Here is a 72,089-nt window from a genome sequence, read left to right as displayed (position 1 = left end):
GGTGCTCTAAATAGCGCCAGACATGCAGGACACGCTTTTGGTGCACGAACAGTTATCGAACATAACCTCGAACAGCCGAATTTTTTGCAAATCGTTCGGGTTCGTCGAACAACTCGATCACCGCCCAAAACAGCTCGAATTTGAGATTGGCGAACAGTTCTAGTCGAACACCGCTCATCTCTACTCGTTACTGTTGCCCAGCTCTATGTGTCTTTAAATTGTTAGTGGGGTTTTTCCCAAATTTCTGCAGTCCTTGCAGTTACAGCATGGGTATTACCACTATAGGAGACCCACTCCTTTATAATGGAAACTTTTTTTTTACTGAGACCGTCCTCTATGTCTCTTCAAAGGCGTATTGGGATGCGTCCAAATTTTTGGCAGCCCTTGAAGTCACTGCATATGCAATAACAATATAGGAGACCCACTCTTTAAAAATAGGAACAACAAAGCATAGCCGACTGTTGGCCCTTTAAGAATAGTAAGACTGTAAAAATAGTGTTTGTGACTTTCACAATCCCTCCTCCATAAATGAAACAGGATCTGTGTGATGATGTTTCATACACCACATGGCCAGATAAGGTTGTAAAATGTTAAAATGACATTTCCCGGTGAATGCATTTTTCTTGGTTGAAAGCAATGCAAATGTGCAAAAACACATAAAAAACGCTAAGTATGAGCATAGGCCAAGGTGTGGAGGAGCATTTTAGTTTTGGCTATTTATTTTGCCTTATATACAAGTCATTACCCTGGAAAGGATGTTCCTTAACATATTTCCCAGGAAAATAAATTTTGGTTTTGTTTTTACATGTTTTATTGCGAGTCCGTAAAAGTGGCATAATACCTCTGACAACATTGTTGACAGCATTGACCTGGGAGTCAGAAATGCTTCCAGGGGTCTTCCCCATGCTGCTCCCATGTCATTTGAGCACTGGTCCCATTGATTTGGGCAATTTTTAGGCCGTCTGCAGACCGCCGGGGGGAGTCGCCAGAAAAATGCTCGACTTTCCCATAGACTTACATTGGGCTCGTTGCTCGGTCCGAGCACTCGAGCATTCCAATTTGCACGGCCCGAGCAATGAGTACCTGAGCATTTTAGTGCTCGCTCATCACTACTCCCTGCTGTTCAAAATCATTCCAAACATCTGCATCGTTGATTTCCAGTGTGTAGTCACATAGCATACTAGTCGGTGAGCTGGAAGCTGCAAATGCTGCTGAAGGCCTGCCAGGGCGGCCGAAGCTGCAGCTGACTTTCTGAAATGGGCACACTTGCGGTGTACTTTCACAAGTCGCTCTGGCAGATCTGGGTAGATTTTGAGAAACCATAGAACCACTAAGTTGAGCACATGGGCAAGGCATGGTACGTGTGCAAGCTTGCCTAGCTTCAGAGCTGCCACCAGGTTCTCTGATACAGCTTTCAATAACTCTGCAACGGTGTCCGATTTGTCGCCTAAGCATACAGCTCTGCTTATTCTTATTGACACACACAAAGTTTAAGTAAATAATCTGGAATATGTCCTGAAAAAATGAATCAAGTGATGGAGATGGAGGCTGAAGAGGAGGAGGAAGAGGTGGTGCAGGAGCTGTAGAATGTAGGGGCAACCCTGGTTGACCCAGGGCCCACAATCCTCTGAGTCTGGAGGACATGTTCCGTCCCAGGGTCCCACTGGGTCCCGGCTTCCACAATATTAACCCAGTGGAATGCGCCAGTGAGATGAACTCTCCTTGGCCACATTGACTTGTCCACATGTTTGTGGTTAGGCGGTACTTCCCACTTAAGTGCACTGGGGAGGGCACAGGTAATGTTCTGGGACCCGTGCTTGTGGAAGGCGGAGACGATACCGGGAGAAACAGTGGCGGCTGGGGACTGAGTATGGACACCCGGCTACTGCCCCTATGAGGTTGTGGAAAGTTTCCGCCTCCACGAGCCTAAAAGGCAATATTTCAGGTCAAGAAGTCCAGAAATGTGACAGTTTAGTATTGCAGCCTGTGGGTGGGTGGGTGGCTGGCTGCGTACTTGCGCTTGCATTCCAAGTAGCAAAAAGCTAAGGAGGTGAATGGCCTCATCATGAATAATTTGCTCATTGTCTAGGAGACCGAGCACAATATTAACCCAGTGAGTCATCAGTGAGATGTACCGTCCATGGCCACATTCACTTGTCCACGTGTTTGTGTTTCGACGGTCCTTCCCACTTAAGTGCAATTGGGAGGGCACGGGTAATATTCTGGGACCTACCCTTGTGGAAGGCGGAGACGATACCGGGAGAAATAGTGGTGGCTGGGGACTGAGTATGGACACTCGGCCACCGCCGCCATGAGGTCGTGGAAAGCTTCCGCCTCCACGAGCCTAAAAGGCAACATTTCAAGTGCAAGCTGTCCAGAAATGTGACAGTTTAGTACTGTGGCCTTTGGGTCGGTGGGTGGCTGGCTGCATACTTGTGCTTGCATTCCAAGGACTGTGGTAGGGACAACTGAATGCTGCAAAGGGATAAGGACATGGAAGGTGGTGGTTGCAAGTCTGCAAAGACAGGTGCAGGGCAGGAGGCATCTTCGCATGCGCCATGGACAGGGGATTGCCGTGCACACACAACAGTGCCAGAGGCAGTGGTGTCATCTGCATACACTGTTTCTGGACCTTGGTGTTCGGCCCAGCTAGTCGGGTGCTTTGCTGTCATGTACCTGAGCATGCTGGTGGTGGTCATGCTGGTAGTTTTGGTGCTCTTGCTGATGCTGGCATGGCAGATGTTACAAATGGCCTTTTTGAGGTTATCTGAACAGTCTTTAAAAAAGAACCAGACTTGGGAAGAACTAACAGTTGTACTGGCAACTTCCGTCGTGTTGGTGTTCCCGGGAGAAGTTACTCGCCTTGTGTCTATGGTCACCACACTGGTGATACGCCTCCCTCCCCCTGTGTGCTGCTGTCCTCACTCTGCATGTCCTCTTGCTAGGTTGGGCCAGTGACTTCATCGTCCACCACTTCACCACTTCCGCACCGTGTTCCTCCTCCTGACTTTCTGTCCATTGTGCCTCATCATTATCCACCTCTTGCGACAGTAATTGCACTTTCCCACCATCACCGTCGGGTGACAATGGCTGCTCAAATTGCTACATGCGATGTTCTGTTGCCCTGCTCGAAGCTGGCTGGTCAAGAGGCAGAAATCTATCGATGAGAAAGTGAACAGCGCTTGGGGTAACCTTGGACTCTAATCTCTCCTTTAAACCAGATATCCAAGCTCTTTTCACTTCTGAGCGGGCCGAGCGAAAGGCCAGAATCTATAAATGGAAAGAATAATAAAACAGCCCTTCGGAGTGTCCAAGTGTGGGATCAGTTGTCTCAGGGCATTTGTAATGGTGGGAGGAAGGAGGATCAGGGTGAGGAAGATGCCGACTCCAAGTAAAAAAATTTATGGGATCCGCACATTCCTCAACCACGAATCTACAAAAACACTAGTGCATGCATTCATCATCTCCCACCTCGACGACTGCAACCTCCTGCTCCCTTCTAACACTCTCACATTCCTCTAATCTGTCCTAAACTCTGTTGCCTGACTAATGCATCTGTCCCCTTGCTATTCTCTGGCCTCTCCTCTCTGTCAATCTCTTAACTGGCTCCCCATTGCCTAAAGACTCCAGTTCAAAACCCTAACCTTGGCATGCAAAGCTATCCACAATCTGTCTCCTCCATACATCTGTGACCTAGTCTCCCGGTACTTACCTGCACGCAACCTCTGATCCTCACAAGATCTCCTTCTCTACTCCCCTCTTATCTCTTCTTCCCACAATCGCATACAAGATTTCTCCCGTGCGTCCCCATTCTCTGGAATTCTCTACCACACCACTCCTGACTCTCTACTACTATTGAAACCTTCCAAAAGCACCTGAAGACCCACCTCTTCCACCATGCGTATAACCTGCAGTAATCCTCGCTCCACCATACCACTGCATGACCAGATCTATCCTCACCTACTATATCCTCACCCATTCCTTGTAGACTGTGAGCTCTCACAGGCAGTGTCTTCTCCTCTCCTCTCCTGTACCAGTTGCTGTCACATTTTTGCTCAAGATTATTGTAATTGTTTTTGCGATGTATACCCCTTTTTCACATGTAAAGCGCCATGGAATAAATGGCGACAAAGTAATAATAATAATAATGTGGTCCTGACTCACATCTACTGAGACTGGACTATGTGGAACACAGGGTGGTGATGGTGGCAAACTGATTGGAAGCTTTATTTGCTATCCAACCAACAACCTTTTCAAACTGCTCTGGCTTCAATAGTTGTGTTCCGCGGCCCCCTAGAAATTGGGACAGGAAGGTAGTTCGACATGACTTGCGTGTTTGTTGTGCTCCCTCAGCAGGCACAGTTTCATCTTGCCCACGGCCTCTGCATGCACTATCGCCATCACCATAACGTCCACATCCCTGTCCCTTGACATACACCTTGCCCATTTTAAATGGAGTTTAATATTTGTCACGTTGCCAAAAATGTCTGTATTTTTACCTCAGTAATATAGGATCACGTCTGATGAGATGACCACAGTTTTAGACAGTGCCCTGGGAGTCATAGATGCTTCCAGGGGTCTTCCCCATGCTGTTGCTGTTGGTATATGCAACAGTTGTGGACTTTTTTGTTTGTGTGAAGGAGGACTTTATGCTGGTCTGACAGTAGATGGCGATGTTGTGTAAAGTTTCCTTGTTTACTGTATTGTAAAAGAAAAAAAAAGTCTCTCTTGTATTTTCTGTTTTGTTCTTACTTCCTGGTTAAGTACTGTGTGACTGTGCGTTTTTTCCTTTACCTCATGTTCGGAGAAGTAAAAGCTTGTTATCCCATGTAATCTGCTCTGTGAAGTTTTTTCCGCAACTGTGGGTATCCAGAAGCTTTACAACAGTTCCCATGTCATTTGAGCACTGTATGGATGTATCTTATCATGTCTCACACACCACATGGCCAGATAAAGCAGTAAAATGTTAAAATTACATTTCCTGGTGAATGCATTTTTCACTGTTGAAAGCAATGCAAAAGTGCAAAAAAGCATCATAAACACTATGTGTTACCATAGTCCAAGGTGTGAAGGAGCATTTTTGTTTTTGTATATTTATTTTGCCTTATGTACAAGTCATTACCCTGAAAAGGATGTTCCTTAACATTTTTCCCAGGAAAATCCATTTTGTTTTCATTTTTGTATGTTTTATTGTGAGTCCATAAAAGTGGCGTAATACCTCTGACAACATTGTTGACAGCAGTGACCAGGGAGTCAGAGATGCTTCCAGGGGTCTTCCCCATGCTGTTCTCATGTCATTTGAGCACTGTTCCCATCGATTTGGGCAATTTTTAGGGCCTCTGCAGAACGCCGGGGAGGGCCGCCGGAAAAATGCTTGAATTTCCCATAGACTTACATTGGGCTTGTTGCTCGGACCAAGCACTCGAGCATTCCAATTTGCTCGACCCGAGCAACGAGTACCAGTGCATTTTAGTGCTTGCTCATCACTAGTTATTACTAGAAAAACACAAGTCATCATTAGAGTTGAGTGATACCTTCCGATATCGGGAAATATCGGATCGGATTGGATCGAACCGATGCCCAAAAAATATCGGATATTGCCGATTCCGATACCGGAAACCAATGCGAGTCAATGGGACACAAATATCGGAATGAAAATAAACCATTTCTTTCCTTGTAGGTTAATTCTACATGAAGGAAAACAACTAAGAATAATGTAGAATGTATTACATGAAAAGTCGGCAATTCAGCAGCGGCATACACCGGTACCCGACAATTTATAACAGAAAGAATAGAGTATCACACATAGATTAGATAGAAAGAAATATGTCAGTCACATATATAAGAAGTACAGTGACAGTGTTGCTTACTGTACTTCTCATTTAGTGTTAATGGATTTATTAAAAAAAATAATAGTGTTTTCATGCACCGTCTCTTTAAAAAAGCCGGCCGGGAATTCAGCATCGGTACCCAACAATTTAGAATAGAAAGAATAGAGCATCACACATAGATTAGATAGATAGAAACATGTCAGTCACATATATAATAAGTACAGCGATAGTGTTGATTACTGTACTTGTCTTTTAGTGTTAAAATAAAGGATTTATTAAAAAAAAAATTGGCATAGGGTTCCCCGTAATTTTAGTCACTAGCAGAGGTTAAGCAGACGGCTGGGGCAGATGTTTGAAGCCTGGGAAGGGGATAATACCCACGGAGCTTCCCAGGCTACTAATATCAGCCCCCAGCTGAATACCTAGCCTTTACTAGCTATTAAAATGGGGGATCCCCCAAAAAATGACGTGGGGTCCCCCCTATTTTAACAGCTAGCAAAGGCTAGGCAGACAGCTGGGGGCTGATATTAATAGCCCAGGAAGGGTGCCATGAATATTGGGCCCCTCCCAGGCTAGAAACACCAACCGTCAGCCGTCCCAGAAATGGCGCATCCATAGGATGCGCCAATTCTGGCACTTAGCCTTGCTCTTCCCATTGCCCTGTAGCGGTGGCAGTGGGGTAATAGGGCTGGGGTTGATGTCAGCTTATAATGCCAGCTGACATCAAGCCCAGGTTAGTAATGGAGAGGCGTCTATAAGACACCCCCATTGCTAACCCCATAGTCAAAGTAAAAAAAAAAACACAAACACCCAGAATAAAGTCCTTTAATTGAAATAAACACACAATTCTTTATTGTTCTAAATTAAACCATACTTACCATCACGCCCATTCCAGCTGAAGCCAATGTCTTCTGCAATAAAAGTAAAATAATAAAGCAACCTCATCCTTACCTTTCCATGGTTCCCACGATGGCTCCAGCTCTGCTACATTGACATGCTCAACACTAGTCATCACCCATTTTCTCAAATGCATATGTTATGTTATATGGAATTATAATGATCTGTAAATACTAATTGTAAAGCTAAAAGCTAATAATAATAGTAAGTTCAGCACTCACTAACGTGCCCATTGGAAGGATACCAACGTCCACAATTTCACAAGAAAATGCAAAACATTCTAATGTATTCTAATGAGAAATTAAAGAATTATATTGCTGTGTTATAAACAGCAATCAATAGTTCATAATACAGGTTGTGTGATAGCCCAATGCTTCATAAGAAGAAATGTCCCTCAATTTGTCTCTCTTGGTCAATGGACACCCATCTCACCGAAGTAAATTGATATACTGTATTTCTTATACTGGTGCTCCAAGCCAGAACAGCAAGAAAATACCTGCTCACAGGCCCACCCCGAAGCACAAGTATGTTCCTCATCATAGAGACAGTCAGACAGAGAGACAGATAGGGGCGGGCCTGTGGGCAGATATTTTCTTGCTGATCTGGCCTAGAGCACCAGGATAAGACCCTGTCTACAGGCCCACACGTAAGAACGAGAATCAAATTATTTCCAAACTGAAAATAAAGATTATACAAGAACCACAAGACTGATTTCTTCACCTTAATTATCATTTTAATCAGTGTAATGGCGCCAACATGACACTGCCTGTAGTTTACTTAGCAAAATCCTGCTGACAGATTTGCTTTAACGACATGTGCCGTACATGTACGGCACATAGTGTGTCTCTCCTTTTAGTGCGGGCTCCGGCGATGAGCCCACAAGTTTCTGGGGACATGACAGCTGATCTGATCAGCTGTCATGTGCCCCTAACAGCCGCAGGTGTAATCGCGATCCACCAGTATCTGTTAACATGTTAAATACCACTGTCAATCTCTGACAGTGGCATTTAATATGGCAGAAGGACATCACTAGTCCCGTGTCACATCATCGCTGGTCACTGATGGGTTGGCATGACAACCAAGGGTCTGCAGGAGACCTCTGCGGTTGTCATTGCCAGGATGCTATGAGCGCTGTCCAGCGGTTGGTGCTCATAGCAAGTGAGCATTTCTGCTACACACAGAAACGTCAACTTGGCGCACAAAAAATAAGCCTTCACCTGACCTCAGATCCCTAAAAATGGAGATTCTATGGGTATCGGAAAATGGCAACTTTTTTTTTTTAACAAATTTTGGATTTTTTTTTCACCACTTAAATAGAAAAGAACCTATACATGTTTGTTATCTGCAAAAAAAAAAAAACACAATTGCACTTTTTTTGCAATTTCACTACACTTGGAATTTTTTTACCGTTTTCCAGTACACGATATGGTAAAACCAATAGTGTTGTTCAAAAGTACAACTTGTCCGGCAAAAAATAAGCTCTCCCATAAAAATAAAAACGTTATGACTCTGGGAAGAAGGGGCAGCAAAAAACAAAAGCGCAAAAATGGAAAATGGCCCGGGAGTGAAAGGGTTAAATGTTAGAGTTAGTACTAAAGATCTTTTGAAATTCTTATTCACAGACTTTGCCGAATTTACCCCCCAAATTTGGGTCATGATGAATAAATTTGAGTTAATCAAAATATCAAATGTTCAAATTCATGTGAAACTGCAGATTTTAAGAAATTTGACAAGAATTTGATCCTCCGTGGATCGATCTGCTCATCTCTAGTTAGTACAATAACTGAAGTGAGCCACTATCATCATTTTTTCCATGTCAAAGGTATCCTTTATAGCCTTTAAAAAAACCTGCGCTTATGTTAATAAGAAAACTCTTAAAAGAATAATATATATGTAGCCATACATTGTTTATACCTTACTATATAATTGTAACAATCCTATATACATTTATATCATATACAGAACATATAAATATTTTATGATTTCTTTTGTGAAACCTTTTGATAATAAGTCTATTTTTGGTTTCTCTCTATAGCGGACGTTGATAATAATTAAGCTCTGTCAACCCCTCATATTTTTCAAGTTTAAAGGACTAAAAAGTGATTGAAGAATAGTGTGCTTTTTCTATAAGGACATATAATTGTTATATAATAATAATAAGCATTTTAAAAAAAGGAATTCTCTGTTCATACTACCTTCATGGCTTTTGTTCTTAAAGGAAACTTGTCAGCTGAAACCCTTTTGAATTTCATCTAAGCTGAACTGACTTTGCTAATTACTAAAGCATGGGGAAAATAAAAGAACTTTCAAAGAATCTGTGAGCAAAACTTTATGAAACAGGAAAAAGATGTCAATCAGTTCTGTTCAAACTTTGATCAAGAATTTGAAAATTAAAAAACAGAAAACCATCTGGCACATCCTTATTAGAATATCACCTGGTACATCAGTTTTGAATTTTTTGTAGATTTGATAATTATGTCCCGTTCCATCAGTGACCACAGTGCACTGTGGCCAATGGAATAGTAGAAGGACAACCTCCTGGCATGACGTACATGTGACGACACGCCAGGCAAGCTAATTAAAAAATGAGCCATGGACATTGTCAGGTAAGAGGCGGTACTCCCCCTCCCATATCAGCAGTCGTAGAACACTGTTGTGACTGAGATATGCAAATCAATTTGTACCAACTTTAATTGTTTACTTTTGTATCGTGAGTGTCCAATAGTATTTTACTAGGGTGGTTGTAATAGTAGATTTCACTTTTTCCCTTCATGTGCCTCAAAAATTGTGTTTCTGTAAATAGCAGGTCACTGTCAGGTAAAATTAAGATTAATTTCAGACATACTTTACAGGAAAACTTGTTCTGAAACGACCTTTTTTTACTTGTTTAGATTTTTTTATGTAATCAACTGAAAAAGGGCTTATTTACATTTCTACTGTTGTATTTTTTACTCCTCTCCATCAGATCAGAGATTAATTTTTGGACTTTCATTTATTCCTATTCTTCTTCCAACTTCAAAGGACCGTAACTTTTTTATATTTTCCATTGACATAGGCTTATGAAGGCTTTTTTTTGTGGGACAAGTTATAGTTTTGAATAACATCAGCTTAAAATATAATGTACCTAAAAGTGGTGAAAAATTTTCAAAATGGGGTGAAATTCTGTGGTTAAAAAAACTACAGATCAGTCCTTCTACATACAGTAGAAACCAAACTTGTATATTTTTTTAGAATATTTTACCGCTTTTAAAAGCTCAAAACTTTGAAAAAAACTATGTTTTTTGTTGCCATTTTATGAGACCTATAACTTTTTTATTTTTCTGTCCATTGAGCTCTATAGAGGCTTGTTAAAATTGTGAGCTGTAGTTTTTATTAGTTGTTTGGTACCAAAAATGTTTTGATTGCTTTTAACTACATCTGTTTGGAGAGGTGTGGTGACCTATAAACAGGAAATCTGGCGTTTTCATTTTTTTATGCTATTCAACATGAGGGTTAAATTATTTATATTTTGATAGATTGGACTGTTACAGATGCAGCAATACAAAATATGCTTATTTTTTAATTTTCAAAATTTCTTTATTTTCCATTTGAGATTTAAACTTTTACGTGTTTCAATATATTTCTAATACTTTTAAAACATTTTTTACTACTTTTTCTTATTTTTCTACTTCATCCTAAGGGATTTAAACTTGGTGTAATTTGTTGACTTGTTTTAGTATTGCAGGATATAGTGAGATTAAAAATCCAAGATGGTGGTGACAGGAACCTTCAGTAGGCCACCACCTGCAGTGGTAGCCCATTGGTAACTGTGCAGGGCTGATAGGTGTCTGAATTGACTATTCCTACTTTAGCAACTAATTAAACGTGGCTGGCAGAGATTGACCACAGTATATAGGCGTAAAACAGCAGTGATAAGAGTTAGGTCTGATTGCTGCTGTTAGAGTCAAGTTGTACAATAAATATACTATAGAACACAGCCAACATCCACCCTGTATGAAGTTGGCTCATCTCCTGAGCCTTCTCTATACATCCGTATCTGCCATGTGAAGTATATTTGTTACATGTCAGGTAGGGTTAAAAATTGTAAACATGTCACCAGTGAAGCCAGTGATTGGCTGCAGTGGTAGTGACAATGAGATGTCATTTTTGCAGTGATGTAAACAAAAAGGAGCACATGAGTGGCAGCAGCTTGCCAGGGGTTTTAGCTGTTGCATTTTTTTTTATCTTTGTCTGCCCCCAGTAGCCCATTTTGTCTTGACAACCCCTTGAGTAGGAGTAGTAACATGGCAGACACAGCATTAGGCCCCAAACTGCCATAACAATGCATCTTCACCTGTGAACTTGTTGCCTCCTTTCTGTTTAATCGATTAGATGCTGCATTTTTGGTTATAGCATATTGGGGTTTCACTGTCAGCATCAGAGTCATCTCTGATCCTGGAAGATGTGCATGTGTGTCGGAGGTGTAATAGATATCCTCCACCATGTATGAAGCAGAATCAACTCCTGGTTCTGATCCACACAGCTCTATATGACTTCCGCAGTTTATGTGGGGAAGGAGTTAATCTATATAAAAGTAAGTATCTTGGCAAATACATTTTGCATTTATTTATCTAAGGTTCAGCCTAGAGGTTGCATTTTACAATATATAATACAAAATCTCTCCCACTGCATTATAGTAGCTGTGTGACCAGATCCTAAACTGTGGATTTTGAGTTCTTGTTGCTAGGTATTACACAGTCATTGAGACTCTGTGTTCTGCCTTATGTCACCTCCGTAAAACAGCATTTAGTGAAGTATTATTTAATTTGCATTTGACATTTTATATGTATAAAATGGACAAAAAAAATCAAGCATACTGAGATATCATGTGGGCTCCCATACATCTATGGATGCCTTAGTGTAGCTTCAAATAACTTGAAGAATGGTCCCCTAACCTTTTAGAGATTTGTCCCTGGACACATCACTGTTTCCAATAACAACCAGCAGATTGTGTGAAAAAGAACATACCCATTAGACTTTTTTCCATCTTACTTTATTTCCTCGCTTGCCATAAATTTTCCTGTATGTATAAATATTGCATGCTCGAAGGTTGGCTCTTGATTTTTCTTCTTTAAAGAAATTGAGTTCCTTCCTCATTTCTTCACAAAAATGTTCAGCACCTGCAGCCGGCAATAAAAAGTGACTTACAATCATTTAATGTTCAAGCATCTTATTCTTCCATGGTGAACTGTAGACTGTGTTTATTTAGGTAATCAGAATTAGAGAGCCTGCAGATGGTAAAGATGTCCTAAGAAAATGATAAATCTATCCATAAATCTATGGTTGTAGTCTATTGTGTTCTTTTAATGGGTTTTTATATTGTTTAATGAAACAATGCAGAATAAAAAGCAGAAAAGAATAGCAGTACTAGATGGTCAAACACAGACACCAAGCCTGTGGAATTGCAATTGAATATATTAAAATATTGTGTTTTCATTTTCAAAAGATAAACACACCAATGATTTACAGACAAAAAATGTTCTTAGGTCTCAAAAAGTGTATACTAAAGTTAGATAGATAATGAGATAGAGATGAGATAGAAAGGATAGATATAATATAGATAGATATGAGACTGATAGGAAGATAGATAGATATGAGATAGAAAGAATAGATATGAGATAGCAAGATAGATAAATAGATAGATAGATATGCCATTTTGTATGCCAATCTCAATGAAGGCAGCTCTAGAGTAAGATGCGCTTAACTCATTAAAAGCTATGCACCTATCAAGAAATATCCAGGAGCTTGAATACATTCCCGGTGAGATTTATGCCATTTGGGATAAATAATTATGAATTTGTTAAGCAGTCTTTGCCATGACCCCTCTCACCCCAGTTCTGTCCTATTTGGTGAAACTAACAGGTGCTGGTATAAAAATGCCAAAAGTCTCTAAATTATTTGCGCAATCAGAGGTTTGTGACATTTCAGGGTGTTTACGCCAGAATTCTGGTGAAAACACATGACCTGGTACGATCAATATGGTTTCTTACCTGATGGCTTACCTTCTCCCACCTTACCCAAGGATCCCGTAATCCCGTCCCAAAATAAAAACACTACAACCTGTTATTCTTTTGGATAAATTTTGGACACAGAGGCAATTTTATTAACAAACAACAATAACAATCTAATTAACAATGAAATAAATATAAATATGGAGGGAGGGTTCTTGGAGCTAATAGATCTGGCTTTAAAATAAACTATAAGAACTCAACCGCCATGTTACCCTCAGCCGTGCACCACCAGCTCGACGTCACCAAACTTCCACAGTCCATGAAAGACAAACCAACTAAAAGCTCCCAGGGTAAAACCCCGTCCAGAGCCCAGAACCGACTGCCAGATCACCCCCTACTTAATTTAAACGACCTGGAATTTTCCCAATTCCTTCCACCGACAATTCGGTACCAACTCCAAGAACCCCGCCAACCAAGCCACTGTGACAAGCAGACCCTGTTAAAATGCGCCATTTACAAACTAAATGAAAAGACAATAATCAACAAAAAAGGGGGTGGTGGGTGGGAAATCCTCTTCTGCTGCTCCTCAAGGAATAGCGGTTTTCCCGCACTTTTTCCTTTATAACCGCCTCTCCCACTGCCCGCCCTCCAAACTTCCTACTATCCAATCCCCATAACCGCCACTTTTAAAAGGGGAAACCTCCAGGCCAATCCCGGTCATGGGGGGCTTCCCACTAGCTGTGCCTGTCTCCTGCCCCCTCCTTGACCTTGTACGGCCAATATGGTTTCTTACCTGATGGCTTACCTTCTCCCACCTTACCCAAGGATCCCGTGATCCCGTCCCAAAATAAAAACACTACAACCTATTTTCTATGGACATAAAAGACATTTTTCTCTCCAAGATTATTCACAAATTTGTGTAAATCTTTTAGTGAGCACTTCTCCTTTGCCGAGATAATCCATCGAACTCACAGGTGTGACATATCAATTGTATCATATTATTGCACAGGCGTGCCTTAGGTTGGCCACAGTAAAGCCCTCTCTAAAATTTGCAGGTTTATCACACAGCACAGATGTCGCAAGTTGTGATGGAGAGTGCAATTGGCATGCTGATTTCAGGAATGTCCACCAGAGCTGTTGCCCATGAATTGAATGTTCATTTCTCTACCATAAATAGTCTCCAATAGCATTTCAGAGAATTAAAAAATAAATGATGGTCCAACCAAATGCAAACCGGATGGAATAGCATGCCGCTGCTACCGTGTCTTTGTGCGACGCAGAAAAGGTGAACGGATGGACTCTACATGCCTGGTTCCCACCGTGAAGCATGGAGGAGGAGGTGTGATGGTGTGGGGGTGCTTTGCTGGTGACACTGTTGGGGATTTAATCAAAATTAAAGGCATACTGAACCAGCATGGCTACCACAGCATCTTGCAGCGGCATGCTATTCCATCCGGTTTGCATTTAGTTGGACCATCATTTATTTTTCAACAGGACAATGACCCCAAACACACCTCCAGGCTGTGTAATGGCTATTTGACCAAGAAGGAGAGTGATGGGGTGCTACGCCAGATGACCTGGCCTCCACAGTCACCAGACCTGAACCCAATCGAGATGGTTTGGGGTGAGCTGGACTGCAGAGTGAAGGCAAAAGGGCAAACAAGTGCTAAGCATCTCTGGGAACTCCTTCAAGATTGTTGGAAGACCATTTCCGGTGACTACCTCTTGAAGCTCATCAAGAGAATGCCAAGAGTGTGCAAAGCAGTCATCAAAGCAAAAGGTGACTACTTTGAAGAACCTAGAATATAAGACATATTTTCAGTTGTTTCACACTTTTTTGTTAAGTATATAATTCCACATGTGTTAATTCATAGTTTTGATACTTTCAGTGTGAATGTACAATTTTCATAGTCATGAAAATACAGAAAAATCTTTAAATGATAAGGTGTGTCCAAACTTTTGGTCTGTACTGTACATTACCTTGATTCTGCTACAACTACATGGATTGGTGCTCTCACTGATCTCAGATCTTTAGGCCTCATTTAGATGTCCGATTTTCACGGATGAGTGCTACGCGTGTTTTTCATGCATACCACTCGTACCTGTGATAGTCTATGGGATTATTCACACGTCCGATTTTTTCTGACTGAGTGGTCCACGGAAAATATCGGACACATGTCCGACTTTGATCTGAGGGTGGAATCAAAATCAGCAATACAAGACAATGGGTTCGTGAAAAAAATCAGACTATACTCGGATAGTATCCAAGTGCGGTCCGAATTTCACGGAATGTCAGAATGGAGAACATGGAGAATTTTTCTTTTTAATTTCCCCACGGACGAGAAAATGATGACACTCTGATGACACTCATACAACACACTGATAAAATTTTGATTAAACTCTGATCAGAATAGTAGATTAGATTTTCTTATACGTGAAAAAAACAGACCTGACTGAGCCCTTTTAAGTCTATGTCAAAAAAGGAAAGGGCAGGTGAGGTATTAGAAGGAGAGCGTTCCCATTCTCAGTCCATCGGTATCCCTGGGGCACAATTACAGGATGCTGGAGGGTAGTTTTCTCAATAAAAATTGTTTAATCTGGAAAAAATAAACTCCCCCAAAACCCCAAAACGGACATACTGTATATTAGGTATAACTATGTCTGCAATAATCTGTACTTTAAAAAGTCAAAAAACATGAGGATGAAAAAATGGCAGAATAGCAGTTTTTGTTCATTCTGCCTCGCAAAAAATATATTAAAAAGTGATAAAAAAATCATATGTGTCCTGAATACAGATAAAAACTATAACTTGTTACGCAAAAAATCAAGCCCTGATACAGCTCTGTAAACAAAAAAATAAAAAGTTATTGCAATGAAAATGAAATTATGCAAAAAAATATATTTTTGTTAAAAGGTGATTTTCTCATGCAAAAGTATTAAAATGAAAAAGCAAGACATAAATTGGATATTATTATACAATTATATCAACTAGTACTGTAAATTAACTATTTAACCTGCACTGTGAACACGATAAGAAAAAATATATGAAAAACAATACCAGAATTGCTGATTTTTATAATACAGTCTCACAAAATATGAAATAAAGAGTAGTGTTGAGCCACCCCCGTAGTGTTCGGGTTCGGTTCGGTTCGTCGAACACCGGGATGTTCGAGGAACTGTTCGTCGAACTGTTCGTCGAACACCTTAGAACACCGTCGAACACCGTTAAAACCAATGGCAGGCAAACAAAAACACATAGAAACACATAGAAAACACCTTCAAAGATGTCCAAAAGCTGACAAACTGCTCAGAAGACGCTCTCTTTAAAAAAGCCGGCCGGCAATTCAGCAGCGGCATACACCGGTACCCGACAATTTAGACAAGAAGGAATAGAGCATCACACATAGATTAGATAGATAGAAACATGTCAGTCACACATATAAGAAGCACATTGACAGTGTTGCTTACTGTACTTGTCATTTAGTGTAAAGAATTTATTTAAAAAAATAATAGTGTTTTCGTGCACCGTCTCTTTAAAAAAGCCGGCCGGCAATTCAGCAGCGGTACCCGACAATTTATAACAGAAAGAATAGAGCTTCACACATAGATAGATATAAACATGCCAATCACATATATAATAAGTACAGTGATAGTGTTGGTTATTGTACTTGTCATTTAGTGTAAAGGATTTATTTAAAAAAATAATAGTGTTTTCATGCACCGTCTCTTTAAAAAAGCCGGCCGGCAATTCAGTACCCGACAATTTAGAATAGAAAGAATAAAGAATCACACATAGATTAGATAGATAGAAACATGTCAGTCACATATATATGAAGTACAGTGACAGTGTTGCTTACTGTACTTGTCATTTAGTGTAAAGGATTTATTAAAAAAAATAATAGTGTTTTCAAGCACCGTCTCTTTAAAAAAGCCGCCGGCAATTCATCAGCGGCATACACCGGTACCCGACAATTTACAAAGAGAAAGATAGAGCATCACACATAGATTAGATAGATAGAAACATGTCAGTCACATATATAAGAAGTACAGTGATAGTGTTGATTACTGTACTTGTCATTTAGTGTTAAAATAAAGGATTTATTAAAAAAAAAAATTGGCGTGGGGGTCCCCGTAATTTTAGGCTCTAGCGGAGGTTAAGCAGACGGCTGGGGCAGATGTTTGAAGCCTGGGAAGGGGGTAATACCCACGGAGCTTCCCAGGCTACTAATATCAGCCCCCAGCTGAATACCTAGCCTTTACTAGCTATTAAAATGGGGGACCCCCCCAAAAAAATGACGTGGGGTCCCCCCTTTTGTAATAGCTAGCAAAGGCTAGGCAGACAGCTGGGGGCTGATATTAATAGCCCAGGAAGGGTGCCATGAATATTGGCCCCCTCCCAGGCTTGAAACACCAGCCGTCAGCCGCCCCAGAAATGGCGCATCCATAGGATGCGCCAATTCTGGCACTTAGCCTCGCTCTTCCCACTGCCCTGTAGCGGTGGCAGGGGGAAATAGGGCTGGGGTTGATGTCAGCTTATAATGCCAGCTGACATCAAGCCCAGGTTAGTAATGGAGAGGCGTCTATAAGACACCCCCATTACTAACCCCATAGTCAAAGTTACAAAAAAACACAAACACCCAGAATAAAGTCCTTTAATTGAAATAAACACACAATTCTTTATTGTTCTAAATTAAACCATACTTACCACCACGCCCATTCCAGCTGAAGCCAACGATCTCCTGCAATAAAAGTAAAATAATAAACCAACATCATCCTTACCTTTCCATGGTTCCCACGACTGCTTCAGCTCAGCTACATCGAGATGACAGGCTGGACCGCAGCAGAACGCTGCCATCCAGCCTGTCATCCCGCAGACACTGAGAAGCGCAGGCATGCTTGCGCTCCTCAGTGTCTGGCTGTGACGGCATCCAGATGAGCCAAGGTCATGTCCAATGAACTCGGCTCACCTCATGCACGTCACTGACAGCGTGGGAGAATTCTCCTGCACTCAGCGCTTCAGCGTGAGAATTTTCCCACGCTGTCAGTGACGTGCATGAGGTGAGGTCATGTCCAATGAACTCAGCTCACCTCATGTACGTCACTGACAGCGTGGGAGAATTCTCACGCTGAAGCGCTGAGTGCAGGAGAATTTTCCCACGCTGTCAGTGACGTGCATGAGGCTGATATTTAAATTTGGCGCACAAATCGGTGATTGGTCGCGGGCAGCGTCCGCGACCAATCAGCACGGTAGTGTTTAACTTTGACGGCAAGATCAGTGATTGATCGCGCGCCAAGACCACGACCACATTTAAATATCGGCCGCGACCAATCAGCACAGCGTTGTTTAAATGTGGATCCAAGATCGGTGATTGGTCGCGGCCGATATTTAAATTTGGCGCACAAATCTGTAGTGTTTAACTTTGGCGGCAAGATCAGTGATTGGTCGCGGTCAAGACGGCAACCAATCACTGATTTGTGCGGCACATTTAAATAGCGGCCGCGACCAATTGGATGTCAGCGCCGCTCCCCGGTCCTCCCTTCACACCCTTGCCGCATGGATGTCAGCGGCGCTGCCTGTGCGGATACTTCCGCTGCGAGAACCCGGGACATGAGCGGGAGCTCGCAGAAGAAGTATCCCGACCCGCAGCGCCGCTCCCCGGTCCTCCCTTGACACCCTAGCCGCTGATGTCCCCACAGTATCCGCATGGTGTTACAAAGGTCCGGACATTTGTGTTAAAAATCGCTGATTGGTCGCTGGCGCTGCCCGCGACCAATCACCGATTTGGGCGCCAAATTTAAATATCAGCCGCGACCAATCACCGATTTGGGCGCCAAATTTAAATATCGGCCGCGACCAATCACCCATCTTGGCTCCACATTTAAACACCGCTGTACTGATTGGTCGCGGACGCTATTTAAATGTGGCGCCAAAATCGGTGATTGGTCGCGCCCAGCGTCGGCGACCAATCAGCACAGCGGTGTTTAAATGTGGAGCCAAGATTGGTGATTGGTTGCGGCCGATATTTAAATTTGGCGCCCAAATCGGTGATTGGTCGTGGGCAGCGCCAGCGACCAATCAGCGATTTTTAACACAAATGTCCGGATCTTTGTAACACCATGCGGATACTGTGGGGACATCAGCGGCTAGGGTGTCAAAGGAGGACCGGGGAGCGGCGCTGCGGGTCGGGATACTTCTGCTGCGAGCAGTCGCTCATCTCCCGGCTTCTCGCAACAGAAGTATCCGACCAGGCAGCGGCGCTCCCCGGTCCTCACCAATACGATTAGCTGATTGGTCGCGCTCTCCGCACGCGACCAATCAGTGATCTTGGCGCTAAAGTTAAACACCGCTCTGCTGATTGGTCGCGGACGCTGCCTGCGACCAATCACCAATTTGGGCGCCACATTTAAATAGCGGCCGCGACCAATCAGCGAGCTTGGCGCCAAATTTAAATAACGCTCTGCTGATTGGTCGCGGACTCCAGCCGCGACCAATCAGCGAGATTCGCGGCAAATTTAAACCCTGCTCTGCTAATTGGTCGCGAATGCCGGCCGCGACTAATCAGCATTATTGGCGCCAAATTTAAACACCGCTCTGCTGATTGATCGCGGTCGCCGTCCGCGACCAATCAGTAGTATTGGCGCCAAATTTAAACCCTGCTCGGCTGATTTGTCACGGTTGCCTTCCGCGACCAATCAGCGACTTTGACGCCAAATTTAAACACCGCTCTGCTGATTGGTCGCGGCCGGCGATTGTGACCAATCAGCATTATTGGCGCCAAATTTAAACCCCGCTCTGCTGATTGGTCGCGACCGCCGGCCGCGACTAATCAACATTGTTGCCGCCAAATTTAAACACCGCTCTGCTGAATGGTCGAGGTCGTGACCAATCACCATTATTGGTGCCAAATTTAAACACCGCTTTGCTGATTGGTCGCGACCACAACCTATCAGCATTATTGGCGCAAAATTTAAACCCCACTCTGCTGATTAGTCGCGACCGCCGGCCGTGACCAATCAGTGATATAGTCGCAAATTTCAACACCGCTTTGCTGATTGGTCGCGGTTGCTGGCCGCGACCAGTCAGCGATTTTGGCGCCAAATTTAAACACCGCTCTGCTGATTGCGCCGGGTCTGCCGCATACATATTCTAGAATACCCGATGCGTTAGAATCGGGCCACCATCTAGTTTAATGAAATAATTTTAAAAAAAATTGACGTGGGGCTTCGCACTATATTTGTGTCCAGCCAGGTACAGCAGGCAGGAACGGGCTGCCCCCAACCACCAGCTGCCTATTTGTACCTGGCCGGACACAACAATATAGGGAAGCCCTTTTTTCCTTAATTATTTCATGAATTTCATGAAATAATTAAAAAAAAAAATACGTGGAGCTTCGCCCTATTTTTGTGTCCAGCCAGGTACAACTAGGCAGCTGGGGGCTGGAATCTGCAGCGCAGGGAGGCCCAAGCTTTCTGGGCCCCACCCGCTGCAAATTGCAGTCCGCAGCCGCCCCGGAAAATGGCGCGTTCATAGAAGCGCCATCTTCTGGCGCTGTACCCAACTCATCCAGGGCCCTGGTGCGGTGGCTCACTGGGTAATAAAGGGGTTAGGGCCAGCTTGGCATTATCAGCTGGCCCTAAGCCCGAAATTCATGGGGTCACGCCAATATTAGACATGACCACTATGAATTTCTAGTAAAGTATTTAAAAAAAACACAACACCCAGAATAAAGTCCTTTAATTGAAATAAACACACAATTCTTTATTGTTCTAAATTAAACCATACTTACCGTCACGCCCATTCCAGCTGAAGCCAACGATCTCCTGCAATAAAAGTAAAATAATAAAGCAACCTCATGCTTACCTTTCCATGGTTCCCAGACAGCTTCAGCTCTGCTACATCGAGATGACAGGCTGGACCGCAGCAGAACGCTGCCATCCAGCCTGTCATCCCGCAGACACTGAGAAGCGCAGGCTTGCTTGCGATCCTCAGTGTCTGGCTGTGACGGCATCCAGATGAGCCGAGGTCATGTCCAATGAACTCAGCTCACCTCATGTACGTCACTGACAGCGTGGGAAAATTCTCCTGCACTCAGCGCTTCAGCGAGAGAATTCTCCCACGCTGTCGGTGACGTACATGAGGTCAGCTGAGTTCAATGGACATGAATGAGCTCACCTCATGCACGTCACTGACAGCGTGGGAGAATTCTCACGCTGAAGCGCTGAGTGCAGGAGAATTTTCCCACGCTGTCAGTGACGTACATGAGGTGAGCTGAGTTCAATGGACATGAATGAGCTCACCTCATGCACGTCACTGACAGCGTGGGAAAATTCTCCTGCACTCAGCGCTTCAGCGTGAGAATTTTCCCACGCTGTCAGTGACGTGCATGAGGTGAGCTCATTCATGTCCAATGAACTCGGCTCACCTCATGCACGTCACTGACAGCGTGGGAAAATTCTCACGCTGAAGCGCTGAGTGCAGGAGAATTCTCCCACGCTGTCAGTGACGTGCATGAGGTGAGCCGAGTTCATTGTCGGCTCATCTGGATGCTGTCACAGCGAGACACTGAGGAGCGCAAGCATGCCTGCGCTTCTCAGTGTCTGCGGGATGACAGGCTGGATGGCAGCGTTCTGCTGCGGTCCAGCCTGTCATCTCGATGTAGCAGAGCTGAAGCTGTCGTGGGAACCATGGAAAGGTAAGGATGAGGTTGCTTTATTATTTTACTTTTATTGCAGGAGATCGTTGGCTTCAGCTGGAATGGGCGTGGTGGTAAGTATGGTTTAATTTAGAACAATAAAGGATTGTGTCTTTATTTCAATTAAAGGACTTTATTCTGGGTGTTTGTGTTTTCTTTTAACTTTGACTATGGGGTTAGTAATGGGGGTGTCTTATAGACGCCTCTCCATTACTAACCTGGGCTTGATGTCAGCTGGCATTATAAGCTGACATCAACCCCAGCCCTATTACCCCACTGCCACCGCTACAGGGCAGTGGGAAGAGCGAGGGTAAGTGCCACAATTGGCGCATCCTATGGATGCGCCATTTCTGGGGCGGCTGACGGCTGGTGTTTCTAGCCTGGGAGGGAGCCAATATTCATGGCACCCTTCCTGGGCTATTAATATCAGCCCCCAGCTGTCTGCCTAGCCTTTGCTAGCTATTAAAATAGGGGGGACCCCACATCATTTTTTTTGGGGGGGTCCCCCATTTTAATAGCTAGTAAAGGCTAGGTATTCAGCTGGGGGCTGATATTAGTAGCCTGGGAAGCTCCATGAGTATTACCCCCTTCCCAGGCTTCAAACATCTGCCCCAGCCGTCTGCTTAACCTCCGCTAGAGCCTAAAATTACGGGGAACCCCACGCCAATTTTTTTTTAAGTAAATCCTTTATTTTAACACTAAATGACAAGTACAGTAATCAACACTATCACTGTACTTCTTATATATGTGACTGACATGTTTCTATCTATCTAACCCATGTGTGATGCTCTATTCCTTCTATTCTAAATTGTCGGGTACCGGTGCTGAATTGCCGGCCGGCTTTTTTAAAGAGACAGTACATGAAAACACTATTATTTTTTTTAATAAATCCTTTACACTAAATGACAAGTACAGTAAGCAACACTGTCACTGTACTTCATATATATGTGACTGACATGTTTCTATCTATCTAATCTATGTGTGATTCTCTATTCTTTCTATTCCAAATTGTCGGGTACCGCTGCTGAATTGCCGGCCGGCTTTTTTAAAGAGACGGTGCATGAAAACACTATTATTTTTTTTGATAAATCCTTTACACTAAATGACAAGTACAGTAAGCAACACTGTCACTGTACTTCATATATATGTGACTGACATGTTTCTATCTATCTAATCTATGTGTGAAGCTCTATTCTTTCGGTTCTAAATTGTCGGGTACCGGTGTATGCCGCTGCTGAATTGCCGGCTTTTCATGTTTCACTGTTGGCACTGTTCCCATCGATTTGGGCAATCACTGTAATGCCACAACCATGGCTGTGGCATTACAGTGAGTGGCAGACAATCCCTGCATGATTGGTGCTCTAAATAGCGCCAGACATGCAGGACAAGCTTTTGGTGCACGAACAGTTATAGAACATAACCTCGAACAGCCGAATTTTTTGCAAATCGTTCGGGTTCGTCGAACAACTCGAACACTGCCCAAAACAGCTCGAATTTGAGATTGGCGAACAGTTCTAGTCGAACACCGCTCATCTCTAATAAAGAGTAATCAAAAGTCTAATATTCCCCTAAATTGCACCAGTTAAAATCACAGCTTTTTCCACAAAAAAGAAGTCCTTGTGCAACTTTGCTATATAGAAATAAAAAAGCAATGAGTCTTAGACAGGGGCATACATAGAAATCATGGGGCCGCATAGGAGAAGTTCTAATTAGGCCACAATAAATAAATAATTGACAGTATCACAGAAGAGCATATCTCACAACTGTGCAGCCTTTACATAGCAATTTTCCTCCTGCTGAAGTCCTAGATTCCTTTTTCATTGCCCCCATAAAGTATGATGCCAACACAAGTGCCCCCCAAACACATTATGATACCCTCATGGTGAATTCCTCCACATTAGCCTCCACATGCACGATATAATGATCCTACTGTACCCCACCTCAACTCCCAAGGCACAGTTTGGTGACTCCAACACAGTATGGTACCCCAACTGTGACCTCCACACAGCCCTCTATGCAGTATAATGCATATGCAGTATAATGGGCCCACACCTCTCTACACTGTATAATGGCCCCCACACAGCCCTCCAAACAATATGATGGACCCCACACAAACCTTTGCACTGTATAATTGCTTTCATACAGTATAATGGCCCCCACATAGCCCTCCAAATATTATAATGACACCACATAGCCTTCCATATAGTATAAAGGGCCCATATAATCGTCCATAATCCTCGATATAGTATAATGTGCCCCCCATTATCCACCATATAGTATAATGCACTCCCCATGGTCCTCCTAGAATATAATGCACTCCCAATAGTTCTCCATACAATATAATGCTCTCCCCATGGCTCTCCATACAATATAATGCACCCCAAATGGTGCTCCATATGATATAATGCTCTCCCCATGGTCCTCCATACAATATAATGCACCCCCCATTGTCCTCCATACAATATAATGCACCCCCCCATGGTCCTCCATACTCTATTATGGCCACCAGTCACTGATTTAAAAAAAAATTACAATACTCACCTCTCCTCGATCCACCCAATGCTCTGGTCTCCTGAGCATGTGGTGTGGAGCCCCGCACATCTCAGAATAGTGGGAGCACTGTAATAACGTCATCGCGCCCTCTGCTCTGACACGTCAGATGCCGAGGCAGAATGATGGTGGTGAAAGCGTCTGCTGATTCTCCCTCCTCCATCATCATTGCGGGCGCTGAAGGGCAGAGTGTGGGTGCTGACAGGCATCGGGGGGGTCCAGTGTGGGCACTGACACTTGGTTCCCCCAGCTCACGGGACTTATAACAGTCGAGTGACCTGCCACCATTGGCGGTACACCACTTGTCTTAGAATATAGAAACCATTTGCCCCCGCTCCTTCTTTTGTTTGTAAATGTAATGAAATATGAAAAAATACAGAAATGTGGTATTGTCATTATCATATTGACCTAAAGAATAAAGTGAACATCTCAATGAAACTGAATGTGTTTAAAAAAAATAAAAAAAAGGTGTTTTTTTTTGTTTGTTCCACTTCCCAAAAAGTATACTAAATAGTGATGAAAAATGTATACTTAACAGATAGTGGTACTACTGAAATCTACCCACTGCCTGTCATCCAGTTCTACATACCTCTTCTGACTAGACAAGGTGCCTGTGTGCTGTGCCGTTGCGGGAACGTTACGACACACGCCATCCAATTGACAGCATGGCATGCATTGACATCAGAGGCTTAGTTGAGCTGGAAGCTATGCCCTAGAGTGAAAATGCCAAGGAGGATGAGCACTACAGGGAAAGGGGAAAAGAAGACTCTGAATGGTGGGCTGCAGAGATGGCAGGACAGATAAGCAATGAGGGGAGCATTACTATATTCTGGGGTCTGGTTGATCACTTCTAATAAAGGTGATCAAATGCCTAGAAGCTGCAGCCATCTCACCAGACCGAATTTTGTGGAAATCCTATGGCATAATGCCATAAATGTCTGTAAATTGAAAACCAGTCAATATATCATTAATTTGCATTTTTTTACAGTAGAATCTATATTTTGCAATATACAGTAGCTGTGTGCACCCATGTCTATGTATATTTAGTAATTTGTTATTAATTAGTGCCACAAAATAATTAAATCTCTTATGCAAGATTTTCTGCAGACTTGTATAAACAATGGTGTAGTGTCATTTAACATATTTGTCTTTAAGCCAGCTATGACATTAGTTGAAGTAAGAGCATTTACAGTAATTCCACTTCTAAGCTGTGATCACTCAGCATAAACACACAAAGGAATTCTGGAAATTTCACAGCTCAGCAGATGGATGGCCGTCCTTGGTGAGCAGAAAGGCAAAAGTGATCTTCTAAAGTTTCATTAGCTTACAGCTTTTCCGGTTGGTCATGAAATAAAAGTAAGTCTTACTGCCAACAATCCTCTTCTCTGTACAGTGAGAATAGGGTGTTTATGAAATGTAATACAGCCCCGAAGGTGGTACATATATATGTACTTCTCAAAAAATAAAGGGAACACTCAAATAACACATCCTAGATCTGAATGAATGAAATATTCTCATTGAATACTTTGTTCTGTACAAAGTTGAATGTGCTGACAACAGAATCACACAAAAATCATCAATCGAAATCAAATTTATTAACCAATGGAGGCCTGGATTTTGAGTCACCCCCAAAATTAAAGTGGAAAAACACACTACAGGCTGATTCAACTTTGATGTAATGTCCTTAAAACAAGTCAAAATGAGGCTCAGTATTGTGTGTGGCCTCCATGAGCCTGTATGATCTCCCTACAACGCCTGGGCATGCTCCTGATGAGGTTGCGGAAGGTCTCATTCAGATCTAGGATGTGTTATTTGAGTGTTCCCTTTATTTTTTTGAGCAGTGTATATTGCAGATGAAATATTCTCACCAGATGTCGGTAACATCCCATCCAATCCACACAGGCAAAGAAATCATAGATGTCCATAAATTAAGTTACCGTATTCTTCCGACTATAAGATGCACAAGACCATAAGATGCACCCAGGTTTTAGAGGTGGAAAATAGGGGAAAAAACTTTTGAAGCAAAAATGTCCTCTTTAACATCCCATTTATGGTACCATTTGTGTCAAGTGGTTGCCTTTGAGGAGAACTATAACTCCTAGAATGTCCTACAGCTCCTATCCCTTGCTGGGAGTTATAGTTCCCCACAGTGGTACAGTATTTTAACACATGTGCTTTATTTAACTTAAACTACTGTATAATGCTTGCCTCTGTTTCTTTTCTGGATCCACGCTAGGCAGGGAGTGGGCTTACAAGGCAGGGAGAGGGATTATGCTGCAGGGATCAATGGCGCCGCCATGAATTCACTACAGCCGCGTTAAACAGGAAAAAGTAGGTGGTCTCCCATCCAGATCATGTGCTGCAGTGACATTACAAAGAGGCAGAGCTGGAGCAACAGAGAACAGCACAACGCGCAGTCCCCCCGGCCCTGCCTCTTTGTAACATCACTGCAGCACGCGATCTGGACATGAGACCGCCCACTTCCTCTTGTCTAATGCGGCTGTAGTGAATTCATGGCGGCACTGCTGATCCCTGCTGTATCACCCCTCTTCCTGCCATGCGACCCCGCTCCCTGCCACGCTACCCCGCTCAATCACCGTTGCTGCTGCCCTGGCCCCACACCACAGTAAGCATTATAACAGCTACATTCAGAAAATAAGAAGCACCAATTCCCCACCCCAAAAAAAAAATTGAAGGGAAAAAAGGTTTGTCTTATAGTCTGAAAAATAGGGTATGTGTAATAATGAGAAATGAGGCTGGGAAATAGTATTGAACACTTGAAAAAAGAGAGGTTTTCTCAACTCCTTTTAACTGCTTAAGTGTTTGAAATCTGCTAATCGGTTAAAATCTGCATGCTCATTCTTCAGGTGGCTTCCACCAGGAAGCTTCTATCAAGTTATCGATTAAATAGCAAAAAAACACTCTAGCAATGGAGCAAAATGATAGCAGAACCACCAGAGAAGCCACTTATAAAATTGGCTTTGCCTTGGAAAACCAGCAGCTCCTCGGTTAGAATAAAGATGCCATGTACACATATACTATTTCATTAAGAGTTTTGTGAGTGGATTCTTTGCAAAATCCTTGAGAACTGTTTCAAAAACACTTGGAAAACTACTTTTAGACATCTCTATGGGAAATCCATTTTCCTTGTAATAGGAAAAGGTATTTTTTTTTTAGCTATTTTCTCCTGATCAGATTTTGAAAAACTCCTGAGGGGAAAAATGCACATCACATCTTTAAAGCTGATCTTGAGAGAAATCTCTACAAAATAGAAATTGCGAAAAGGGCTTCAAGGAAAAAACTTCCAAAACTGTTCAAAACCACTTTAGTAAATGCTTCAGGAAAAGAAAAACTTCTTCCAAAAATTTGTGTTTCTTGAAGCAGGATCCCACTTGAAAAACTCATGACTTTTGAACACCTCAAAATATTCCATGTGAGCATAGACTAAGGCTGTGTGCCCACTATGCGTTTTTCAAGCATTTTTGCTGCGGATTTTCCGCAGTGTAAACGCTTGCAAAGCGCTTGGAAATCCGTGCCCCATGATCCCCAATGAAAATCTGCATGTTCTGTGCCCATGCTGTGGAATTTTTCGCAGCGGATTTTCCTTGCGGAAAAATCCGCAGCATGTCCATTATTTGTGCGTTTCTGCATGCGGATTTGAGGTCCCAATGCATTTGAAAAACGCAAGTCAAATCCGCATATAAAAATGCTGCAAAAACGCGTGTAAAATCCGCAATCGTTTTTGACTGCCAAGAACATGCAGAAACGCTGCAGAAATTTTCTGCTTCATTTCTGCATCGTGGGCACATAGCCTAACGGATCCACTCACTCTGAACTCCTCGGAAATCTTGCTGCAATCCTAGATCTATTATTTAGGCAAGGTGGAATGCTCCTCCCAAAGAAAAAACAATTGAAGCCGAATACCTTAATGAGAACCTGACATGTAGGATAACACAACTAACTTGCAGACATATTAATCTACAAGTTAATAGTGAGGTGAAAGTGAAAGTGCAGCACCTGGGAGAAAATTAACTCTATTCCTCCAGGCAGCCGTTGGCATTCAGTTATAAGGTGTGTTGACGTGGCTACAGTCACTGCTCACAGCACTGAGACTAGCAACTGTAAGAATGCCTCAGTAATTTAACTTACAGGTGACTCTGCACTGATAGCCTTAAAAGGGTTTTCCCACAAACAAAAGTTCATTTTATTCACTACATCTTGCAATAATAATAATTTCCACAATTGGATGTGTTTAAAAAAATGTTCCTGTGTTGAGATAATCTTATAAATGTGCCACTCTTATGTACTGTGTAATGGCTGTGTCTGACCGTACAGGGACATGGTCTGATCATACCACAGCTCCTGGGCAGGAAGCAAAATAGAGACAGACAGGATAGTATGGGATCACAGCTGATATTTACCTCACAGAAAGTCATTTCCCTGTCTGTTTTTAAGCAATGTTTTATCTCAAAGACAGAATTGGCTGTGATCCCCTGCTGTGCTGTCTGTATACTCTTTTGCGTCCTCCCCTGTCCAGGAGATGTGGTATGATCAGACCATGTTCTGTACGGTCAGACACAGCCATTACACAGTGCACAGCAGGGGCACATTTATAAGATTATCTCAGCACAGGAACGTTTTTTGAATCACATCCTATTGTAGATCTTATTTTGTTCCAAGATCCAGTGAATAAAATGAACTTTTGTTCGTGGGAAAACCCCTTTAAAGAGGACATTGGTTATGAAAAAAAGCATAAAACATTACAGTATATGAAATTATAAGATTTTTCTCAGATATACAGCATGTCAATAGCGAATAAGAAGATTTCCCTCAGTACTAGGGCAGGTGCAGACGAGCATATGTTTTCTCATCGGAGAAAATTGGGTTGATTATGAAAATCACACTCTGCTCAAACTCTGATTAGAGTTTGATCAGAGTCTGAACATAGTGTGATTCAATTCTCTTGGATGAGGAGAAGATGGAGAAAAAAATGTTTTCTCCATTTTCTCCATTCTATCAGTCCATGGAAATTGAACTGCACTCCGAGTGCAGTCTAATGGAGTGCAGTATAAGAGACCGGCACTTCCAAAACAAGAAATAGGTGTGTACAGGTGCTTACTAGGAGCATATCTATGGATGTAGCTGCTCCTAGTAAGCACCTGTACACACCTATTTCTTGTTTGGAAGTGCCAGTCAGTTTTTTCTGTTTTTATGTATAAGCTTTGACTGAGCACTCCGCCTCTAGGACACAGGCGGTTTTAATTGCAGCAGGAACTTTCATATCCCACACATAAGCAGACGGATGTCTCTTAGAGAGGAGTTCACATTGTTAAGTTCCTGGTATTTTGAGAAACGCCTTACCGTTGCTACCAGGTACACATGATTTGGCCAATTTATGCGCTAAGATTTCTCATTTATTTCTATTTTCTAGAGCAGTAATGCTATTCAAATTTCATATATTTCATGTTCGCATACTTAGCGTTGCAGTGTGCTGCTTTGTTTGTTAGTTATATATGGAGGTAGATGCTCCTAGTAAGAACCTGTACACACCTATTTCGTGTTTTGGAAGTGTCAGTTTGTTCTGTTTCTATGTATAAGCTTTGACTGAGCACTGGGCCCCCCGCTTGCTCAGGGCCCCGGCACAATATTTACCTCTCCCCGTTCCTCCGCAGGTCCTGTATCTTCCGCGTCTCCTGACTGTGATGTTTCAGGTCAGAGGGCACAATGGCGTCTTTCCAGCATGTCCTCTGCTTAGCAGTCACAGTGCAGATAGCGGGAAGATGGTGACACAGAGCCACCCGGTGCAGAGCAGCGGCAGCAGGAGCGGTGACGTGAGTATTTTTTTTTTTTTATGTATGGAGGCATGGGGCATCATATGGGGCCCATACAGCATAGAGCATTATATAGTGCCCTACAGCATGGTGCATTATATGGGGTCCATCCTGCATGTACTCTGTATGGAGCATTTTATGGGGGCCAGTATCCTGTATGGAGCAATATATGGGGTCCATTATTCTGTATGGAGCATTATATGGGGTACAATATTTTGCATGGAGCAATATATGGGGCCCGTAATACTGTATGGAGGACTATACTGTCCGGTCTGCACTGTGCGCTGTGAGGATTCACTGGTTTCTGAGCTATTGTGGAATTCACAATAGATATCACTCATGTAATGTAAGAAGTAAGTGAAATCTTTGTATTGTAATATATATATATATATATATATATATATATATATATATAATATAATATATTCCTCTACCTTATCTTTGCATCATGACTCGTGGTATGTGTTAAAGGGGCCCACTGAGACTCTTTTGCCCAGGGCCCACGAAAACCTGGAACCGGCCGTGCCTTAGGCCACATGGTCAGTATTTGGTCAGTATTTTATATCAGTATCTGTAAGCCAAAACCAGGAGAGGAACAATCAGAGAAAAAGTATAATAGAAACACGTCACCACTTGTATATTTTCCACTCACTCCTGGTTTTGTCGTATAAATACTGATGTAAAATACTCACTAAATACTGAATAGCAAAGTGGAGTCTTGTGCACTGACTTAGCAGGATTTGGTCTGTTTCATCATTTTATTGACTCGCTGATCCAAAGAATAGTATAGGAAAATTAATTTACCTATTTTTTAAATAAATTTTACCAGAAGAAAATCACAAACATTATGGTGAATTAATTCATCAATGCATCCCAATTATTAGCGAAGCAGAAAATTAAAATGATTTTCCTCACCTCCTGCCAGGAGCGTGAAGTTTACTTCAGCCTGAATATTCTTATTTATACATGTAACAAGATTTCCCTTTGTATTATAATTGTATTCTAAAAAAGGATAACACAGCTGCTTCAAAAGGGTAAATCTGCAAGACATCCTTCAAAAGGGTTAATCTGCAAAATATTGAACTAGCTGCTTGTAAGGAGTCTCTCACTACTTAGAACCTGTCTCAGCCTTTGTACTATCTAAACTGCCCCATTGGTTGTTAGTGATGCAATGTGCAATTTTCATTGAAATTGGCGCTATAATCATGTGTATAAAGCACTTTTATATATTTATATCATATCTGCTCGTTAAGTCATAGGGGTGTGATTCATCGCATTTAGTCATGGTTGGCGCCGCTCACGGCATTTTAATTCTGGTGCCTGATTTGCGCTTACGTCACCGGTATGCCGATCTTGCGCAGTATGTCTTGCCCAGCTGCACTTGCGCAGTGTGTATACTGGCCATCCGCGCTTGTCGATCTGGGAGCCGTGCATGCGCTGTGACGAGCGGCTCCGGCCGCACACAGTGAAGCTGGTAATAACACGCTGCTTCACTGCGCAAGCGCAGGAAGCTGCTTGTCACAGCACATTGCATCACTAACAACGCAATGGGGGCAGTTTAGATAGTACAAAGGCTGTGAAAGGTTCCCTTTGAGTCTCTCACTACACAGTGTACACAACCAGATAGCACAGGAGACTGTGACAGAATATTCTTTAGTTATTGTTCTTAGCCTACTCTTCCTCCTGCTGCTCCATAATTACACAGGATTCCATCTTAAGATTTTATGATAGGATTCATCATGAAGTAGCTAACAGCAATAAGATAGTATTACAGATCTCTCCCATTTTTCAATGCTGTACAATCCAGTCTCCTACATACATTAGTACGCTCAAAAGTAGGAAGTCTGATACAGCTATCAAGATAGTGAGACAGAAGAGAGCTTTAACTTCAGTCTCTCTTTCTTAAAATGGAAGAGTAATTATCTAATTTTCGTTAAATTAGATAGTAGTTTTCAAATTGTCCTAATTATATATATATATATATATATATATTTGATCTCCTTTTACTTTATGAAGCTTCCCAGAGATGTAAGTCAGCTTTAAAGAAGCACTCCCATCAAAGTTTTTATCCTCTTAATATATTGCAATTATCATATTATATATCACTGTGCACTTACAATTGCTCATGTTGTCTTTCTACCCAGTTAACTCTTCTGTTTTCCATTAGGTCTATGACATTTTGTGCTTAAAACTGACTAGCTGAATCCTTCTAAGCTCTATGTAGAAACAGGAGGTAAATTTTTCCTGTATAACTCATCAGTCATTGTAAAAGTCAATGGCAGGGGGAAGCGACGGAGCAGCTGGATCTGGAGTTGAAGAGGGGAGTGATTTCTGTAGGAACAAGATACATCCTGTTTCTACATAGAGCAGAGAAAAGAGAAAAATGAGCTTGGTAGAAAGGCAAAATGAGCAATTGTAAGTACTATTGTTGAGCGAGCACTAAAATGCTTGCGCAACGAGCCCAATGTAAGTCTTTAGGAAACGCGAGTATTTTTCAGGCGGCTCCCCCCGGCTGGCTGCAGCGGGCCTAAAAATTGTCCAAATTGACAGGAACAGTACTCAGATGACATGGGAACAGCATGGGGAAGACCCCTGGAAGCATTTCTGACTCCCAGGTCACTGCTGTCAACAACGTTGTCAGAGTATTATGTCACTTTTATGGACTCACAATAAAACATACAAAAACGAAACCAAAATGGATTTTCTGGGGAAATATGTTAAGGAACATCCTTTCCAGGGTAATGACTTGTATATAAGGCAAAATAAATAACCAAAAACAAAAATACTCCTCCACACCTTGGGCTATGTTCACACATAGTGTTTTTGATGCATTTTTGCCCTTTTGCATTGCTTTCAACCAAGACAAATGCATTCACCAGGAAATGTAATTTTAACATTTTACAACCTTATCTGACCATGTGGTGTGTGACACATCATCAGACACAGCATACAGTGCTGAAAAGACATGGGAACAGCATGGGAAAGACCTCTGGAAGTATTTCTGACTCCCAGGTCACTGCCTAAAAGTGTGCCCATTATAAGTGATCCTTGGCGCAAGCGAAGATGCCTCCCGCCATGCACCTGTCATTGCAGACTTGCAACAATCACCGTCCACGTCCTTGTCCCAGTGCAGCGTTCAGTTGTCCCTACCCCGTTCCTTGGACTGCAAGCACAAGTATGCAGCCAAGAACCCACCCACAGGCTGCAATACTATATTGCCAAATTTTTGACAGCTGCTTGCACTTGAAATGTGGCCTTTTAGGCTCGTGGAGGCTGAAGATGTCCACAATCTTATGGCGGCGGCGGCGGCGACCGGGTATCCATACTCTGTCCCAAGCCACCACTATTTTTTACGGTATCGTCTCCTCCTTCCACAAGCATGGGTCCCACAACATTACCCGTGCCCTCCCCAGTGCACTTATTGGGAAGGACCGCCTAACCACAAACAGGTGGACACGTGAATGTGGCCAGGGATGATACGGAGCCAGTCCACAGCTTTTTTTGCTGAGAGTTGTATTTAGCTCGGTGAAAGGACTGGCATAGAGAGAAACCGTATCTACTCTGGGTGTCATTTCTCCCAGGAAGTCCTCTAATGCAGCTTGTTGCAGAAGCAATGGCAGCCCGTCCAACATCAACTCGCACTTGTCGGTGGTGCTTTGACATACAAACATCTTTCTTTGCGCATTTAATTTCATGACTACAGAGTTGGACAATGAATGCAAAAATAGAGAAACACGTCCGGGTAGAAATAATCATGAATGAATACAGCATCATCACCCGAATATGGACCAATATATGTGTATATGGGATCACCGAAGCAAAGTAAATATAGAAACAAACTAGCGGAAAAAGCTTTGAATATAGGTCCACAAAATTATCAAAATAGAAATAAATGTTATTAATTCATAGTCAAACATAGAAGAGAGGAAGGGAAGAAATCCATGATTGCAGGGAACAGTAATCGGATAAAATGACACAAAAAACAAAATGCAAACTAACAGGGGCACGGACAAGGAACATGATGTTAGGAACAGTCCATAAAAAAATTAATTAACCGAACTATCGATTAATCTGTAGTTAATTTCAAAAGTGCAAATGCTTAGGGGAACAATGAAGGCTACATGTTGATATAGATGACCATACAAATTACATTAAATATATATATATATATATATATATATATATATATAGGCAGTAACAGATGTAGATGCAAAATATCAATATTGAGACAGTAAAAATACATTAGCCAAGTTATTAAATAGTCTGTAGATAATACCTAAAGTGCAAGTGCTTTGGGGGACTATAAAGGCTATATGTGGGTATAGATGACTATCATTATTATAATAGATAAATGCACATATATAAAAATAGCAGATATAGCCACAAAGTACCAATATTGGATCCCCTAAAGTGCATATGCAGAGTAAGTCATACTGGGCTACCAGGGGAGAAGTAAGAATATAATAAGCTGAGAAGTCATAGTATACATCGCATGATTACTTACTCCTAGATATACAGCGCTCCTTGCACGCGCTCATCCAGAGTTGGGCAATGGCCTGATCTGCTATGCGGTTTGAGAAATAACATGCATAAGCACGTCCAATCCACATTAAAAAAAGCAGCCATAGAGTGTCCGGGAACCTACCCCCACACTTTTCTTAGACAGGGCTGCTTCTCAGCAGGGATGAATGGACCCACCAGAAAACTGGAGACTCCTCCGGTGGGCCCTGGCTTCTCCTTCAGGAGAGTTCATAGTGCCGAGGTGAGGCCATGATGATGATAGAGACCACCATCTGCTTAGTTTTCTGTTACTTGGAATGCAAGCGCAAGTATGCAGCCAGCCACCCACCCACAGGCCGCAATACTAAACCGCCAGATTTCTGGGCAGCTGCTTGCACTTGAAATGTGGCCTTTTAGGCTCATGGAAGCGGAAACTTTTCACAACCTCATGCCTCGTGTCCATACTCGGTCCCCAGCCGTCACTATTTCTCCCAGTGTTGTCTCCGCCTTCTACAAGCGCGGATCCCTGAACATTACTGCTGGTACTTTTCTGTGAGAATTTGCTTGCCTCCTACCAGCCTGGAATATTTCCAATAAACTATGGTACGACGCCATGGTATTAGCACTGCCCCCAGTAACAGTAGCGAAGCCATCCCCAATTTCCTTCTCAGGAATTTTATTTGGTAGACTGAGTGGCTGCCCAAATACATTAGTTTCTCACAAAGGAACTGAAGAGTGGCAGTAGGTGCAAGTTTCTCCAGCCTGTTAGATATTAGAGGGTGAACGGCAGCACATTGGATCAGTGGTTAGCACTGAAGCCTTGCAGTGCTGGGATCCTGGGTTCAAGTCCCAGCAAGGACAACATCTGCAAGGACTTTGCATGATCTCCCCGTGTTTGCGTGTGTTTCCTCCTCAGTAAAAATCAGCCATAGCATGTCCAGGAACTTTCCCACACACTTTTCTTAGCCAGGACTGCTTCTAGGCAGGGTTGGACGGTCCCACCAGAGAATCCTCTGGTGTGACATGGCTTCTACCTCAGGAGAGTTCATGATTGCGCTAACTTTGCAGCTGCTATAGGGCTCTTGAGCGGGGGAGAAAGGTGAGCCCTCAGAATCAAATCCTTTGGTGGGCACAATGTTTTTCAATCTGAAACAGCTTCTCAGTGGGAGTTGTATTTCACCACAGCCATATTCTTTAGCTCGGTGAAAGGACTGGCATAGAGGGAAACCGTATCTACTCTGCCTGTCATTTCTCCGTCACCAGGTTCCACCCATTGTCACACATGCCTGGCTGTATGTTCAGCGGTGAGAGCCACAGATCAGGCTGCTGTGTTACAGCTTTCTACAACTCTGCAGCGCTGGGTGGTTTCTCACCCATTCTCACCATTAAGCATGTTATCTTCAGCACAGCCTGTTGCCACTTGGCCAAGGCAGTGCTGCAGTGCTGTCAGCTTGTGACTGATGTGGTCATTTCGGAGATGGAGGAGGAGGTGCAGGAGCTGAACAATGTGATTACATTGAGGTTAAATTGGCGACGCTGTTTTTTATACTAAAGAAAGATCCTATTGTTTTGGGGCTTTTTACATTATTTTTTAAGACAAATGCATTCACCGGGAAATGTCATTTTAACATTTTACAACCTTATCTGGCAATGTGGTGTGTGACACATCATCAGACACATCCTGTTTCATTTATGATGGAGGGACTCTGAAAGTCATAAAGCCTATTTTTATAGGGTCATTAGACGGCCCTTGCTATTGCTAAAAGGCTAGTAGTCGGCCCTCGTTATTGTTAGAAAGCCATCAGCCGGCTATGCTTTGTTGTTCCCATTATTAACAAGTGGGTTTCCTATACTGTTATGACTGCAAGGGCTGCCAAAATTTTGAATGCAACCTAATACCCCTTTAAAGAGACATAGAGGAGGGTCTGAGTAAAAAAAATGTTCCCATTATAAAGGAGCGGGTCTACTATACTGGTAATGCCCATGCTGTGACTGCAAGGGCTTCCAAAGTTTGGGAAAAACCCCACTAAGAATTTAAAGATACATAGAGCAGGGCTACAGTAACGACAAATTCCCATTAGAAAGGAAAGAGTCTGCTATACAGTTATAGGTTATGCAGTGAGTCTAATGGCTGACCAATATTAGGAAAAACTCCACTAAGAATTTAAAGACACATAAAGCAGGGCCACAGTAATGACAAATTCCAATTAAAAAGGAGAGGGTCTCCCACAGTGTTGGCCTATGCAGTGAATGTAAGGGCTGCCAAAAATTGGGAGGCACTCCAATTCCCCTTGGAAGAGACTTACAGGGCCTCATAAAAAAATGTCCCCATTAGAAAGGAGCGGGTCTCCTATACTTGTAATGCCCATTAAGTGTCACGCATTAGGGCTGACAAACATTTACTATGAACATACTATATAAATTGTTTTTTTTTACGGGCATCAAAAACACCCTTTAAAAAAATTACGTGGGTGTTGCATCACGGACAACGGACACCCTGGTGATATTGTGGTGGAGGAGGACAAGAGCAAATAGCCAAAATCAGGAAACGTATACCCGTGTGTGGGTTTGAAGAGGTGCATGGGAATACACCTCCCAATAAAAGACACTGGATTTGAGTTTGCTACGCTGCTATCATTCGGTGGTGTTGAGAAGTCTGGCCCAATCCAGCCCTTGTTCATTTTTATAAGAGTCAGCCTGTCAGCATTTTCATTTGACAGGCGGATGCGCTTATCAGTTATAATTTCACCAGCAGCACTAAAAATCCCGCTTGGATAAAATGATAGTGGCAGGGCAGGCCAGGACCTCCAAGGTGTAGAGAGCCAGTTCACTCCACGTGTCTAGCTTGGATACCTAATAATTAAAAAGGCACAGAGGAATCACGGAGGACGTTGGTACGGTTGGTACGGTCGGCAAGGTGCTCTCTCAGCATGTTCCCAAACTTTGCACTCCTTGTGAGAGTATCCCGCACCTCAGGGCCTGTGCGATGGGTGGGTCTGAGAAAACTGTCCCAGAACTTTGACAGTGTTCCCCTGCCTCTGCTGGATTGCATTTGTGTCTCTCTCGCCTGTACTCTTTGGTTGTCCAATGAACTGTGACCTCTGCTGCCAGCGTTTTCAGATGGGAATTGTTGTAATAGTTCTGCAACAAGGGCCTTCTGTTCCTACCCCATTTTTGTAGACCTGTCCGCCTCAGGATTTGAGAAACCGCTGAACCACGAGGTTAAGCACATGGGGTAGGGATGGTACGTGTGTGAACTCATCCTCGCCTCAGAGCGCCACCAGGTTCTGGCCATTGTCACACACGACCATGCCTGGCTGTAGGTTCAGCGGTGTGAGCCACAGATCTGCCTTCTTTTTCAGAGCTGTCCACAACTCTTCAGCATTGTGGGGTTCGTCACCTAAGCATATTAGCTTCAGCACAGCCTGTTGCCGCTTGACCGAGGCAGTGCTGCAGTGCTTCCAGCTTGTGACTGATGTGTTCATTTCGGAGATGGAGGCTGAAGAGGAGGAGGAGGATGAGGTGCAGGAGCTGTAGACTGTGGGGGCAACCCTGATTGACCTAGGGCCCGCAATCCTCGGCGTCGGGAGGACGTGTTCCGTCCCAAGGTCCGACTGGCTCCCGGCTTCCACTATATTAACCCAGTGTGCCATCAGCAAAATGTACCATTCCTGCCCACAAGCACTTGTCCACGTGTCCGTGGTTAGGTGGACTTTCCCGGTAACTGCGGTGTTGAGGGCACGGCTAATGTCTTGGGACACGTGCTTGTGTAATGCGGGGACAGCACACCGGGAGAAATAGTGGCGGCTAGGGACCGAGTACCGAGGGACAGCCGCGACCATCAGTTTGCGGAATGCTTCCGTCTCCACGAGCCTAAAAGGCAACATTTCGAGTGCAAGCAGTCTTGAAATGTGGGAAAATAGTACTGTGTCCTGTGGGGCGTTGGCTGCTTATTTGTGCTTGCAATCCAAGGACTGGGGTATGGACAACTGAACGCTGCGCTGGGACAAGGATGTGGATGTGCTTCCTGATGCTGCTACTTGAGAGTGTGCAACAACAGGTGCAGGGCAGGAGGCGTCTTCGCATGCACCATGGACAGGGGATTGGCTTGCATGCACAACAGCAGAAGAAGCAATGGTGCCACCCGCAGACACTGTTCCTGGACCCTGGGGGTTTGCTGCCACGTGCCTGATCATGCTTGTGGAGGTCAAGCTGGTCGTTTTGCCACTCCTGCTGATGCTCGCCTGGCAGGTGGTGCAAATGGCCTTTTTGGGGTTATTGGCAGAGTCTTTAAAAAACAACCTGACTCGGGGAGATCTAACAGTTGTACTGGCAACTTCCTTCGTGTTGGTGTTACGGGGAACAGTTGAATGCCTTCTTTCTGTGGCCACCACACTACTTCTTCCTGCCTGTTGTGGTGCTTTGCCTCCCTCCCCCTGTGTGCTGCTCTCCTTGCTCTGCATGTCCTCCTGCCAGGTTGGGTCAGTCACTATATCATTCACCACCTCGTCTTCCACTTCCGCACCCTGGTCCTCCTGACTTTCTGGCAATTGTGACACTTTCCCACCATTGCCTTCATGTGACCGTAGCTGCTCAAATATTTGGGCATTGCTACATGCGATCTCCTCTTGCCCCGCTTCAAGTGGACCAGGCGAGAGGCCCGAATCTATAAATGGGAAAGTGAGCAGCTCTTCGGAGTGTCCAAGTGTGGTATCAGTTGTCTCTGGGCACTTGGCATGGTCGGAGGAAGGAGGTTCAGGGTGAGGAATATGCGGTCCAGACTCACAGCTACTGAGATTTGACCGTGTGGAAAACAAGGTGGTGGTCGTGGTGGCTAAGTGACTGGAAGCATTATCTGCTATTGACCAGCCCAGGGGAATGGGGATGACTCGGTACCCGGGCCTTTAGCCTGGCCTTAGGGATGTCGTGGTGGTCGGCTCCCGGGCCTGTACCCTGTGGTCTCTCTTTAAAAAGGGTGGATAGTTGTTAATTTTATAAAAGTTTGTGACGCCACCTGTGGCTTCTGGTGATAATCACCAGTGCTGCGCAGTCCACTGAGGCCGATAAGGCAGCTCGATGGTATAGCTCCCCACAGGTGGAGCTAGGCCTCAGGGCAGTGTACGGAAAGGGAAATGCAGGACAGGCGAGACCCAGCCGGGTCAGAGCAAGAACGGGGACAGACACGATAGTCACTTCAGTACCTTTTACTGATGGAAATTCAGGCACGTCCCGGAGCACTGTAGGGTGAAGGGTGCATGTCAGGATCCTCCCCAATGAGCGGGTTTAGGGCCTCCTGTTACTTGCCTCTGCGTAGTAAGTTTCTGACCTGCCTGGAGCTAGGCCTAACTTTGTCTCTGTCCTGCGCTGGCTGACCTTGTGGTAGGGCCTTTTCTTGGAGTACATGCGCCTCAGCTTGCGGGGCCTATGTGTCTCCCGGCTCGGTTACGTATCAGCACTTTGGCGATTCTGGGACCTGTAGTTCTCCAGGGATTCCGGTTATACCTTACTGGGTCATAGAGGTCGCGGTAAGCTTCGGACCCGGTGTCCAGTAAATTCTTCGGGGTGAGCTAGTTAAGCTCCTCTGCCCCCTATGTACTAACTCTCCACTTGCCTTCGGCCTACTCGGGCCCTCAATAGGCTACTCACACTAACGGCAGCTTGCCGCGCTTCACCGATCTTATGGCGCCGGCACACCTAAAGCTCACTACTCTGTGCTCCACTGCAGACTGACCTCTCTCAGGCTTCTTTACTGCAGGAACTCTCTCAACATGTTTGGCTCTCTGTCGACTCCAGAATAGACTAACTGCTGCCTGGCTCCACCTTCCCTATTTATCTATCCCTAATGGGCTCCCTCTGGTGGTCTGAGGTGGAAGGTGGAGCTGTGTGAATGGTTATGGGGGCCTCTTGTGGAGGAATCCATCAATGCACTCTTCTAGGATCTGTGATACCAAGCGCAGCTGGGCGTCACACTATCCAACCAATAACATTTTCACACTGCTCTGTGTTCAATAGTGGTGTTCTGCGGTCCCCTATTAATTGGGACAGGAAGGTCGAGCGAGAAGATGTGGGTGTTTGTTGTAGCAAAACTTCAGCTTGCCCACGGCCTCGGCCTCAGCATGCACCATCATCACCACCACATCCAGTTCCCCGTCCCTTGCCACGTGCCTTGCCCATTTTAAATGGAGGACAATATCTTCCACGCTCACAACAAATGACTGAATTTGGAGTGAACTTATATGTGATCTGTGTGACGGACAAACCAGTTTTAAATACCTGGCCTGTAGGTAACTATTTTAGACTGCAAACTGGTGTGAATTGCTTCACTGACACACTGAAACAAATTTTTAATGGAGGTCAGAAATGGCAGTATTTTCTGAAAACGTATATGAGAGAGGTAACTATTTTGAACAGCAAACCGGTGACAAAAACTTTGCTGACACACTGCAAAAAAAAATTAAATTGAGGTCAGAAATGGCAGTATTTTCTGAAATCGTATATGTGATCCGTGTGATGGAGAAAACACAGTTTTAAATAGCTGGATTTTTAGAGGTGTAATATGGAAAGGACCTGTATTCTGCAGTGCCGACAAGCAAATGTCGCAAAAAAAAACTGTGCTCTCTGGATTGCTTTTTAAGCAAATAATGAGGATTAAAATCCCCCCCCAAAAATTATTCCTGGCCCCTAAGACCTGGGCCTATTTCTAGAAATATTTAACATCAGCAGCAGCAGCAGACAAAACTGGAATGGAGTCTCTTGTCCTATGTGCACTACAGCCTGCTATATAACCTGCCTGCCTGCCTATATACACTGCCTGCCTGATATCTCTGCAGATGGATTAGTCCTCATAAGGACTGTTTGTTGAGATGGATATGTGTCTCTAATAAAATTTGCTATACCTACACTAACTAGAAACAAGCAAATCTCTCCCTAGCTCAGCAGCACCTCTCCCTACACTGTCTGATTCCGGAGTGACTGTGACGAGCATGGCGGCGCCAGGTCTGATATTGACCTGATGATGCTGTGCGGCCAGCCAATCACTGTAATGCCACAACCAACATGGCTACGGCATTACAGTGAGTGGCAGGTAATTCTCTAAAGAGTGCCAGACATGCAAGGAGGAGACCCAAGCTCCCGCCGAGCAACCCCGGAAATACTCGGCGAGCGCCGGGCATGTCGAGCAGTGAGATGCTCTGGCGAGCACCGAGCAGTAGCGAACATGCTCGCTCATCACTAGTAAGTACACGGTGCTATATAATATGGTGATTGCAATATATTAAGAGGATAACAACTTTGATGGGAGTGCTTCTTTATTGTTGCAGCCTGGGAGCTATGTCTTTATTTTCATCAGTTTGTGTTTTTTCTTTGCATTTTTTGCATTCAGTTCAAACCTGAGTGTGGCCTCCCTCCCTAGAGCTGGATAATACATTTAAAGATTCCCTAGGCTGGTGTTCACAGTTTGGGACTCAGTCCTTTGTCTGCCCTTATTCACACACTGAGGTCAACTTTGACACATGGTAAGCTTTTTAATATTAGACAGTGTAGGACTGTCCTGAGCGGGTTCCACTGGTCGATGGTGGGATAGCTTATATACTATTTTTGATCACAAACAGTGTTACTAAGAACCCTATTTTATTTAAATGCACTTGATTTTTATTTATTTACAGCAGGGTTTGTGTTCATTTTGCTTCTTGTAGGTTTTTATTTTCATCAATATAGCCATAAGTGGCCTTGTAACTTTATATGTCATAATTTCAATGTAATTGTACAAGGCGGTGTAGATGTAAGCATACAGTTTAAATAATAGTTGAGTTGTAATCATGTTATCAACTGTGCATGTTTTTTTTTTAATATGCCTAATCTTTGATAACTCCCCAAAATAAAAAGGTCTTCTGAGTAAGGTCTGGTGACTGGTGTGGCCATTCAACTAGGCCTGGTCTACCTATCCAGCTATAATAATGAAATAATAATATGAATAGATGCTGTATGCCTACATATGCACCCCCATGTATCATTTAATGATTCATTTTAATTACCTTTTTTCTGTGACTAAATCGGAAATGACAGTAATTCTGCCATTGTATTTGTGCATTTTAAGCTTTGTGCCCTTCACTGTGCGTTATAAAAACTGTGTCATGTTTATTCTGTGGGCCACTGTAATTATGGCGATACCAAATTTATAAAAAAAAATGTTTTACTATTATTCCACAATAAAAACACTTTGTAAGAAATTATTTGTTGTTGCATATTATGAGGACTGCAATTTACACACACACTCAGATAACTATGACCAAGGTTTCAGACCTTAATTAGCCTGTTTGGGTTATGGCTTATTCACTATCATCGTTAGGAAAGATCAGGTGATGCAACTTTCTCAGCTTTATAAAAACCCAATCTCCTCTAACCTTGTGCCAAAAAACAGCAGCCATGGGTTCTTTTAAGCAACTGCTTAGCACTCTGGTGCCCAAACTTTTACATACCACTGTATAGCCCATTTCTCCTTACAAAACACGTTCAACTCTGTTATGGTGGTGTGTCTTTTTTCCCATGAGCTGATCTATTCATATCTGTCCACTATATTTCTATAGGACAAAGGTGAATACTTTTACATGGTCATTTCAAAACTTTAACCCCTTACCAACACATAACACACAGTTATGTCATGTGTAGCCTTCCTGGTTTTGATACAGACTAAGATGCTGGATCCGCATCTTTACAGGCAGATGATGGCTGTGTTATTCAACCATCATCTGCCTCTAACAGCGGATCGTTGAGTAAAGCTCTGCTTATGGCTGTTAACCTGTTAAATGCTGCTATCAATCTTTGACAGGAGATTTAACAAAGTGCATCCCGGGGGGGAATTCATAGGAGACCATGATTTTTACTATGTATCAGGTGAACACAATTTCAAGTCCCCTAAGGGAACAAACAAATAGAGTGCAAAGTAAAGAAAGTGTTTTTAAAATTGTAAGAAAAAAATTCAAAAGTTCGAATCATCTTCTTTTCCCCCATTACACATGAAGAAATGAAAAACAAAATGCACATGAGGTATCTCCATGTCTGTAAATGTTCTATCTGTTAACCGCTTCTTGACCGCCCACTGTAGATAAACGTCGGCACTTGCTGGGCTCTGTGCAGCGCCGACGTTTGTCTGCGGTATCTCCGCGCTCAGGACCCTCAGAGTCCTGCAAGCGCTGCAATTGTGGTGCAGAGCAATAGCTCTGACAGGCGACATCTTCGGTACCTGATTGAATCGGGTCCCAATAATGTTAACCCTTTGCTATCTTCTAGATGCTGCGATTGTGGCATTTAGATGATAGAGGGAGAGCGCACAGTCTCTTACCTCTCCGGCACCCCCGTGATGTGATCCAAGCTTGGGAATCCAAGCATTATCATGGCAGCTGAAGGTCACATGATGATCTCCGGGACTGCCCGGTACGGTGGCCTGTTAGACTCAGCCAGCAGTCGAACAGGCGATCTGTCAGTAAAACTGACAGTTCTCATGCACTGCAGTATACTGTATGTATATTGCAATGCATGAGACCAGTAATCACACATATAAAAGTTGAAGTCCCATACAGGGACTAAGTAAAAAAAGTAAAAAAAAAAGTTTAAAATGTTTTTAAAACTATTAAAAAAATCACAAAATAAAGAGAAAAAAAGAAAAAATATTACACCAATAAATATGTAAAAACAAAAAAATACGCATATTTGGTATCGCTGCATCTGGAACGTCCTGATCTATGAAACTGTCAAACTATTAGGCTGTGTGCCCACGTAGCATTTTTCAAGCGTATATGCTGCGGAATTTCCGCAGCGTAAACGCTTGAAAAACGCATGTATATCCGCACCCCATGGTCCCCAATGGGATTCCGCAAGTTCTATGCACATGTTGCGGATTTTTCCGCAGCGTTTATGCCGCGTTCAAAAATCCGCAGCATGTCATTTAATTTTGCGTTTCCGCAAGCGGAATTGCCTTAGTCCAATGCATAAAAAACGCAAGGCAATTCCGCATGTGGAAAACGCGTGATAAACGCGCGAAAAATGCGCGATAAACGCGTGCGGAATTCCGCATGCATTTTTCCGGGAGAGGACTTGCATTTATGCAGCAGAAATTTTCTGCTTCATAAATGCAACGTGGGCACATAGCCTTAACCCTTTCAATGAACTCCGTAAAAATAAAAACATATGGCAAAAAAAACAATGCTTTTTCATCATACAGCTGGAAAAAAAGTGGAATAAAATGCGATCAAAAAGACGAATGGAAATAAAAATGGTACCGCTGAAAAATCATCTTGTCCCTCAAAACATAAGCTGCAATACAGTTCCATCAGCAGAAAAATAAAAAAGTTATAGCTCTCAGAATAAATCAATGCAAAAACAATTTTTTTCTAAAAATGTAGTTTTTATTGTGTAAAAGCGCCAAAACCTAAAAAAATATAAATGTGGTATCGCTTTAAACGTACTGACCCAAAGAATAAAGCTACCTTATCAATTTTGCCACACGTGGAACGGTATTAAAAAAAAAAAAAAAGCTCAAAAAACAATTCCTGAATTGCTGTTTTTTGTTCATTCTGCCTCCCAAAAATCACAATAAAAAGTAATCAAAAAATGTCATGTTCTCAAAAATAGTACCAATGAAAAGATCAACTCTTCCCGCAAAAAACAAACCGTCACATGACTCTGTTGGCCGAAATATGGAAAAATTATAGCTCTCAAAATATGGAGATTCAAAAACTTTTTTTTTTTATAAAAAGTGTCTTTTAGTGTGTGACAGCAGCCAAGCATAAAAACCTGCTATAAATCTGGTATCACTGTAATCGCACCGACCCAAAAATAAAGTCATCTAATCACTTTTACCGCACGACTAACTGTGTAAAAAATAAATAAAACCAATTCTTCACCTGCTGTTGCTTTGTTCATTCTGCCTCCCAAAGATCGCAGTAATACTCTGTTGTGCACATTTATCCTGTGCTTTGCGCTGAGCGCTTACACCAGAGTTTCCATGTAAATCTCTGAAATACGTGATTCATACATACCCCCCGGTGGAAGATTCTCTATAATGAGGCAGATGAAGTCACTGTGGACTCAGTCTGGCCTGTGATCCGGCGGTGTCTGTCCTTTTAGGCATGAATAAATGCACCTTTGGCCAGTTTTGTGCACTTCTGAGAAGGACACCGCTAAATAGAGGCCAGATGGAGTCCAGAGTAACTCTGCTGCCTAATTATAGTGAATGGGTCTCTCAGGGGCTTCATCTGAATCATGTCATTTGGAGATTTAGGTGGAAACCACCGGATAAAAATGATCCAAAATGTTCCCAACAAAAGCTTCAAATCAAACCAAAAGAAAAAGCCCTCACTCAGGTCCGTCATCTGTTTTCGGAAATATAGGGGCTTCCATGTTACTGGTAGAACAAATACTCTGGAAAAGGGCTATGTCTTCTCACCCACCAAAAGAAATCCAGTGAATTTTGAACTCCCAAATCCAAATACCCTCCTCCCTTCTGAGCCCCTCAGTGTGCCTAAACCACATTCAGCATCCACATGTTTGGCATTTCTGTAGCGAGGAGAGCCTGCCTAATTTATGGGTGTTTGTCTCCAGAAGCACGAGTGAGGCACAATATACTAGGCCCTACAATGTACTGGGCACTACAATAATTTGTTCTCCAGGAGTAAAAAGGCGCTTCGTCCCTACTGAGTCTTGCCGTGTGGCTAAGCAGTACTGGACATACACATATGGGGCATTTACACATTCAGCAGAAATTGTGTGACACATTTTGGTGCCATTTTTACCCATTTTCCCTAGTAAAAATGTAAAATCTGGGGTAAAACATTTTTTTTATGGTAAAAACATAATTAATGGTATAAAATTTTGTGACACACCCGTGGTGTCAATATGATCACTGCACCCCTAGATGAATTCATTGAGAGGTGTAGTTTGTAAAATGGGGTCGATTATGGGGGGTTCTACTCTTCTGGCACCTCAGGGGTTCTCCCAGTGGGACATGGCACTGGCAAACCATAACAGTAAAATCTGAACACCAATATGGTGCTATTTCCCTTCTGAGCTTTCCGCTGTGCCTCAAAAGTAGTTTTCGACCACTTATGGGGTATTGGCGCACACAAGAGAATTTGCGTAATAAATTGTACTGTTTGTTTTCTACAAACTTGGGGTCAATGCAGCATTTTAGTGAAAAAAATTGTAATATTTCATTTGCTCAGCCCAATTTTATACAAGTCTGTGAATCGCCTGAGGGTTAAAAATACTCACTGCTCTCTTAGATGAATTCCTTGAGAGGTGTAGTTTCCAAAATGGAGTCAATTGTGGGGGTTTCTGCTGTTTTGGCATGTTAGGGGCTCTTCAAATGTGACATGGTGTACTCCACTTATTCCAGACAAAATAGCGCTCCTTCCCTTCAAAGCCCTGCAATGTGCCCAAACAGTAGTTTTCCACCACATATGGTGTATCGGCGTACTCAGAAGAAATTGTATAGCAAATTGTATGCACAATTTTTTCTTGATACCTTTGTGAAAATTAAAAAATTGGGCTAAAATAACATTTTTATGGGAAAAACTTGTTTTTTAATTTTCACGGCTCAACATTATAAAATTGTGTGAAGCCCCTGGGGGGTTAAAGGTGCTCATCACACATTTAGATATATTCCTTGAATGGTCTATTTTCCAAAATGGGGTCACTTGTGGAGGGTTTCCACTGTTTAGGCAGACCAGGGGCTCTCCAAACGAGACATGGTGTCCTCTCTCGATTCCAGACAATTTTGCATTCTAATGTGATGTGCTCCCTAAAAAAATTGGTTTTGTAAATAGTGTTGGAAAAATGAGAAATTTGTAATCAACATTTAACCCTTATAACGTCCTAACAAAAAAAAAATTATGTTTCAAAAATTGTGCTGATCTAAAGTAGACATGTGGAAAATGTTATTTATTAACTATTTTGTATGATAACTAGTGTTGAGCGATACCTTCCGATATCAAGAAATATCGTATCGGATTGGATCGGACCGATACCCAAAAAGTATCGGATATCGCCGATTCCGGAAACCAATGCAAGTCAATGGGACACAAATATCGGAATGAAAATAAACCCTTTCTTTCCTTGTAGGTTAATTCTACATGAAGTAAAACAACTAAGAATAATGTAGAATGTATTACGCGAAAAGCCGGCAATTCATCAGCGGCATACACCGGTACCCGACAATTTACAACAGAAAGAATAGAGTATCACACATAGATTAGATAGATAGAAACATGTCAGTCACATATATAATAAGTACAGTGATAGTGTTGGTTACTGTACTTGTCATTTAGTGTAAAGGATTTATTTAAAAATATAATAGTGTTTTCATGGACCGTCTCTTTAAAAAAGCCGGCCGGCAATTCAGCATCTGTACCCGACAATTAAGAATAGAAGGAATAGAGAATCATACATAGATTAGATAGATAGAAAAATGTCAGTCACATATATAAGAAGTACAGTGACAGTGTTAATTACTGTACTTGTCATTTAGTGTTAAAATAAAGGATTCATTTTAAAAAAATTTGGCGTGGGGTTCCCCTTAATTTTAGGCTCTAGCGGAGGTTAAGCAGACGGCTGGGGCAGATGTTTGAAGCCTGGGAAGGGGGTAATACCCACGGAGCTTCCCAGGCTACTAATATCAGCCCCCAGCTGAATACCTAGCCTTTACTAGCTATTAAAATGGGGGACCCCCTCAAAAAAATGACGTGGAGTCCCCCCTAATTTAATAGCTAGCAAAGGCTAGGCAGACAGCTGGGGGCTGATATTAATAGCCCAGGAAGGGTGCCATGAATATTGGCCTCCTCCCAGGCTAGAAACACCAGCCGTCAGCCGCCCCAGAAATGGCGCATTGATAGGATGCGCCAATTCTGGCACTTAGCCTCGCTCTTCCCACTGCCCTGTAGCGGTGGCAGTGGGGTAATAGGGTTGGGGTTGATGTCAGCTTATAATGCCAGCTGACATCAAGCCCAGGTTAGTAATGGAGAGGCGTCTAAGACACCCCCATTACTAACCCCATAGTCAAAGTTAAAAAAAAAAACACAAACACCCAGAATAAAGTCCTTTAATTGAAATAAACACACAATTCTTTATTGTTCTAAATTAAACTCTACTTACCATCACGCCCATTCCAGCTGAAGCCAACGATCTCCTGCAATAAAAGAAAAATAATAAAGCACTCAGTGCTTCAGCGTGAGAATTTTCCCACGCTGTCAGTGACGTGCATGAGGTGAGCCGAGTTCATTGGACCTGACCTCGGCTCATCTTTATGCCGTCACAGAGAGACACTGAGGAGCGCAAGCAAGCCTGCGCTTCTCAGTGTCTGCGGGATGACAGGCTGGATGGCAGCGTTCTGCTGCGGTCCAGCCTGTCATCTCGATGTAGCAGAGCTGAAGCTGTCGTGGGAACCATGGAAAGGTAAGGATGAGGTTGCTTTATTACTTTTCTTTTATTGCAATAGATCGTTGGCTTCAGCTGGAATGGGCGTGATGGTAAGTATAGTTTAATTTAGAACAATAAAGAATTGTGTGTTTATTTCAATTAAAGGACTTTATTCTGGGTGTTGTGTTTTTTTTAAATACTTTACTAGAAATTCATGGTGGTCATGTCTAATATTGGCGTGACCCCATGAATTTCGGGCTTAGGGCCAGCTGATAATGCCAAGCTGGCCTTAACCCCTTTATTACCCAGTGAGCCACCGCACCAGGGCCCTGGATGAGTTGGGTACAGCGCCAGAAGATGGCGCTTCAATGAACGCGCCATTTTCCGGGGTGGCTGCGGACTGCAATTTGCAGCTGGTGGGGCCCAGAAAGCTTGGGCCTCCCTACGCTGCGGATTCCAGACCCCAGCTGCCTAGTTGTACCTGGCTGGACACAAAAATAGGGCGAAGCCCCACTTTTTTTTTTTTTTTTAAATTATTTCATGAAATTCATGAAATAATTTTTTAAAAAAGGGCTTCCCTATATTGTTGTGTCCGGCCAGGTACAAATAGGCAGCTGGTGGTTGGGCGCAGCCCGTTCTTGCCTGCTGTACCTGGCTGGACGCAAATATAGGGCGAAGCCCCGCATCAATTTTTTTTTTAATTATTTCATGAATTTCCTGAAATAATTAAAAAAAAATTGACGTGGGACTTCGCACTATATTTGTGTCCAGCCAGGTACAACTAGGCAGCTGGGGGATGGAATCTGCAGCGCAGGGAGGCCCAAGCTTTCTGCCCCCACCCCCCCCGGTGCAAATTGCAGTCCGCAGCCACCCCGGAAAATGGCGCGTTCATAGAAGCTGGATGCTGTACCTGGCTGCCATACAAAAATATGGCAAAGCCCACGTCAAAATTTTTGGGAAAAATTAATTAAAAAATAAATTAACAATTTAGGGACTGCATCTTTATTAACTCCTCAAATGTCATTTAGTGTTAAAATAAAGGATTTATTTAAAAAAAAATTGGCGTGGGATCCCCCATAATTTTAGGCTCTAGCGGAGGTTAAGCAGACGGCTGGGGCAGATGTTTGAAGCCTGGGAAGTGGGTAATACCCACGGAGCTTCCCAGACTACTAATATCAGCCCCCAGCTGAATACCTAGCCTTTACTAGCTATTAAAATGGGGGACCCCCCCAAAAAAATGACATGGGGTACCCCCTATTTAATAGCTAGCAAAGGCTAGGCAGACAGCTGGGGGCTGATATTAATAGCCCAGGAAGGGTGCCATGAATATTGGCCCCCTCCCAGGCTAGAAACACCAGTCGTCAGCCGCCCCAGAAATGGCGCATCCATAGGATGTGCCAACTCTGGCCCTTAGCCTCGCTCTTCCACGCTGCCCTGGTGCGGTGGCAGGGGGTAATAGGGTTGGGGTTCATGTCAGCGCCAGCTGCCATGAAGCCCAGGTTAGTAATGATGGGCGTCTATAAGACACCCCCATTACTAAGCTACAAAGTGTTAAAAAGAAAAAACACACTACACCCAGAAAAAAGTAATTTATTTGAAATAAAACACACAATTTTACTTAATTCTTAGTTTACTAAAAAAAAATAGTTACCTGTCCACGTTCCAGCGCTGATCTCCCATGCACAGCTGTCACATCTGGAGATGGTGACAGCTGTGCATGGCTGCTGTAAGCTCACACTGCCGGGAACACGTCCGCTCCCGGCAGCGGGAGCCACTGACTGAGGTCACCGGAGTGCATTCAGGCAGCGCAGCTCCGGAGACCTCCTTTACGGCACTGCTGTACCGTGGGAATTTCTCACGGTACAGCAGGGCCGTAAAGGAGCTAACCGGAGCAGCGCTGCCTGAACTCCGGTGAGCCCGCTTATGCAATGACGGGGCTGCTTTACGGCCCCATCATTCTAGCGGCGGCAGCGGTTCAGAGCGGTCACATTCTATGTGGCTGCTCTAAACTGGAGATCATCGTGGGACACTCGTGGACTACTACGGAGGGGTAAGGATAAGGTTGTGGTTTATTATTTTATATTTTATTACAGGAGATCGATGGCTTCGGGGAATTAGGTGTCTAGGTGAATATAGGTGTAGTTTTTTATTTTTTACTTTATTTTAGGTGGCGATCGGCGGGGACAGGTAATGTATGAACTCATTTATTGTAGGTAACCACTGGCCACCAATGACATGTATTTAAAATTTATTGGGGAAACAGTAGGGCAATTTAAATAACAGGATCAGGCTGATGGGAACTACTGCTCCCATCGAGCTGATCCTGCTGGCACGAGTGGACGGGGGACAGACATAGGCCGATGGGAGTAGTAGTGTCACATCGGCCTATGTCTGCCTGCACGCACACATCCGCACACACTCGCAGACATCGCACAGACACTGCACACACCCGCACACATCGCACAGACACCCCGCACACATCGCACAGACACCCCGCACACATCGCACAGACATCCCGCACACATCGCACAGACACCCCGCACACATCGCACAGACACCCACACACACCAATCATGACGGGCTGATCGTCTGGGAGGTGAGGCTGACCTGTGCGGCCGTGGGAAAGTTCATGTGAGTTCATGCAATGCAGTCAAGCATGAACTCACGTGAACCCTCTGAGGGCACCGCGGCTACTTCAAATGAACAGCTGATCAGCATCACCTGATACCTCAGCTGTTCATTTGAAATAACCGGCGGGAAAGCGCAGCACAGAACGGGAAAGCCGTCGGTGAAGTCTTTTCACTGCCGGCTTTCCCGTCCGGGTCCTTTGCTCCCCGCTCCTTGGTGCTGCGCTCCCCGCCCGGTCCTAACTTATGATCGGGATGGGATGTGGCGAGGGGAGCGGAGGATCGGGTGGGAGGCTGCGGGGAAGCAGTATGGGGCTGTATGATTGTTTAAAAGCCGGCGGCTTTTTACCGCCCACCGGCTTTTAAACGATCAGGAGAATTCTCCCACACTGGGATCAGAATCACAATGACTTTAAGACACCGTGCATATTTTCATGGTTAATCACATAAGCCAAGAAAAACTGCCAGTCCCTATCACTTGACCCTATGGCTGAATGGTAAAGCTTCAGCCTCATAGTGTGGAACTTTGGGGTTCAAATCCCACGCCAGAAGATTTTTAATTATGCTTAGTTCGCACACAAACTACAGGGATGTTTTACTTTAAATATCAGACATTCTGATTGTCATCCTGACGTGTTAAGAAAGAGTTTCAGACGCGCTCTCAATTTACATGGTAAATAGTGATGGGCGACCACTAAAATGCTCGGGTGCTCGTTGCTCGGGTCAAGCACATTTGAATGCTTGGGTGCTCGACCCGAGCAACGAGCCCAATGTAAGTCTATGGGAAACTCGAGCATTTTTCTGGTTGCTGCCCTCGGTGGTCTGCAGAGGGCCTAAAAATTGCCCAAATCGATGGTAACAGTGCTCAAATGACATGGGAAAAGCATGGGGAAGACCCCTGAAAGCATTTCTGACTCCCAAGTCACTGCTGTGAACAATGTTGTCAAAGGTATTACACTACTTTTACGGACTCACAATAAAACATACAAAAACGAAACCAAAATGGATTTTCCTGGGAAATATGTTAAGGAACATCCTTTCCAGGGTAATGACTTGTATATAAGGCAAAATAAATAACCAAAAAAAAAATACTCCTCCACACCTTGGGCTATGTTCACACGTAGCGTTTTTGATGCGTTTTTGCACTTTTGCATTGCTTTAAACCGTGACAAATGCATTCACTGGGAAATATCATTTTAACATTTTACAACCGTATCTTGCCATGTGGTGTGTGAGACATGATCAGACACATCCTGTTTCATTTATGAAGGAGGGACTATGAAAGTCACAAAGCCTATTTTTATAGGGCCATCAGGTGGCCTTTACTATTCTTAAGGTGCCAGCAGTCGGCCCTCACTATTCCTAGAGAGCCATCAGCCGGCTATGCTTTGTTGTTCCCATTACTAAAGAATGGGTCTCCTATACTGTTATTGCGTATGCAGTGAGTGCCAAAGCTGCCCAAAATTTGGATGCACCCCAAAACCCCTTTGAAAATTTGGACGCACCCCAATACCCCTTTTAAGAGACTTAGAGGAGGGCCTCCTGAAAACAATTTTACCATTATTACGAAGTGGGTCTCCCATTGTGTTTGCCTATGCAGTGAATGCAAGGGTTGCCAAAAGTTTGGAGGCACTCCAATGCCCCTTGGAAGAGACGTAGAGGGCCTCATGAAAAAATGTTCCCATTATTACGAAGTGGGTCTCCCATAGTGTTGGCCTATGCAGTGAATGCAAGGGCTGCCAAAAATTGGGAGGCACTCCAATGCCCCTTGGATAAGACGTGGAGGAGGACCTCATAAAAAAATGTTCCCATTAGAAAGGAGTGGGTCTCCTATACTTGTAATGCACATGCACTAAGTGTATGGGCTGACAAACATTTACCCCTGGGGGTATACATGAACATACTGTATAAATTATTTTTACGGGCATCATAAACACCCTTTAAAAAAAGTATGTGGGTGTTGCATTACAGACAACGGTCACCCTGGTGATATGGTGGTGGAGGATGAGGATGAGGAGAAGGACAAGAGCAAGTAGCCAAAATCAGGAAGCGTGTGTGGGTGTGAGGTGGTGAATGGTAATACACCTCCCAAAAAAAGACACTGGATTTGAGTTTACGTTATGCTGCTATCATTCGATGGTGTTGAGAAGTCTAGCCCAATCCAGCCCTTGTTCAATTTTATAAGAGTCAGACTGTCAGTATTTTCAGTTGACAGGCGGAATGCGCTTATCAGTTATAATTCCACCAACGGCACTAAAAACCCGCTCTGAAAAAATGCTGGCGGCAGGGCTGGCCAGGACCTCCAAGGCGTATAGAGCCAGTTCATTCCACGTGTCTAGCTTGGATACCCACTAATTATAAGGAACATAGGAATCACGGAGGACCTTGGTACGGTCAGCAAGGTACTGCCTCAGCATCTTCCCAAACTTTGCACTCCTTGCAAGAGTACCCCATGCCTCGGGGCGTGTGCGATGGGAGGGGTTGAGAAAATTCTCCCAGAACTTTGACAGTGTTCCCCTGGCTATGCTGGATTGGAGTTGTGTCTCTCTCGCCTGTACTCCTTGGTTGTCCAGCGAACTGTGACCTTTGCCGCCAGCGTTTTCAGATGGGAATTTTTTTAATAGTTCCGCAACAAGTGCCTTCTGGTACTGCCCAATTTTTGTAGACCTGTCTGCCTCAGGAATAAGCCATAGATAATTCTTCTTGTAGCATGGGTCTAGAAGTGTCACCAACCAGTAATGACTGGTACCCAAAATTTTAAGAACGCGAGGGTCAACGGAAAGGCAGTGTAACATAAACTCAGCCATGCGTGCCAGACTGCTACAGGCAAGACTTCTGTGTCCTCACCAAGAGGATGACTGACCATGCTCTCCTCGTCCTCCTCCTCCCTGACCACAGGCCATCCACGCTGAACAGACGGTATGACAGATGTGCAAATAGTAGTACCATCTATAGCACATGAAACTAGATCCTGTTCTTCCTTCCCCTCCTCCTCTTCCTCGTTGTCACCCAATCCACATTGGGATGAGATGAGGCTGGGCTGTGTGTAATCACCCTGTATGGTTCCTTGCTCCATCTCATCGTGCTCCGTCTGCAATGCATCCTCTTTGATTGTGAGCAGAGAGCATTTCAGAAGACAGAGAAGCGGGATGATGACACTTATTATGGCGTCATCACCACTCTCAATCTTGGTGAAGTCCTGCAAAGTTTTGGAGGATGGTACATATGTCTGACATCCATGTCCACTCCTGAGGTCTTATGTGTGGAGTCTGAACTGAATACTGGGTGCAAGCACTGTAGACTGAGGGGTAACCCTGATTGACCTAGGGCCCGCAATCCTTGGCGTCGGGAGCATATGTTCCGTCCCAAGGTCCGACTGGGTCCCGGCTTCCACTATATTAACCCAGTGTGCCACCAGCGAAATGTACCATCCCTGCCCACAAGCATTTGTCCACCTGTCCGTGGTTAGGTGGACTTTCCCAGTAACTGCATTGTTGAGGACACGGCTAATGTTGTGGAACATGCGGGGACAGCACACCGGGAGAAATAGTGACGGCTGGGGACCGAGGGACAGGCTGCAGAAAGCTTCAATCTCCACAAGCCTAAAAGGCAACATTTCAAGCTCAAGCAGTCGCGAAATGTGGGAATTTAGTACTGTGGCCTGTGGGGCGTTGGCTGCGTATTTGCGCTTGCGTTCCAAGGACTGGGGTATGGACAACTGAACGCTGCGCTGGGACAAGGACGTGCTTGCTGATGGTGCTAGTTGATAGTGTGCAATGTCAGGTGCAGGGCAGGAGGCATCATCGCATGCACTATGGACAGGGGTTTGGCTTGCACGCACAACAGCGGAAGAAGCAGTGGTGTCACCCGCAGACACTGTTCCTGGACCCTGGAGTTCAGCCCACAAAGTCAGGTGCTTTGCTGCCATGTTCCTGATCATGCTGGAGGTGGTAAGGCTGGTAGTTTTGCTACCCCTGCTGAAGCTGGCCTGGCAGGTGGTGCAAATGGCCTTTTTGGGGTTATCGGCAGTCTTTAAAAAACAATGAGACTCGGGAAGACCTAACAGTTGTATTGACAACTTCCTTCGCGTTTGTGTTACGGGGAACGGTTGCCTGCCTTCTGTCTGCGGCCACCACACTACTTCTTCCTGCCTGTTGGGGTGCTCTGCTGCTGTCCTTGCTCTGCATGTCCTCCTGCCAGGTTGGGTCAGTTACTATATCATCCACCACCTCGTCTTCCACTTCCGCACCCTGGTCCTCCTCCTGACTTTCTGGCAATTGTGTCTCATCATCGTCCATGTTTTGTGACACTTTTCCACCGCTGCCTTCGTATGAATGTGGCTGCTCAAATATTTGGGCATCGCTACATGCGATCTCCTCTTGCCCCGCTTCAAGTGGACCAGGCGAGAGGCCTGAATCTATAAATGGAAAAGTGAACAGGTCTTCGGAGTGTACAAGTGTGGGATCAGTTGTCTCCGGGCACTCAGCATGCTGGGAGGAAGGAGTATCAGGGTGAGGAATATGCGGTTCAGACTCACGGCTTCTGAGACTTGACTGTGTGGAAGACAGGGTGGTGAAGGTGGCAAAGTGACTGGAAGCATTATCCGCTATCCAACCAGCAACCTTTTGACACTGCTCTGGGTTCAATAGTGGTGTGCTGCAGTCCCCTAGCAATTGGGACTAGAGTTGAGCCACCCCCGTAGTGTTCGGGTTCGGTTCGGTTCGTCAAACGCTAGTGTGTTCGCCGAACTGTTTGTCGAACTGTTCGTCGAACACCAACGAACACCGTTAAAACCAATGGCAGGCAAACAAAAACACATAGAAACACATAGAAAACACCTTCAAAGGTGTCCAAAAGCTGACAAACTGCTCAGAAGACACAACTAACACATGGAAAAGTGACAAGTACATATAGTCATGCGAAAAGAAAAGAGGTGGAGTAAAAGGAGGGGGAGACACAGATATAGGCATGTCATGCCCTTCTAGAAATCAGGAAAGACTGGAGTAAAAATCTAAAATCAGCCTACCAACACCCAGATGTCGTGACAAGAAAATTAAAAAAAGAAATATCTTTAGGTAGAATGGCGGTTCCATTCAGAACTCTTTCCTTACAAGACATAGTGGTATCCCCGTTGTGAGTTGTGCCAAAAACGGAACCCAATACATTCGGACTAATCCACCATTTGTCATATCCAAGGGGCAGGTCAGTAAACGACAAAATTGACGCGGAACCAAGTACAGTAGTATATACTGTACATCCTTTGACAAGGCAATCAGGCGGATCAAGAAGTTGGGAAGGGTCACCCTAATGGCCAAAACAGACATTGATGCGGCGTTCCGGTTACTTACTACCTGTGCCTCCAAATAGTGTCCACCTATTGGGCTGCTTCTGGGAAAGAGCATACTATATAGATCGCTGTTTGCCCATGGGGTGGTCCAGATCCTGCTCACTATTTGAGGCGTTTAGTTGCTTCCTCGAATGGGTTGTAATGGATGTTTCTAAGGGGGCACAAATTATCCATTACCTCGACGACTTCTTATGCCTGGGCCCAAAAGATTCGCCACAGTGTGAATACACGCGGTAGTACACCTGTGAGAAGGAGAGAGCTGGAGGGAGAGCGGACACCACAGAGCCGAGGGGTTAGATGGAGAACGGAAGAAGGAAAGAGGGCGAGGGAAGTAAAGGAGGACAGTGGAAGGCCGACCTGAGCTCCCCCACGTTCCTGCTGGGCGGGGAACAGCCCTGGTAAGAAAAGCCGCTTGCGCATCCCTTTGAGGTTACGGGCGCGAGCGGGCAGAGGGACTACGCTGGAGTGCGAAGCCGACAAGGCCAGTCCGTTCCTGCCCGTGCGACCTCCGTGTCGCCGGGTTTGTGCCAGAGCCGCGGTGGACCCTGACGGCCAGCCCCCCTCTCCCAATACTGGTGCCTGTCCGCTGGTGGGTCGAGCCCCCCCGCAGTGGGGGAGGAGTAACATCTGCAGAAGAAAGACCATCTTCCAGCCAAACTAAGATGTCTACTTCTTTTCGTGGACAATGTGATACGATCCATTTCTTACGGACACGCCCATCGCTACAAATTCCAGATGAGGCACAAAAACTGCAGGTGCTTCAACGGATATCAAGTGCTCCTTCAAGTGGGCTCTCCTCCACCTCAACTTCAACATCACAAATACTCCAGTCCTCAGAGGTGTCACCCCAATCGCACTTGCTTCCTCACAGCTCCCAAGTCTCTAGCTGCCCGTCTGAGCATGGGGTAACACAGATGGTTGAGTCTGCACAGATGTTTACTCATACTATAGCCTGGGAAATGGAGGTCTGTTCCAGAGCTTCTGTTAATCCAGACGAGGAAATGATCTACACTGATGCCCAGAATCTTTGAGTCGGATCCAGGACCAGATGAAGAAGGTTCTGAGCATAATGTAGACCCTGGTTCCCAAACTGTAACTCCTGTTGGTGGAGACAATGATGAAGACGATGATGAGTCTCAAATACCTGATTGGAGCGACAACTTGACTTTTCGGTCAGGGCAGGAAGAGGTTTGCTCTGAGGACGACGGGTGTGAGAACACAAAGGGTGATGATGACGAGGTTGGAGATCCCACTTACTGTCTACCCACAGTCAGCCAGTCAATGAGGTCAGCAGAGGAGGTGGAGGAGGATGCTAGTGACGACGAGGTTAGGTTGCGCCTTCCTGGACAGAGACGGAGTACTGGAAGCACGTCAACAACTGCATCCTCAACCACAACTCTGCCTCTGACCACAAGTCGTGGTGGCTCTTCAGGTCGCATGGGCTCTAAGCCTTGCATAGCCTGGGCATTTTTTCAGATCGATAAGGATGACCCAACTCGTGTTATCTATAATATTTGTCACCAAAAACTAAGTAGAGGCCAAAAAATCCATAGTTTGAGTACTTCATGCATGAACCGTCACATGTATATGAAGCATAAGTTGCAGTGGGAAGCTCACTGTGCTACAATGCGGCCTAGCGGGCCGGGCCATCCACCGTCTGCCCCATCTTGTGCATCCGCGGCCTCTTCATCCTTTGTGACTGGGGGGACAGCAGTCACGCATGTTTTTGGACGCAGACCTGCCACCTCTTTACCCGCAACAGCCAGTGTGATTGGCAGGTCATCATTTCATTTGGAAGTGGAAACACCAGCTGGTGTTGAGCGCTCTCTAACATCGAGAGCACCACCTTTGGATCAAGGCAACCTAACTTTTCCTCCTGCATCTTCCTCACAGACCGGCAGTTTGCCAGGGACACCCTACTCAACCCCGTCTAAGCACAACAGCCAGCCCTCAGTCCCTCAGATGTGGACAAGAAAAATACCATTTCCTCCTAGCCATGACAAAGCTAAGAGTTTGAATTTCACCATCTGCAATCTGTTGGCTACAGAAATGCTGCCTTTCTGCCTAGTGGACACAGAGGATTTCCGAGACCTTATGTCCGTCGCAGTGCCCCAGTACTAGATGCCCAGTCGGCACTACTTCTCAAGGAAAGGTGTGCCTGCGCTACACCAGCACGTCGCACACAACATCACCGCTTCTTTGAGAAACTGTGTGTGACAGGGTGCATTTCACCACAGACACTTGGACGAGTAGGCATGGACAGGGGCGTTACATGTCACTGACAGGGCACTGGGTAACTATGGTGACAGCAGGATAAGGGGCTGCTGTCCAAGTCTTGCAGTCCCCACGAGTTGTGCATCAATCCTCTTTATCTAGAAGTTCCTCCACTGCTTCTGCCTCCTCAACCTCCTCTCTGTCCTCAACCTGCACCCAAAGCCTGTCTGGTAATGCCACCCGCTTTCTAACTGCGCAGAAGGAATCCTGCACACCTCCTTACTATGCTGGCAGCAAGGCTCAACGACATCAGGCGGTGTTTACTTTGAAATGTCTGGAAAATGTGAGTCACACAGCTGAGGAGTTGTGGTCAGCTCTGGAGACCCAGTTTCATGAATGGTTGCCTGCACTGGACCTGCAACCAGGGAAGGCCTTGTTCGACAATGCTGCAAACCTGGGTGCGGCCCTTCGCCGGTGGCAATGTCACACACGTGCCTTGTATGGCTCACGTGTTGAACCTGGTTGTCCAGCAATTTTTAGCCCACTATATGGCCTTCTGCAGAGGGCACGTTCGCTGTGTGCTCACTTCCGCCGTTCGCATCCCGCAGCTCAACGACTTACATCTCTACAGAAGTCGTTGGGCCTGCCAGTTCACCTGCTGAAATGTGATGTGCCAACACGGTGGTATTCAACTCTGCACATGTTGCAGCGACTGTGGCAGCACAGACAAGCCCTGTTGCAATATGTTCTGATGTATAGCCTGGGCCAACGAGATCCAGAGGTGGGGCAAATCGCGCTGCAGGAGTGGTCTCAGATCAGGGACCTATGCACCCTTCTGTACAGTTTTGAAATGGTGATGAAGATGTTTAGTGCTGATGATGAAATTTTCAGCCTGACTATTCCGGTGATTTACATGCTGGAGCACACATTAAACAGAATTCGGAGTCAGGTGGTGGGACAAGAGGAGGTGGAGGAAGTAGAGGAGGAGTCTTATGCGGAAGGGATAACCTCTCCAAGGTCCAGAAGGTCGGCAGCACCAAGGCGGCAGGCATGGAAGGGTGGGGGAGAGGGATTGACAAGGGCACATAGTAGCAGCCAAACTGTTGAGGAAGGTGCAAGAGCCCAGGAAGAAGTGGAGGACGAACTGATGGAAGACTCATCAGATGAGGGAGACCTTGATAACATTTCTGTTGTGCGAGGTTGGGGGGAGAGGGCAGAGGAAAGAAGCATGATTCTTACCTCGCTACCAACACAACAAGGACCTGGTCCTCCTAGATGCGCAAGACACATGAGTGCCTTCTTGCTGCACTACCTGCAACATGACCCTCGGATTGTCAGAATTCAAAGTAATCCCGACTACTTGGTTGCCACACTCTTAGATCCCCGGTACAAAAGTAAATTTGCCGAAATAATTCCTGCCATAGAAAGGGATTCACGCATGCAGGAGTATCAGCAGAGGCTGTTGCAGAATCTTACATGTGCTTTTCCACAAAACACCAGTGGTGCATGTAGTGAATCTCAGTTTTAACTTGCCAACTGTGAGACTGTCGAGTCTTCATCACTCAAACCATAACAGAAACACAGTATCTGCTGGTAACAGCAATTTTGCGGAATCGTTTCACCAATTTTTTAGACCATCCTTTGCAAGGTCACAGGAGACAAGAAGTCTGACACATAGTCAACGCCTAGAGAGGATGGTACAGGAGTATCTCCAAGTGAACATCGAAGCCATGACTGTGTCATTGGACCCTTGCTCATTTTGGGCTTCCAATCTGGAAAAATGGCCGGAGCTCGCCACTCACTCCTTGGAGATCTTGTCATGCCCTGCAGCCAGCGTTCTCTCTGAACGTGTGTTCAGCGCTGCATGTGGTGTGCTGACAGATAAGCGCACGCGGCTGTCCACTGAGAATGTAGACAGATTCACGTTCATAACGATGAACAAATCATGGATCCGCAAGGACTTTTCTACCCCTGTGTCATCCTGGGGAGACTAAAAGCTTTAGGATTTGGTAAAATCACCTCGCCAACCGTTTTAAGCAACTCTGGGGCAATTGATACCACTTAAGTGGTGTCTGTGCCACAATTTTTGGAAAAAATGGAGACTCTTTGCTGTGTTTTACATGACAATGGCATCGTCAATTCGAGGTGGGTTGGGTCGCTCCCCTCCCCCTTTTAACCGTAAGAAACTACATACACTATGGCTTGGGGTAACACAGATGGTTGAGTCTGAAGAGCTGTTTACTCAGAGGTCTGCTCCAAAGCTTCAGTGTCTGCTAGTCAGCGTAGTAGCCCATCTCTGAAGCAAGCTACACCGCCTGTGTATCTAATAAGAATTTTTAACTGCATCTAGCCTAGGCAGACTGTGGGGACCCCCAACCAAACCCAGACGCTCAGCCCCCCTACCGCTCCGCTTTCCTTGACAATGCAATAATGTAACTCTTACAACTGGATGGGTGAGGATCGGTCACAGCTTTATTAACTCTATACTCATTCCATTAGAAAGGCATTTTATTTCTAATATAATTCAGCTTGTTGCAGCATGCCCTGTGTCTCCACACCGGCAAGTTGGCCAACAAGTGTAACTCTCCAACATGTCCTTTCTATTTCCAGGCCACGGAGGATCCTGCGTACTCGTATGCAGGACTCTGACCCCCATCCATCACTCTTAACGCTTGTTCCACTCCGTCCTGGAGTCCTGACAGGAATATGTCCAGTCCAATATCCTTTAAGTGAACACCGTCGGGCCGTATGAGGCATGCTTTATCTCCTTCAAGTTGTCGGTGTCGTATCACTACACCGCCTCTGTCTCTTCTAAATTTTGCCATCCGAATATTTATTACCCGCCTTGTCCGTTCGATGGCCGTGATGTCTCGCGCACCTTGCCATACCGCTATCGGCACAATCTCTGACCATACTATAGTTAGTTTTGTGAAAAATTCTCTGAAGCGCTCAGTGTCTAGTTTCATTATTGCCTTTAGTTATGCGCTCTTGTGATGACCTAGGTCGTTTCCCCCGGCCTGTATAACTAAGATGACCAGACCTCTTGCCTCTCTCCCTACCTTGATTACCTCCATTAGTACCTGTGGCCATTGCAGGCCTCTAATACCTCTCCAGTTGAAATATGTGTTATGAAACTCTAATTTCCTCCCGCCTGGGCGGACTTTCACCCTTTTTTTCTGCCCAATATATAGACGAGTCGCCTATCACCCACACTGTTGGCTTAGCGTCACCTGTAAAAGAAACAAACCCGTTAGGATAACAAGTCCGGTCTTATGTATCTCTCCAAACACGTGGATCGCCATCTCCCTATCCTCTGAACATCCGTTTCTGACAGTCCTGCTCTTGCTGCTTCCGTGGCCGCTCCTATGCGGAATGAGTGTGTCCCGTAATCTTTGGGGTGGTTCTCTGTTGTTGTTATGCATTTATTAAATATAGCTTGGAACTGGTATCTTGATAATGGCGTTCCATCAATGTGTGATAGGAATAAATTACTTTGTGATCTGATGGTTATATATGTTTTTACTATTGTTACCCGACTCAGTGTACCGTTTGTGGGTTGTAGAAGTACCCAAGTGCCCCTGCCCGCTGGAACCGTTTTCGATTTGTCTATGCGTAGACTTATTGCATTATTGGCTATGACTACGTCCTGGTGTAATAAGCCTCCACTGGTGGTAATTTTGGATTGAGGGACTAATTCGCTTATGCATAGCGCCCCAAAGAAGGCGATCGCAAATGCAGTAGACAGTAGTGTTGCTTCAAATTGTGAGTGTCATGTTAATGGTGTTAGGGATATGATGTGAGAAATCTGTTTTAGTGACACGGTACGGGCCATCTACACTCCTGACTTGGCTGACCCCTTTTCCACCCTTTTATGGATTATCTGATGATGAATCTCTTTGTCACATCTCCCCAATTCAGTAGTTGGAAGTGAAATGCTACTCCGGTCAGACACCGCTGCGCTGACACCCCTGATATGCCCCTCATCATTAGCTGGTGGAGAAATTCTATGGTGACTTGTAATCTGGCTTGTGCACATTGGTCAAGCCGTCTGCCTGCTACTAGTCGTGTCCACTCTTCCCATGCCTTACCGTATGCTTGCCATGTCGACGGGGCAACTGACGCTCTGATTAATGGCATCAACTATTCGCCACTAGATCCCATAGGGAGGGTGGGCAACTGTTGCCTGATGGGTGGGCGTTGGGGAGGAGCTCTGTGAAAATCTGCCAATTGAATTGTGATAAAGCGTTAGCAGCAGCGTTAGACCCATCAGCATTGTGGCTAGCGCGGACCCATACATTGTGTTTTAGGCACAGGAATGCTAGCCGGCGTAGTAGGTCTAGCATTGGAAGAGACGATGATGCCATCTTATTAATGCAGAGCGCTAGGCTGGTGTTTTTTGTTATGAAGCGTATATTTTTGTTAGCCAGGCGCGCGCCCCATATTTCTATTGCTACCACTATTGGGAAGAGTTCCAGGAGTGTCTGTTTTTTTGTCAGCACTTATTCTGCCCAATACTGAGGCCATAAGCTTGTGCACCATTGGTTATTTAGTATCGCTGCATATCCGTACAGATGGGCTACTCCAATGAGTAACAGACACTGCTACAGGCCCAAAAGGTTTTACTTGGCTAGATGCAGTAAAAAATTATTAAATACAAAGGTGGTGTAGCTTGGTCAGATGGGCTACTCCAATGAGTAACAGACATTGCTACTATGCCCAAAAGGTTTTACTGGGCTAGATGCAGTAAAAAATTGGTATTAGATACACAGGTGATGTAGCTTGCAACACAGATAGGCTACTCCACTGACTAACACACACTGCTAGAGGCCCAAAAGGATTGGCTTAGCTAGATGATTTAGCCAAATGCTGTGAAAAACACTTGCACAGCACTGGCACAGACCTGACTGGCAAAAAGTGCTAGGAACTGCTGTAACCTAGCCCTCAAAAGGGCTGCAATTACAACTAGTCCCTACTCCCTAAACCTATCTGTCTATTTAAGAGCAAATTCGCTTGCAATTCACACAGTTACAAAGTATAGCGCCCACAGCAACAGCGGTGCCGTCTATACACAGCCAATGACACATGCCCTTGCTTGTGTGAAAAAAAAGAACTTCGCTGCGCGTGTGCGCTGCTGATAGGCTGACAGATTGCACCTCCCCACTTGTAAATGCGCGCAAGGAAAAAAAAAATGGAGATCTGCATTATTTCTGCAGAGATCCATACCCTGCTCCTCCCCCCACCCACTCTACACTGAAACTGTCTATTAACATTGATTAACAGTATTACTGTGAAAAAATCCAGTTATCGAACATAACCTCGAACAGCCGGATTTTTTGCAAATCGTTCGGGTTCGTCGAACGGCTCGAACACCGCCCAAAATAGCTCGAATTTGAGATTGGCGAACAGTTCGAGTCGAACACCGCTCATCTCTAATTGGGACAGGAAGGTCGGGTGAGAATATGTGGGTGTTTGTTGTGGCACAATTTCAACTAGCCCACAACCTCGGCCTCTGTTTGCATCATCACCATCACGTCCAGTTCCTCGTGCCTTGCCCATTTTAAATGGAGGACACTGTCTTCCAAACTAACTACAAATGGCTGAATTTGGAGCAAACTTAAATGTGATCCATGTGTCGGACAAACCACAGTTTTAACCCCTTTACCCCCGAGGGTGGTTTGCACATTAATGACCTGGCCAATTTTTTCAATTCTGACCACTGCCACTTTATGAGGTAAAACCTCTGGAATGCTTCAACGGATCCCACTGATTCTGACATTATTTTTCGTGACATATTGTACGTCATGATATTAGTAAAATTTCTTCGATATCACTTGCGTATATTTGTGAAAAAATCTGAAATTTAGCAAAAATTTTGAAAATTTCTCAATTTTCAAAATTTTAATTTTTATGCCCTTAAATCAGAGATATATAACACAAAATAGTTAATAAATAGCATTTCCCACATGTCTACTTTGCATCAGCACAATTTTGGAACCAAAGCTTTTTTTTTATTAGGGAACTATAAGGGTTAAAAGTTGACCAGCTATTTCTCATTTTTACAACAAAATTTGCAAAACCATTTTTTTAGGGACCACATCACATTTGAAGTGACTTTGAGGGGCCTTTATGACAGAAAATACCCCAAAATGACACCATTCTAAAAACTGCACCCCTCAAGGTGCTCAAAACCACATTCAAGAAGTTTATTAACCCTTCACGTGCTTCACAAGAATTTTTGGAATGGGGAAGAAAAAAATGAACATTTACATTTTTTCACAAAAATTTTACTTTAGACCCCAATGTTTTTATTTTGCTGGGGTAACAGGAAAAAATGGACCCCAAAATTTGTTGTGCAAATTCTCCTGAGCATGCAGATACCCGAAATGTGGAGGAAAACCACTGCTTGAGCGCATGGCAGGGTTTGGAGGGGAAGGAGCACCATTTGACTTTTTGAAAGTAAAATTTGCTTGAATAATTAGTGGATGTGCAAGTGACACCATTTTGGAAACTAGACCTCTCAGGGAACTTATCTAGATGTGCGGTGAGCACCCTTAACCCCCAGGTGCTTCACAGAAGTTTAGAACATGAAGCCGTGAAAATAAAAAAATCTAACTTTTTCCACAAAAATAATCTTTTAGCCCTAAATTTTTTAGTTTCACAAGGGTAAGAGGAGAAACTGGAACCTAAAAACTGTTGTGCAATTTCTCCTGAGTACGCCAATAACCCATATGTAGGGAAAATACACTGTTTGGGTGTCTGTCAGGGTTCAGAAAGGAAGGAGCACTGTGTGACTTTTTGAACGCAAAATTGGCTGGAATTAAGAGTGGACGCCATGTCACATTTTGAGAGCCCCTGTTGTGCCTAAATAGTGGAACCCCCCCACAATTGACTCCATTTTAGAAACTAGACCCCTCAAGGATTTTATCAAGGGGTATAGTGTACATTTTGAACTCAGAAGTACGACAGAATTTGATAACATTAGGTCATCATATTGAATAAGTTGTCATTAGTCTTGAGCGCAAGTGCTTTCTACTTGAGTTTGCATCGGGTACTCAGGTATGCACCATGTAATACGGGTGCTCGAGTGACATGCTCGAGTCGCTGCCTCGCATGTTTCATGGTTGTTAGACACCCCTAAAAAAACATGCGGGGAATGCTCATGCATGGCAGGTGATCCCAGCAACGTTTTTTTTGGTAGCGACTCGAGCATGTCACTCGAACACCCACAATACTCGGTGCACCCAAGGCAAACTCAAGTAGCGAGCACTTGCGCTCAACCCTGGTCGCCATATCATCATCATTTTTATTTTTTTTATTTTTTTTTACTTTTGAAAAAATCCCAACCCCCATCCCCAGCCCTAACCCTAGCCCAACCCAAACACAACCCTAACCCTAACACAACCCTAACCCCAACCCTAATACAACCCTAACCCTAATATATTATATGTATATTTTTTTACACCGTTCCTCATGTGGTATAAGTGATTAGACGACTTTAGTCTTAGGGTCGGTGAGATTACAGCAATGCCAGATTCATATCGGGTGTTTATGATTGACAGCTGTCACACACTAAAAGACTCTTTTTTTTGCAAAGACTAGTTTTTGCATCGCCATATTTTGAGAGCTATAATTTTTCCATATTTTGACCCACAGAGTCATGTGATGGCTTGTTTTTTGCGGGACAAGTTGACGTTTTTATTGGTACCATTTTCTGGCATGTGACATTTTTTTGATCTTTTTCTATTCCGATTTTTGGGAGGCAGAATAAACAAAAAACAGCAATTCCGGAATTGTTTTTATGGGTTTTTTTTTATGCCACTCCGCGTGTGGTAAACTTGATAAGGCAGATTTATTCTTCAGGTCAGTACTTTTACAGCGGTACCGCATTTATATAGTTTTTTTATGTTTTGGCGCTTTTACACAATAAAAACTTTTTTCTAGAAAAAATAATTTTTTTGTATCGCTTTTATTCTGAGAGCTATAACTTTTTATTTTTTGGATTATGGAGCTGTATGGTGGCTTGTTTTTTGTGGGACAAGATAACGTTTTCAGCGGTACCATTTTTATTTACATTCGTCTTTTTAATCGTGTGTTATTCCATTTTTTGTTTGGTATGATGATAAAGCATTTGTTTTTTGCTTCATTTTTTATTTATTTTTTTACTGTATTCACTAAAGGGGTTAACTAGTGGGACAGTTATATAGGTCAGGTCGTTCCGGACGTGGCAATACCAAATATGTGTACTAACCCCCAAAATAAAACAACAAACTGGCCCACTGCCAAAAATGTAAAGAAATAGGCCACCTGGCTGAAAACTAAATACACAGCAAACTTTTTTTTTTTTTTTTTTATAATTTTTTTTTTCTGTTAATAACCTAAACTAAATTTTTCCCACTCCCGACACCCAAGGTCCCACGACAGTCTGTGGCCTCATCACACCTGGGTCCCACTAAAGTATGCGGCCCACAAAGATACCAGGTCCTTTTGCCTTTTTTCCATCCATTTTAGGATGTCCATATCACCAACCCATCCACCAAACCCTCCCCCCCCCCCCTGAAACTCCCTACCCAACCTACACACATCATAATACACATACATATCATACAAAAAAAAAATAATATACACAACTTAATAGCATTACAATAGAACTAATAACGTAATCACATTACCATAAACAACAACCATGAACCAAAATCAGACCCAAGTTCGGTGCTTGCAAGCACTATATACGGGTTCCAATACCATAAAACAAAAAACTACACGTGAAGGTAACAGCCCACCACCGGGAACTGGAGACTACAGAGGCTCTCACCCTAATCTACCACACAGCACCCTATCCCTCTCTAATAAAGAAAAAGAAAAAAACTGTCCCTACCACCCTACTAATCTTTCCCTACCTGTCCCTCACTGACCCTCACTACCAACCTAATACTAACTACCTGTCCCTAAAGACTGTCCCTATCTGTCCCTCCCTGTCCCTACACATCTATCTGACCCTACAAATAAAGATGAAAAGACTAAACTCACCCTATCACAAGCACACAGAACCTAACTCTCCCTAGGGTACATTAAATGAGAACCCCCTCCATGGAAGGGAGGCCCTCCCTGCACCCAGCCTCTCATACTCCAGTGAGCACACTTTTGCCAGGTCACCCAGGATGTTCCCTAATCACCTCTTCCCGGGGGAGGACTTTATGCTGGGTGGACACTAAACACCGTGGGTTCCACGTGTAGAACCTAGTCACTAAACTAACTAAGAAAACAGTGCCCCGATCTCGGCCACCAAGGGACCTAGGCCCACTCCGCATAGGAAAGGCCTGCCAGCATAGGCCAGCCAATGGAAGCACCCACTTTACTGTAGACCTCTGTATTAAAGGGACACTGAAGCAGGAAGTGCTCCATGCTTTCAAGCATGCCGCAACACTCCTCGCGGGGACAATCCCGATCATCAGAGTTCCTGTACTTCAGGTTGTCCCTCACATACAGTCTCCCATGGAAGCAGCGACAAGTCAAGTCCCAAAACTACAAGGGGATCTGCTTAGAGTTTAATAATCCGAGCTCCACCTCCAGATCCCGGCTTGGGCAAACCTTGAGCGCCAGGGGCTTCTAGAAGTGGGTCAACAGAACCCTATTGTCAAGTAACCTCCTTGACAAGGTCCTGATCTCCCACACTCCCAGACTCCACCGGCGGATCACCTTCACAACCAGGGTAGCATAAGCCGGAAGATGCCCATGAGGCGTTCGAAGGTCCTTCACCCGCCCTCCTGTCTCCCATTCCTGGAAGAAAGGCCAAAACCACCCCCTACAGGAGAATACCCACGGAGGAACCCTCTCAAACCAGAGGTTGGCGATGTTTGCCTTAAGAAAGGTGTTTACTAGAAACACCACTGGGTTGACCATACCCAACCCTCCTAGTCTCCTCGTGCGGTACGTGACCTCCCTCTTGATTAGGTTCAGCCTATTCCCCCATAATAGTTGGAAGTACAGGCTGTAGACCCGTGTCCAAAGAGGCTCTGGCAAGATGCAGACGCTGCCCAGGTATATTAATAAAGGGAGCAAATACCCCTTGGCCAGGTTAACCCTTTCCCTCAGGGTCAAGGACCAACCCTTCCACTGATCCACCTTCTGGGCGGCAATCTTAAGTCTGCCCTCCCAGTTTTGCTGGGGATAGTCCCCCGGGCCGAAACTGATGCCTAAAATTTTTGCTGTGGCTTGAGGCCCTGGAAGGGTGTCCGGGAGATCAAAACTTGGATCTCCCCCTCCCAACCAGAGACTCTCACACTTATCCCGGTTGATCATGGAGCCAGATGCCACAGAGTAGCGCTCAACCTCAGACATGACCCAGTCTGCCTCCTCTCTCGAGGATACAAAAAGGGAAACTTCGTCGGTGTACGCCACTACCCTCAAGGTGGCCTCTGGCTCCGCCCGGTCCATCCCGACTCCCATCAACGGTCCGCGGTCCACTCTCCTTAAAAAGGGGTCGATCGTGAACACGTATAACAGTGGGCTCAGAGGACAGCCCTGGCGTACACCAGACTTCACCTCAAAAGGGTGTCCGACCCAACCGTTCACAAGAGGAAAAGTCTCTGCCCCATTAAATAACACTCTTAACCAATCAACAAACCTCCCGGACAGACCGTACCTCAGAACGTCGGACCAGAGGTACTCATGGTTAACCCGGTCAAAGGCCTTCGGCTGATCTAAGGACAGCAAGTACCCCTTCCAGTGACCTGCCCTGCTCTGCTCCACTGCCTCCCGGACATCGAGCACAGCACTAAAAGTACTGCGGCCTGGTACAGAGCAGTGCTGGGCCCCCGAAAGGAGCTGGGGCGCAAACTTCACCAACTGATTAAAAAGCACCTTTGCCAGAACCTTTCGGTCCCTATTGAGAAGCGCTATGGGACGCAAATTCTCAATACGGGACGAGTCTTTACCCTTCAACAGAATAATCAGGGCGGACTTCCTCATTGAAGCAGGCAGAATGTCCGAGGAGAGACATTCATTAAAAATCTCAGTCATGAGGGAGACCAAAGAGTCCCTAAAAGTCCTGTAAAACTCAGATGTTAAGCCACCCCGACCGGGCGATTTTTTTTTTTTTTTTTTTTTTTTTTTTTTTTGGGCCGGAGCCGATCAATGGCCCGTCTTAATTCCACTTCCCTGATTGCTTCTGCCAAAACATGAAGAGAGGGGTCATCCCCTGGCTCAGGGATGGTTTCAGCCTGGAAAGCTGACATCTCATCCCGATCTGGATCTCTCCTTCCCAAGAGGTGAGAGTAGAAGGATCTGACCACCTTCAGGATCCCTGATTTGGATCTGTTCAGGGATCCCGAACTGTCGATCAGTCCTGTTACCATCTTACAACTCACTGACATCCTGCAGTTCCTGTAGGGGTCAGGCGAGCGGTACCTCCCGAAATCCCTCTCAAAAACTAAGGATGTGTGCCTATCATACTGGCACCCCTTGAGCAAGGCCTTCACCCTGGAGATTTCCTCACGGTCCCCTCCAGTCGAGACGAGCTGCTCGAGTTTCCTCCCCAGCTCCCGATACAGGTGGTACCTGTTCAGGCATCTAAGGCTCGAGAGCTGACGGAAGAACCCCGCAACCCTTCTTTCGAAGATCTCCCACCACTCAGACTTACTGCTACAGAGACCCAAGAGAGGTGCCTGGCTCTGAAGAAATTCCTCAAAGGATTATCTTACATCCGCTTCTTCCAACAGGGACAAATTCAGCTTCCACAGGCATCTCCCTATCCGGGGAGTCTCTGTAACATTCAAGGAAAAGAAAATTAAACAGTGATCGGAGAATTCCACCTCAACAGCGGACACTGCAGAAGAGACGGCTTACTCCTATAAAAAAACCTATCTATCCTAGACCTACAACTACCCCTATGAAAGGTGAAACCCCCGTGACTTGGGGTGTGCCAGATGTGGACATCCACCAGACGAGCTTCGCTTGCTATGCTATTAAGGGTATTACTATCAAAAGCCAGCCTTCGGTCTCCGGGGCCTCCCCTATCACGGGATCTAGTTATAGTATTAAAGTCCCCACCGAAGACCACCTGCCGGCTCGTAAAAAGATAGGGCTTGATCTTCAGGAAGAGACATTTACGGTCCCACTTTGACTGTGGACCATAGATATTAATGAGCCGGAGCTCCTGTCCCCTCATGAAGACGTCAAGGACCAAGCACCTCCCTATTTCTACCTCGACCACCTGTCTGCATTCCAGGCTGGGCCGCAAGAGACCAGTATGAGGGCCCGCACCTACACTCCCTCCTTGCTTTGTAAATGGCCCCCATGTCCGTTAGTCTGGTCTCCTGCAAAAATAAAATGTCTGCCTCAACTCGGTTGAAAAAATCAAAGGCTATAAATCTGGCCGCAACTGACTTTATACTGGCGACATTAATCGATGCCAGAGTCAACAGGGTAGGTTCCGCCATCATGGGTGATTGAGTTAGAAGGCCTTCTTTTTGACCGTACCCCCCGATTTTTTATTCTCACCTTCAGAGGAGGAGCCAGACTGTCCCATCCTCTTCAGTGACAGAGGTGTCCATAGCACCCGACACCTCCTTCCCAGTACTGGGTTCCTCACCCCTGGACCCCGGGGCAGTCCCCCCCTCCCCCCAGAGGAAAGTGAGCCCCCCGGAGGACGGACCCCGCCGCTCCCTGAAGGCACCTCAGATGTTACGGCCGGTCCCTCACCCCCGACTTCAGACACAGCAGAGTCATTGAGGGCATGGATCCTGTTGGAGAGGGGGATCAGAGGGGAGTAGGTGAGCCCTTCCGTAGGCACCCTAGTGGCCAGGGGGGGGCTTTAGATGTTTTTGCCCCTTTTCTGTTTCTCCTCCTCCGACTCTTACTGGTCTTACTGTCACCTGATTTTTTAGGCTGCTCCACCACCTCCTCGTCCAGACTTTCATACTGGGAGGAGTCATCAGAAGCAGCCACCTCCTCCCTCTCTATCCTCCTGATCTCCTCGCTCACCGCCTCCTCCCCCAGAACCTCTGGGGCTCCAGGTGCCGCTTCTGGGGAGAAGACAGACATCACCCCAGTCGCCTGAGGCTTATCCTGCTCCCTACTCCCACGGCGCCTCACCTGATGCCACTGGTGGGCAGATGTACTGGCCTCTCCTTCCCTCATTGGCCCCTCAGCTCCTCTCCCGCCCCCACCTCCAGCTCCAGCAGAGGATGCACCGCCGGGGAC

The sequence above is a fragment of the Phyllobates terribilis genome, unplaced genomic scaffold (genome assembly GCF_046119375.1).
Source record: "Phyllobates terribilis strain yellow unplaced genomic scaffold, ASM4611937v1 Scaffold_1__5_contigs__length_1240528914, whole genome shotgun sequence".
In the NCBI taxonomy this organism is placed as follows: Eukaryota; Metazoa; Chordata; class Amphibia; order Anura; family Dendrobatidae; genus Phyllobates; species Phyllobates terribilis.
Note: the sequence above shows the minus strand (reverse complement) of the source record.